At 35.0% G+C, this 67,399-nt stretch overlaps 2 protein-coding genes across 2 annotated transcripts; both read right to left on the bottom strand.

Moving 5' to 3' along the window:
- Window positions 1-382: 382 nt before the first annotated feature.
- On the bottom strand, window positions 383-42,311 carry Vta1 (vesicle trafficking 1). Its single transcript, XM_070010714.1, has 8 exons — window positions 42,157-42,311; window positions 28,429-28,523; window positions 25,462-25,589; window positions 24,839-24,914; window positions 13,835-13,943; window positions 8,433-8,609; window positions 5,824-5,904; window positions 383-2,629 (listed from the first exon to the last, which is right to left on the bottom strand). Exons 1-8 carry the CDS (start codon window positions 42,266-42,268, stop codon window positions 2,484-2,486), a joined length of 924 nt encoding a protein of 307 aa, XP_069866815.1. The 5' UTR covers window positions 42,269-42,311; the 3' UTR covers window positions 383-2,483.
- A 4,432-nt stretch (window positions 42,312-46,743) lies between these two features.
- Gje1 (gap junction protein epsilon 1) lies at window positions 46,744-48,904 on the bottom strand. The gene is made up of 3 exons (XM_070010704.1): window positions 48,866-48,904; window positions 47,630-47,812; window positions 46,744-47,139 (listed from the first exon to the last, which is right to left on the bottom strand). Exons 1-3 carry the CDS (start codon window positions 48,902-48,904, stop codon window positions 46,744-46,746), a joined length of 618 nt encoding a protein of 205 aa, XP_069866805.1.
- Window positions 48,905-67,399: the final 18,495 nt, after the last annotated feature.

The following is a 67,399-nucleotide window of genomic DNA, read 5'->3' on the forward strand; positions in this document are numbered from 1 at the left end:
TCCTCAGGGAGGCCTATTTAAATATGTGTTAGTCTACATACAACTAAGTACCTCCTAGCCTGTGCTCTAGTTTTTTCCACATCACATTACTATCCAATATAGAATGTTCCCAAATTTGGTTCCCAAAAGTTTCTAGCTAGTTCCCAAATGATGCTGGTGGTTCCAGGGACAACACCCTTTGAAAAGCACTGCTTGTTGGTAATCTCTCCTTCCAGTCTTTCATCTTTTTTGAGTTACGCAGAGCTAACCCACCCAAACTTTAGGAACTACCTACTGTTTCTGAAAACTCAGAAATATTCGATTCATGAACTTTCTACGTGAGACTGAGGCTGGGCCCCAGACTGCATTTGTAACAAACACCCTTTGAGGACCATTAGCCAAATACAATATATGATATACTTTTATTTAACATGTCTGTTCTTTACCTCATTAGAACCTAAACTCTGAGGCAGAGATTTTTTTCCTGCTACTTGTTTTTGCAAGGAAAAATAGGTTCTTTGTAGCTGCTCAGTGAATAGATGTTGAATGAATAAAAATTGTTTTTCCTAGTGTTACACCAGAATGAGTGAGTTTTATCATTAGCATTTACAGAAAAACAAAGTAAGAAAACATTATGAAGTGCAGTCCCTCAGGCATGAAACCTTTTTCAGACATTGGGCCACAAAGAAAACTTTTCCCCCTGATATTTGGGAAGTAAAATTTTAACATCCACATTACATTATAGTATTAAAACGAACAACAATAAACACTTATTGAATTCTACCTTGGGCTAAGCACTTCATGAATTGTATTTCAAGTCTCCTAACAGAGTGAAGGGTTTTGTGGTACCACGTAGCCCGTCATCATGGTCTTGTCCCGTTCCTGCCAGGTGCTCTCCTAATGAGAGTATGAAATAGGAGGTGATATTTTTTAGTGTATAAGCAAGAATTGAATTAAAATTTGCTTATATGTAACTCTTAGAATAATTCTAGCCAGTTGTCAATTATAAGGATGGTTTATAGACTATCTTTGAGCACTGGTTATCAAGATCTGCTAAATCCTGTCTGTGAAAACATATGAGAAAAAAAATTAAGGAGACAATGGGACTTTTAAACAATAATTTAGAATAGTTCATTCAGTCTGATTATTCATTCTAACAAACACATTTATGAAGAGAAAAATGGACACAAATGATTATGAGTTAGTGATTCACTTTCTTTCAAAGAGATTGTTAAAATAGGGGTCAGGAAACTTTTTAGTAAACATCCTTGTAAGTCCAGCAACTCTGAAGCTGTGGAAAGCAACTTTCATGAAAAAGTAAGGTTATCCACTAACACCGTATGTAACAAGTCACCCTGCTGGAGCCTGACAAATTCCTACCCATTCCTATTCAAGTGACCTAATAAAGTGGACTATGTATGTTTCATGAAAATTTGACAAATGCATTTTTTATCAACCATCTTTTCTTTTTACTATAGAAGCATCTGTAATTCTGCAACTAAATATAAATAGTTAAAAAAAGACAATTCTATCATGCAGATCAATACAGACATTTGGCTCTGTTATAAGTTAAACTAGTTAAAGAACCCTTGCATTCATTATTTTTACTTAGCACTGCTCCAGGTGGTACAAAAGTCCATAGCTCCCCATGAAACTTAAGAAACTTCTAACAGAATCCGAAGACCCACAGTCTTCTGCATCATCCCATCTACACAATAGATATAGAACCACTCCACAGCAGCAGAGGAGAACGTTAACTTCAAGCATCAAGTTGCCAGGAATTACTACAGAGTTTTTTGATTATTTTAATACATGCAAACTGCCTATGAAGCAAACACCAATTCACCATACACTTCAATGGGTAGGGGCAAGCAGCTGGAAACTAACATTCAGAAATCTAAGAGAGATTCTACTTTGTCACTTCATATTTCCTTCTGTGAAATTTCAAATTTTTAACAATAACATCTGACATGACTATAAACTGAGTTTGAACACAATCTCTTTTGGATTCATCTAGTATTTTCGGATGTTTGTATTTGTTTTGTAAATCTCGAGGAAGACAAAAACATGACCCCTAACCTAGAATATTCTGGCAATCTGTATTAAAAGTTAAACTTAGAGTTTTGTAAAAAGTAGTATGGTTTATTTTTCCAGATACAGATTTAAAAAAAAATCCTTTAATGTGTGTAAATTAAGAAAGTTATTCCCAACATGATTTTGTAAAGGTGTGTTTTCATTTTCTGAAGCAGAGTTCAATGGACATTTTTAGGATCTTGCTAACATCAGCCTTATGTACTCAGAGATTATTGGATCCACTAAATGGACAATGAAATTGGCTGAGGCTGCTGAATGCTTCAATAGGAATCTGATACACACAGAGTCACTATCCTGGTCAATGGAACCAAAGTCTTCCTTAAAATTGTGCTCCTGATAGGCTGAGGATACAATAATGGACTAATAGTTCCTTATGCCAAAAATACATGGCTCTCTCCTGAACAAAGGCTTCATTCTCTGCCCGTCGTCAGCAACCTGAGGGCCTTCTGCAGATTCTGTACAGCGGTGCTCACATCTTCATACTGCAAAGCGCTGCCAGCATATTTGCAGTACTTCTGAGCTCTGGCAAAGTCCTCGGGAGTGAGACGGATATCCCCTAGAGGAGGAAAAATAACCAAGACATGCAATAGACTACACAAAAAAGTACATGCTTATGTTCAAGATTAGAGCAAATATTTAAGGTTATATAAAGACCTGAAGGTTGTGTTAATGCCATTTGCATTTGATAAATTTTCATCATTCTTTTGTTGAATATTATAAACTAGAGACATGCCAATAAAGAATAGCTCATATGAGCAACATTTTTTTCTTCAGTAAAACAGCCTAGAAGTCTTTGTAGTTTAGCAAATCAATTGCAAACAAGGCCCCTCTCTACACCCCAGTTTGTGTGGAGCAAGAAGGCAGCTTAGGAGTTTATACTAGACTGGCTGAGTTCCTCTCTTCACGGAACAATACACACAGACTAAACCCTCACCCTTGATGAGCTAGAATACAAATATAACCCTCAATATAAAAGGTGAATAACATACTTTATGTAAAACATTACATGTATTAATTTTTTCCAGCATTAAAATGTTTTACATTTTTGTGCTATCCATGTAAAAAATTCTCAAGTTTCTTCAAAGATTTTTTTTATCATTAAAACACACAGTTAAATAGAAAATCATGGACAAATTATTCTCCAATATTTATTTTCAGCAATTTTCCACCTATATACCCAATTAACATGTAAGAACCCAACTAATTAATTTGGGTTAAAATACATTATTTAATTAAATCTTAGATATGAACATACTTGAATATGTGCTTCCAAGTGTAAGATTAAAAGTGAATTGAGTCTTCCGCAATAGCCCCACTTCCTTGTGGATATTAATATGAGGACTCGAAGCAATACTTACTGTTGGGGGGAGGCTAGATATAGAATATAATGAGAAGGATAAACATTATAATTTTCTTTATAAGGTTCTTTATAAGGTTTAGATGTTTTCAATTTTGTTACTGATACATATAAACTGAAAATTATGATATTACCAAGGTAAGGAGGAAATGGTAACTCTAGGTAATTTGATATTAAGTTTTAATCAGTATTTTCTAAAATTAAATGTTACTGAAATTTTAGCAAATAAGTATGAAAACACTGTTCATAATAGACATTCAAAAGTAAAGTTTATACAATAAAAGATTAAGTTTCAGATTTTAAAGGCAATACTTGTAAATTTGAGCTGACAGAGTAATATCAGGGTGCTATATAATCTTCAGAGACTTATTGAATTAGTATCATTAAAAATTAAATATGGTCTTATCATTTCACTTTCTAATAGTAAAAGATATTATTGCAGTTTCCTTGAAATTTGGTCTCACTTAAAAGGCTAGTGGTATGCATCAATTTAGTTTCTTCACAAATTTCTGAAAAGCATTTATAATCAACTTGGTATTTGTTCCCAGTCAACCTAAAAAACTACTATTCTTCAGTTCTACTGATAATTTAGTCAGGTATACTTCAGCTTCTATTTTTTTTATCCTTGAAAAGTTCCAGATTTGTTAATTATCTATCAAAAAGTGAAGAGGCTCAGGTGTCTTGGATACACATATCATGTAGGTAAATAGTATGAGTTCCCTTCCCCTTCAACATTGTGCATTTCTGCTTTAATACTGTATCCTTTAAACACAGAAGGCATCCATCTAGAATTTACCAGACTTGTTGGAAGACAGCCCTCATGCTCAGATTAATCTTATTTTAACAGCACTGGCTTTCGGGTTCTGCTTGCTGACACATCACTCAAAATTAATAAGACATAATTATATAATGACAAGAACTGTTACTATTTAAAGTTTTTATAAGGTAAACTTAGCCACCAATAATAAAACTGTCTTAAGGCACAAATATTGCATTTTTCATAAAATAATCTCAATATTTATAAAATGAGAATAAAGCACTTTAATTGAAAAATAGATGTGAATGTATATTTTATATATGTATAAATCATAGACATGCATAACAAATTATGTAACTCATATTAAAAACAATAACTTACTTACAATAATAAACTCAGATTTTAATTCAAAATATAACTTAAAGGCATATTAAGACATTAGGATTATTTATTTAGGTTTATTTAACAAACACAAAAGATATTTTCAAATAATTACTTTTTTATCAGGCTTTTCTTCATTAAAAAATGTAATTAAATGATAATAAAAATATGAACTAAAAATCTGAATTGAAGCCGGGTGCTGGTGGCTCATGCTTGTAATCCTAGCTACTCAGGAAACAGATCTAGAGAAGTGTAGTTGGAAGCCCTAGCAAAAATGTCTGCCAGAGTCCATCTCCAAAAATACCCAGCAAAAATCTAAAATGCTAGGCTGGAGGTGCAGCTCAACTGGTACAGAGCCAGACTAGCAACCAATCTGGGTAAGTATGAGACTGAGTCAACCAGTACCATCTGAGAAAAAAAAGTCACCGTTAAGATTTGTGTAAATTAGCATGAAGTAGTAAAGAAATAAGAACAAAACACGGAAGTATATACTACAGATTGTTCTACACATTTACACAATGGTATATACCTAGAAAAGTATAGTTTTGTTTCTTCATTCTTTCCTTTTAAACAGGGTCATACTCTATCATGTTCTGCATTTTGCCCTTTAACTTCATGTATCTAGACAATCAAGAAAACATACCTGCATACATGCAATCAGAGGAAATGATTATTAAAAACACTTGAGTTTTTAAATATAAAAAATTTAATCCCATATCACATATGAAGAAGTAATCTATGAACAAGAAAAATAAAAATAACCTTATATATGACATGAGGTAAGAAGCAGAAAAGTAGGAAAGATCAGAATCAACATACCATCACCTATCAAACAGCCCATCAAAATAATTAATCTCAGAGATGTTTATTTTCAAATTACTTGAGACAATCTAGTGCAGAAAAGGAAGGTCATAGTCATAATATATAGCAATCTTGAATAATTTAGCATCAGCTTCCATGGTGGCTTTGGCTGCTACATGTTTGTAGATAGATATAACAGACGACAAAATAAAGAAAAAAAAAGAAGTGGAACAAAGGGGAACATACCAATTTCCTTGTTTTTGATTATATGATAGTCCTGGTTCATTTGAGAATTTAGTGAACACAGGCAATGAAAGAAATTTGTTTTGAATTAACTAGACATTCAAATTTAAATAAGAACATTTAAATACCTGGTACTCCCAAGGTAATATTATAAAGTAATACCCTAAAACAGAGGAAACAATACAACTTACACAACATCCAGCTGACTTACCCTGGGAAATTGTACTGAACAGTGCAGGATCGATGGCTGGAATAGTCTGCGGGGCCGGCTGGACAGTACTACTTGTGACACCTGCAAATCAGAAACAAAAAAACGAGCAGACTTAACTATATACTAAGAAAGAATTCTGTGTCTGACTATCTTCCTCTTCCCCGTCTTCATTTTAAGGTATTGGAGATGAAACCTTAGCTTTACCTTACACACCACATTATCTGAAAAGCATACTCTCTTCTCACATTTTAATTCCTTAGCCATATTAATATTTTTGGGGACAAGGTGAGATATAATTATAAAGCAAATGAAGTAGAAAAACTGGTTAGTCAAAACCAATGAAATCAAATAATCTGTCAAAGAAAGGTTCTTTATTCTAAGGTATAAGGTTAAATTGGAATAGGATATATGACAACTGGCAATTGGTAGTAGAGATAATTAGGGGGAAATACACTGGGATAGGGAAACAGGAACAAAAGAAAGGCAGAAGATAAATTAGGAATTTTCTAGAGATACAAGTACATGTTGTAGAAGAGTTGTAGAACAATGCTTTCACAAAACTTGATGAAATTCTAAATAGTTTTCCAGGGGAAAAGTTCTGTCCCTGAAGGATTTATCTCTACCTAAAGGTAAAAAGTGGATGAAATATATATTATTTTACATCACTTAATTTTTTGTATAATTCATTTTGTAACTTTTGGACATATTAATAATCATGAAAACTCATATTTTGTGCATGTTTTAAGCCGGGGCTACCCCATGCAGTACAGGTTGGCCATGAATTTGCCAGGCTCCTGCTTCACCAAGTGTAAGACTACAAACTACAAGCATGTGTCACCATGTCTGGTTTACAAAAATCTTTACTAAAAATTTTAACTAATAAAATTGAAAAAAAATGTAAAAAGATACAGACAAAGTGAAGGGAAAAATTTTGAAAGTACAAAAACCCTGAGAGTTAAAGATATACTAAACTGAGAGGAACGGCACAAAGGTAAAGAAGTAGGCAGATTGGGTTCAGTATAATCACAGGAACTGAAAGAAACGCACAGAGAAGAATGTCAAAGAAAACACCAAAACCTAACAGAAGAATGCAAATACAGCACTTCTGAAACCATTATTACCATAAAGCTCAGTTTCTAATAAAAAGGTTAGCACTATTTATAACCCAATTCTTTTATCTAATTGGGTTTTCTTCTAAGATATTCTGTAACACTTATAGGGTATAAGAGGCATATGCTTCAAGAAACAAACAAAAAACCCTTACATTCTAATCACCAGCATGTGGTATTTATGGAGAGAGCAAAGCACAAGAAGCAAAACCTGGTTAAACAATTACCATTCCTACCCTCCTTACATACCCTTTGCTTTTTGTGGAAGAACTAAAAGCTGTAAATTAGTACATACTATTCTTTTCAGCTATCTTAAGGATTTCCCTTTGATAAAAGTGCATCCTGGACCTTTATTTGAAAGAAAGTAAATCGTTCTTAAAGTGAGTAAGAGGGGAAACATCTGCTATGTTTATAAATGAAAACTTATTTTGATTTTTGTATGACTATGAACTAAGTTCAAAACGCTTCAAATATAATAGAAAAAATCTGGACGCTAAGAGGAGATTCCAACAACTCAAACCAATATTAAAGGGAACTGTATATCAGAGAAATAGGTTTTGATTTGGCAGTATTTTAATTCCTTGGTGACATAAAGTTAGAGGGCAAAAACAGGAAATCAGGGAATTGGGGTCAAATATTGGATCTATTACCATGTAGGCTGACGTTCTTGGGATAAATGATTAATTTCTTTAGACTGTAAAAATAGATGATGGCTTCCAAAATAGCTGCTGCAAAGATAAATGTTTAATCACTAAGTCCAAAAGGATATAAAGTTCTAAGTTTATTTATTTCCTGTTCTAATAAGTGAGAGAGACAGGGAGAGAGAGAGAGAGATATGCATGATGTATATACAACCTCATGCCTGAGCTAACATAACCAAAATTTTATATTGCATCAACCCAATAGAGCATTTCTACTAAAAAGTGCTTTCATATATATATATACATATATATACATACAATAAATCTCTATATTATATATTACTACCAATATTTTACTATTAAATTCATATGTAACTATAGCTCTGCTCTCTTACATAGTTTATAATCAATACACAAAATCTTTCTGAAGATTTTTGACATGCTACACCAAGATGTAACACTTCCCTTGATTCACAAAAGCATTTTCAGTGCCAATTATTTTGTCATTACAGATGCTGTCTCTTTGTCACAGACAGGAAGAGGGAAAACAGAGAAGGAAAAGAAACAAAAAAGTTTTATGTTAAAGCTTACTAGTCAACATTTATACATTTTTTGCCCTTTTAGTAATTAATCAGGAAAAGTAATGCATAATTTCATTTTAGAAGGAAGAAGTCAAGAATGAAGTGAACACATATTGAATACAATAAATATTAAAACTTCAGTGAGAAAATATATTTGTGGGTTCAAATGGAATTTAAAGATACCATGTGTCAAAATCATCATTATGGAGCAAAATATAAGCAGTGGTATTCTTTTTCTATCTGAAGGAAAGTCAACAAGTGAGGTTTGGATTTTTTACCTGTGCTGTGCGGCACTTCTGCAGGGGTATTAGCGGGAGCGTGTGCACCTGGGGGAATCTGGATTCCAGTAAAGCTGCCTGACGGCATGTGGCTTGGGTCATATGCTGAAGAGGATGAGGGCTCGGGTGGTTGAGTGGGTAGAGAGGTTGCTCCCGCATCTTCGTTTTCTTCAACATCTATTACATAGTAAAATATATAACATACACACGATGTTAAACTGAGATACAAACGAGCATCCTCATTTTGTCATACTCACATGATAAACAAAAGCTATAAATACAATTCTATTTAAATTAGTTCTTAAGTAGATTCTGTCTCTCAAAATAATCAAGTCTTTAATTATGTCTGACAATACGCGTATTGCTTTTCTTAGTGACCACTTGCCAAGTCCACGAATTGTTTTGCACACAGTATATTTTAAAACCAACTTTCCTTACACAAAACAATCGAAGTCATTTTTGGCAAAATATGTCATTTTTACACTCCAATATGAATTGTATTTTGACAGCTGCCTTTTAGTCAGTGTTTACTGTGTACTAGCTACATTCCAAGTACAGAGAAAGAAAAAATAATAAAGATAAGGACAAATATAAAGAATAGAAAATAAAGAGAAGATAGCTATCATAAATAATAGTGTGAAAAAGGCCATATGAAAGAGGTGATATCCTACAGACATTACAAAGATGATGAAGAAAACAGAGACATATTGGAGCAACTGTTCAAAGAACAAACTATTAAACTCATCTAAGGGATTATCTGACGAGTCCTGTACCTAAGGAAAAAAATTAAATTTGAAGCTAAGAAACCTGGCCTAGATGGAACTTATTGATGTTACTAAGCATGTACATGAGATGCAATAGTAATCCTACACCTATACAAACACTTTCAGAAAACAGAAGGAGTGGGAGAGACATCCCTTTCAATTTGCATTATGGGGTTATGTAAACTTGATATTGAAACTTACTTCAGTCTTGAAAGCAGCAAATAGATTTTTAACACTAGAATAAATATCTAGCTATAATACAAAGTCTGGTCAGGAACGAGTGTGGTTTCCCAGAGTGCAGGTTGGTTCAACATGTGAAAAATTCTTCAATATAACACTGAATAATGATGAAAAACCTTAACTTCAATAATGCATAAGAATTAGGACTTCAGAAAATTCAACATCCACTATGACAAAAACTTTCAATACCCTCACTAATGGAGGAAATCCCTTAGTATCACACAGAGTTAAAAAAAAAAAAAAAAGCAAAACCAACCAAACAACCCAAAACAAGGGTACAATAGGAAAGGTTAAAAAGAAAAAGGCATAAAGATTGAGAAGAGGTAAAAACGTAAGTAGGGGACCAAATTTTGTACACACAGACACAAGGCTGAATTTGCACATTAGCCAGTAGGACTAACTAGGTAAAATTAACAATGTTGCAAGATACAAGATCTTTACACACACATGTACACACACAAATGGAATTCGTACACTAAAAGAAAATACAGATAAAGCAAGAAATAATTCCACTTATGAATGAAAAAAGTTGTAATTAAATTTAATGAAAGACCATTCTTAAAAAAGTATAAAATGCCATTGAAAAAATTAAAGAAATGGAATGTGTCACTTTTCCCTGAATCAATCTATAAATCAAGTATAGTATTGATCATAATCATAATCCCAACAGGATGTTTTTGGCGGGGCAGGACTGGGGCTTTGGGGGTTTGATTGGCGGGGTCTTTATTGTAAGGCAAGTACCCTATCATTTGAGCCATGCTCCAAGCTATTTTTTGGTTTTCAGTTACTTTTCAGAGTAGAGAATGTTTTGCCTGGGCTGGCCTCAGACCACAATCCTCCTCCTAAGTTGGAATGACAGGATCACACTAACTTTTTGCCCAGGGTGGCCTTGAACCACAATCCTTAGCTCCACCTTCCCAAGCAGTTAAGGCAGGTGAGCACTGTACCTTGAGTTAACGGGCTGTTACTTTTTGACAGAAACTGGAAACTTGATATTAAAATTCACTGTGAACTCAAAGCTCATAAAATAACCAAGATGATATTTAAAAAAATATCAAACTTAGATGATTTATATTACCTGACTTTTTAAAAAGGCAGTATGAGTATAGTGCTTGAATATGCCAGAAAAATATCAACGTAATTGAATGGAGTCTAGGAACGAGTCAGATTTATGAAATTTTGGTAAAGGTATCAAAAGGAAGTCTATAACAATGGTGGAATAACAATATTTTATGAGTATGAGAAGATGGTTAAGGACTCTAATTCCCCTCTTTGTTTTTCTGTCTCTAATTCTACACACACACACACACACACACACACACACACACACGCACACACGCACACACGCACACACGCACACACACACACACACACATATATATATATATCCCAGACCCAAAAGTTAAAGCTCGGACTACAAATCTTCTAAGCTAAAATTAGGAGTATTTCTGAAGTAGAGGAAAGTAAAGAGTTTTTAGGATGCAAAATATAGTTGACAAAATTTGAAAAATATATGTACTATTCTTCATTAGTATTATAGTCTTTGGTAATCAAATGACAGTTAAATAAGTAGATAAAGCAATAGACTAAAAGAATATATTTGTAAAACACATTTGACAAATGATAATATATAACTCAATTTATAATGATACAGAAAACATAAGGTTTTATGGTCTATTGACAAAATAGGACAGTTGAGTATTTCCATGTATATTTATGAATATGTAGGTATAAACTAGGCACTGGTGGTTCATGCCTGTAATCCTAGCTACTCAGGAGGCCAAGATCACAGAATCTCATCTTGGTTCAAAGCCAGTCAGGGCAGACAAGTCCCTCAGACTCTTACTTCTGATTACCAAAAGCTGGAAGTGCAGCTGTGACTCAAGTCACAGAGCTCTAACCTACAGAAAAAAGCTTAGGGACGGTGCTCAGGTTTGGAGTTCAAGCCCCACGTTTGTCACAAAAGACAAAGAAAAGAAAAAGAATGTGTAGGTGATATAAACACATGAGAAGATGCTGTTAATTGTTCATCAGTAGGAAGAACAAAACCACGAGACACCTTCTATACTTACTAGAATCTAGAGCTGAATTAACCTGAGTGTTGGTTAGGATTCTGAGCAGCTGTAATTCTTATACATTGCTTATGGAAAAATAGGGACTTTTCTATAAAAATACATATGTAATTAAGTTAGTAGACCTGGGGCAGTCCTAATTTCAGCTATCTGCTCAAAAGAAATGCAAATGTATGTTCACACAAAGACCTGTACATGTATTTAAGAGCATTATTTTTAATTCCCCAAATTTAGAAATAGTCCAGATACCATCCATTCATAATTGCATCAACAAATCATTGAGCATCTTTGCAATACTTCTTAGTCACTCAAGGCACTGAGTTGCTGACTAATATTGATTGATTTCAAAAGCCAAACGATAGGTAACGATTAACTGCATTTATATAATGTTCTAAAAAAAGCAATGTTATACAGACAGAACACACTATTAATTGTTTGGGGTCAGGGGAAACTTAAGGAAAAAGTACAGGAACTGATGGTAATATCTGGTATTATAGCTACAGGGGTAGTCATCCCTATAGATACTCTGTAAATATTTTGAAACTATGTATTTAAGAAGCATGAATTTTGCTACTGAATGTAAACTTCACTTTAATGAAAATCCCTAAAATGATCACACACACATACACACAAAGGAACACAGGAAGACCACCACTGTATTTTATTTGTTTATTCAAAGGACTACTCACAATTTCATAATGCCTGCCACCTGACAAAAAAGAAACACCATATTTTTATATCTAAATACTGTATGTAAATGTCAGTTCTACAGGGACATGTTTTCATGTTTCAAGTTAGTCTGCTCTTATCTGTTTATAAAGAACATGTCATGCTCTGTGGCCTTCATTGCTTAAACATCATTATCATATTAAATGTTTGTCAATTTTATATAGTAGATTATTTACACTTATACAGTGCCTTCAAGCTTGCAAATCACTTTCACGTACAATTATCAGTCTTAAAACTCCTGAAGAGTCACTCTGTTATTCATGTTTTACAAAGGAAGCTGAGGTTCCTTGTGGATTCTGGACTTTTCAAGGTCATAGACCACAAAGAAGAATTGTAACTTGTGTCTTGACTTCCTTAGTCTAAGTCCTATTATTTTCAGTAATACTAGAGAAGATTAAGTATTTAAACCATTCTAAAATGTCATACTTTATTTTGTACTTTTTGATTTTTAGAGTATTTTAAATACATTTTCCCCTATTTTAGTACTGATATTAATCAGAGTTGATTTATAATTCTAGTGTTATTGCTTTGTAACTAAGGTTTACTGGAACACAACCACATTCATTGTATACAAAGGTCTATGGCCATATTTACACAACAATAGCAGGTTCTAACATTTGCAACAAAGACTAAGGACCACAAGCTTAAGATAATTACTGTATCATCACTTACTGAGCCCTGAATTAAATGATGTTCACAGATGCTGAAAAGTTTACTTCAACAGGCAAGATTATCTAGAATTTTCTCAGTCTACAGAACAGTGTTGTTCTTTGTGTCTTTCTACATGTTGGACCAATAAAATAAATAAGGAAAAAGAAGTTTTCCTTTACTTTTCATTATGTATTAGCGAAAGGCCAAGTGAAATAATAAGGCCTTTATTTTTTTTCATGATTAAAAAGTTTTAAACCCATTAACTATGTGATGGTATTTTTTTTATGTATTAAAGGTTTTTTTTTTAAGGTCCAAATGCAACAAAGTATGTGTATTATCATTTGGGTGAAAAAAGGGAGCTATATATGCATAATTTGCTTATAGACTCATAAAAACCATCACTTTCAAGACACACAAAACGTAACAGTAATATTTATTTAAATATTCACTTAAATATTTATTTAAATATTAACTAAATGTAGTTGAAATTGAGTTTCGATAAGATCAAGGAAGATGGCAGATGTGGTGGAAATAAGGCTTTGTTATTTTCTTTACATATTGTATAATTTTAGAACCAAAAGTCCGATACACAAAAGATAATATACTGTTCTTTGTGGTTTGCAAGTATTTTCTAAATTATAAATGGATTGTCTTTCCTCTGCAGGAAGAAAATCTGATCCACTTTGTTGACATGGACCCACAATACTGTAGTTTGACTTTAATTTCTCACTGTCTTCTAAATTTACAATTTTACATGTAATTTTCATGGGTGAAAACAAAATCACACTATTATGTTTTTTCCCCAGACGTAAGGATGTAACCCAGCATAAGGTAAATCCTTTACCACTGAGTTATATCCTCTTCATGTTTCTTCTGAAAACTTTGAATTCTACTCAAAAATTGTGATTCCACTAAATCATTTTACTTAGAACAAATGAACACATACCGTTGTCTTCCTCAATTCCAACAGGGCCTGCCTGCGGCGTCTCCCCATTCTTTAGACAATTATGGATGTATGTGGCCTTCCATCGCGCATACTTTCTATGCTTTACATTCTAAAAGATATTATTTTTATATTGATATTAGACCATGGTAAACAAGCAAAAACAAAGCAACAAGCACATAAGATAGTCTTTATTTCTGAGATAAAGCCTATTTTTATATGCTACAGTTCTGATGATTTTACCAACTCTTTAGGACTTAACAGACTTCCTGAAAGGTAAAGTTACTACAAACACATGCCCAATGCTCCTGTATGGTGCTTTTACTGAACCCACTTTTGTCAATAATTATCTGAACTGAATAGATGCAATTCCTTTCAGATGATGGACATTCAAATTCATTCTCCTTCCTCATTCCTTTTCCTTAATTCACAAAGCTGCCATTTATTATCTGGTGCTATTTATTATTTCATAATGTGGTTATCTTCAGTCCTTACATTAAATACCAGTTTTCAAGAACCATGACTCCTGTCATCGAGACTATTTTCTTCTGTTGAGGTCTCCATATCTTTACTGCTGATTTTGTTATTATTATTTTTGGCCAATCCTAGAGTTTGAATTTATGGGCTTGTGTTTGCTCAACTGGTATGCTTGCTCAACTAGTGCTCTACTACCAGATGAGCATTTTGCTGGTTATTTTGGAGATAGGAGTCTTGTGGACTGTCTACGTGGGCTAGCTCCAACCTGTGATCCTTGTTTCCTGAGTGGCTAGGATTATAGTCATAAGCCATTGGCATCTGGCTTCTCTATCGCTCTAAACTTATAACTAATCTTTGGACAAATAGCCTGCTGATATGACATCTTTACCTGAAGGCCACATGCCACCAAGCTTAATTTGCCCCACTATTCTTAATTTTCCCTAAGCTTTCATCATGCCCCAGAACTTCATTCTCTGAAGTTAGAAATATGTGAGTTATGTTTAGCACTTCTCTCTTACCTTGTCTCTCCCACTTAATTTATCAGGAATTCAGTTCATTTTTGCTTCTGTAATGTATCTTCAATTGGTCTCCATTTCCCCATTTTCTCTGCAATATTCCATTTATGCATCCTCTTATTAATGTTTATGCCCTAACCCTTATTGTATTTCCCTCACTCAATACTCAAAAGATATCTTTCTAAATATACAAGCCATTCTTATCCATCTCTAGTGGTTTCCTGATGTGTCCATGTGTGTACATTCCCATACTCTCACCAAATGGGCTACCAGGGTCCACCTGTATTTGTTCTTGACTGTTCAGCTTCCTGTCAATGTTCCTATTCTGTTGTCTACCTAGTATCTAGCTTCAGTACACATTTCTATCTCTAAACATGCCAAGGTGATATAATCTGCCTGTTCCTTTTGTCATCACAAAATAATGCCTCTATAACCAATGCAGTGACCACGTCAAATCCTTAAAAAGGTTTTATCACTCTTCCCAATCTAAGAACATTCAAGTCTTTTATCTTTTCTTTAATACAACACAGTATATAAACACATACCCATGTATACTCCCCTAAACACAAATTCATATATACTCTAAAATAAAAGCTAATCAAAAGCTCAACTGAATATTGAAGACTGTTATATGTAATGGACTACCGAGATTAGGGCATTCAATTAAAACCAGTATGCAGGTACACAGAACCATTTCCAGAATTATCACATTGTTCATTCTTTTCTTTCCTTTCATTCTTTGACAGTAATTCTTTGACTCAGTATTTTTAATTTTTCAAACAACTTGAACAAATGCTAATCTCCAAGCTAGTATGATCATTTGAATTTACTATCTGCCAGGTGGCACTTGAAAATTTTCATTATCACTTCTTTGTTCCACCAGTTAAAACTAATAAAGGTAATTAATTAATGCAAACTTTTAGTGGCTTAACATTTTCTTTCTGAAAGGAAACAGAAGTAAATAAAACCTTTAACTAATGAATAGGAAATACAAAATAAATCAAAACATTAATTCTGACCTAAGAAGGCTAATTATTCAGCTAGGACTCTGAAGCATGAGAGAATACTATTATTAAAAAACACACACACAAGTAGTCAGAAAGAGTGTAAGATATATATTTTATACTTATACTCTTATACTGAGTAGAAGATACATATTGGTAGAAGATACATATTAAGGGCTAGTTGGATGAGGAATATAAGGCTAAAACAAGATGAGTTTCAGATGAACACTTTATGGTCCTCACTACAGGTTATTAATCACTTCCACACACTTCCACTTAAAATCTTGAAATGTCCTTACAATAACCTAGACATACAGGGAAATTAATTACACTTCACTTCCACTATTATATCTGAGATATTACAGGACTAGCTGAATAGAAGGACACTTTATTCTGGCATTCAAAGCCTATTATAAAATTGATACTACTTCCTCTTACTTCCTGTCATTCCTATTATTTTCCTTTATCTACCAAAGTTTTCTTTTCCTCAAGATCAGCTCCAACATTTATTCTCTCTAAGCCTCCCTGATTGCTAAAAAGTTAACATTTATTTTTTAATTTAAATTTTATTATAATGTGATGTACAGAGGGGTTAGTTACACAAGTAAGGTAATGGGTACATTTATTTTTGAATAGTGTTATCTCCTCCCTTATTTTCTTCCACCTTCCCCCCAGAAGTTAACATTCATTACTTACTCAAGGTAGGCACTCTGCTATGCACTGATAATAACAATAGAAAAGGTCTACATGAGTATTGAGTCCAATGTAAAAGCCAGCAATAACTGCTATCTCTGATTGTTGTTCTTATTTCAAGTTCCTGTGTTAGGCAGCTTTCCTTTACTGTAATGAAATATCTGGGACAATCAATTTGATAGCAAAAGAGTTTATTTTGGTTCACTGACTTACAAACTGTCTGTGATGTGGCACAATTGCATTGGTTTGGCCGGTGGTAAGGCAGAACAGTGTTGTGGGAGTATGTAATGGAACAAAACTACTCACCTCACGGACAGTTAGCAAAAGAGTAAGACAGGAAGATGCAAAGAGAAAGGTGCTAGGGTCTTGTCTCCTGTGTGGGAACACTTCCTAAGACCCAAAGAGGCTTCCACAAAGCCTCATCCAGTGAAGGCTCCACCACTTTCTACTAGTTCTTCTTGAGAATCAAGTATTTAACCTTTGGAGATGTTCATCAGAACTATACAAGTACATTATTAGTTTTTTTTCTGTAAGGTTTTACAATCCCATCATTACAGAATAGAATGCCATTATAAAAGTAATTTATCCAAGGCCATACAACCTTAGTAGTAAAGTCAATTACTTTATTCAGGATATTACACTTCAATTTATAATTCATATGGAAATGAAATGGGCTTTAAAAAGTCAGCTGCTTCATGTGTACTAATATAAGCTAAATATTGATAGGCATAAAGAGGATCATTTGAGAGTAAATAAATGCTCCAATAATGCTTAAACTAGACACTTCAGGAAGCTTTAAAGAACAGGACACATCTTCCTCTTCTGAAGTAACTTAATTCTGTCTCTAGATTGAATGGAAAACTTGTATGACTAGAAGATTCTTTTAGTCCTAATTTCATAATACAAACAAGGTAGAGAAGTTTAAACCACCTCGGGTTCCTTTATTAGTTCATGAATTTTAAGAAAATATTAGTTTAAGCTGAAAAGAGTTCATTTCAGTTAACACATTAAAAAACATTCCCAATAGTAGATAAAGTAATAAAGTTTGATTTTTATTTCAGTTTCTAAGACACCCTTGCTTCAGCACCCTCTCATGAATATTTAGTATATTATTATGACTGACAGTTATAATTCAACTAATGTATATTTTCATGCTGTTCTATTTAAAGATTGCTGGTTATTACACAGTATTTTAAGAGAAAAATTTCAAGATGCCAATATTTTAAAAATCTATTAGCTCCTTTTGGCTGATTATACATCCCTTCTGGGAAACAGGAATGGCAAAAAAGAACGTTCGCTCTTGTCCCTGGCCTCCAAGTTCCTGTTTTCAAATTGAGGAAAATCACTGACAACTGCAAATTTGAGCCAGTCGGCACTAATACACAATGTTTTCATGTAATGTTTAATTCATTTGCACTTGCTACCCCTCAGAATGACGTGGCAGGAAACAGTGAAGTTAGGTCAAGTGTTCTCAAACTTAGTGCATGTAAGGAAGACACAAAGATAAAATTTTAAATGTAATTTTCAGGCCCTAACTATGGAAAATTCACTACAAATCATTTTTCAATAGCATATCAAGGAAGCATCTTGATGGAGAGTACTTTGTAAGGTTGAAGTGTCACAAATTTCAGGTCTTAGTTTCCTTTTCTTATTAATTGATCTCTCATTGAGGTAATGGCTTCAACTGGTACCACCTGCTGCCAACATGAATGTTTCCATCTTGTGTTCAGAACTCTTCTGAACATTAGAACTTAAAGAGTTTGACATCTAACTCAGCATGTCACTCACCTGTTTGATAGCTTTCTTAAAGTTCAACACCAATGTCAAATCCTCCCCCACTAAACTTGATCGTGTAGTCCCACTATGTCAATATATGACAACTTCATGTAAAAACATTTTTCTTTATTATTATTTTTTAGACAGTCTTACTATGAAGGCCAGAATGGTATGGAACTTGTGGTCCTCCCGACTCTGCTCACCAAGTGCTGGGACTACAGGCACATACTACTTACTGGCTTGCAACCTCATTGTAAAATTGCAACATTGTCATTGAAGTGCTTTTTATCTTTTTCAGTTCATATTATTAGGATGCACATGATGTTGGTTTGCCCCAATATTAGTGGTTTGAGGTTTTTAACAAGACTCTGTTATAAACTATTTTCCTTTTTAAATTTATTTAAGCAAGCTGAGAAAAGATCATTACATATCTACTGCAAAGACCTTATTTGTTCTTTTGTCATTTATTTACTTTATTGTAGTGAATAGTATGGAGCCACCAGTTCTTATTTATCATCCATTACTATTGGCCTTAATAATATATATATATATATGTATATGTATATGTATTTTTTTTTTTTTTTTGCAGTTCTGGGTTGTACTCAGGGTCTCATGATAGTTTGGACAAGCTTTCTTGCTCATAGCTGCCACTCAGCACAGTTTTTTGCTGGTTAGAGATGGAGCCTTTAGACCTACTTGCCAAGGCTGGTTTTAAACTGCAATCCTGTAGATCTGTCTCCTACAGTTAGGATTACAGGTGTGAGCTACTAGCAATACTCAGTTATACTGATATTTTGATGCTAAAATTATTCCTTTTTTGAAACAAGATGATGTTATGTAGTCACGGCTGGACTCAAACCTATGATCCTTTTGCCTCAGCCTCCCTAGTGCTAGGATTATAAACTTGTGCTACCATACCTGGCTCAGATTGTTGTTAACACAATTAAAAGGAACCTTTCAAGATGACTGCTGGCTTCTTTGAACATATTTTCTTAATTTCTGGCCAATAAAATCCAGTCTCACCTAGTGCTTTCATTGACTTATCTCAAAAGGCAGTTGTTTATATAATAGTTTTGGTGTTATAGAACACAGAATCCAAAATCAGACACTAGAAATGCTGATTGCAACTTTGTGTATCATTGCTTCCAAATCTTCTCAGTATGAAGACACAGAAACTTCTATGTGCACTTTTACAAATTCATATGTACTATAAACATTAACACATTCATATATTTACAGCTGCATATAGTACACACACATCAATTTATTTCATGTGTTCAATAACATGAGTTAATATGATTCCCCTAATTCCAATCTAACACCATACTACAAACCTAGTCTTTTCTTATCTCAAACTGTAAACTCCAAAAGTGAGAAGCTGGTATCCCTCATTGTATTTACTCATTTGGTTAATACTAGAGGATAGAGTAGCCACTTTTACAATTGTCAACACTTACCCCAGGATAACTAAACCTATAAATAGTTCAAATATTTTCACTGTGAAATTGATACATATATTGATATATACAAATCTTAACTACATAATTTGACGTTTTGACAAATACATGTATGTTTCTATGTAAATCACTTTTACTGATATATATTTCTTGCTACTAAGAAAGCGTCTTTATTTCCAGGGAAGTTCAGATCAATTTCCCTTGCCACAAGAAATTAAAACTATTTTCTATGTTTTTACTAAAATAAATTTAGTCATTTTTAGGAAATCATACAGATTGTATTCTGTGATTCAAGAACCACCATGTCACACTCTACCCCAGCAGTCACTAGCAACACCTCGATACGTGTGTATCAGCTCCCTCGATGGTAGACATTTAGGTTGTTTCCAGGTTTGGGCTATTATGAGTAAATTTCCTATGAACACTCCTGCACAAGCCTTTTTTATGGACATATGTTTTCATTTCTCTTGGATAAATTCCAGAATAGGAATTGCTGGGTAAAAGTGTAGGAGTATGTTTGACTTCATAAAAATCTGCCAAATCTTTTCCCAAAGTAGTTATAATGTCTAACATTTCCAACCAAGCAATGTATGAAAGGTCTTGTTTTCCTGAATTCTAGACAACATTTGAATGGTCAGTTATAATTTTATTCATTTTAAAAACTACTTATTCTGTCAATGACCAAAGGGAGCATTAAAATCCTCAAGTATGATTACAATTTTTTCTGCATTTCTGTTCATGAATTTTGTTTTTTTGTTATTGGATGCATATTTTTAATTGCAAAGTCTTCTTGATGAAACTGACCTTTATATTAATATGAAATGTCCTATTCATTTCTAGTAAAAGTTTACCTAATATTAATATCAACCCTCAGTAGGGATTTATTATTTTAATTGTATTGCCATATTTTCATCTTCAAAACAACTGTCTTTGTATTTAAAGAATGTCTTTTGTAAACACTGTATCTTCAAGGATTGATTTTTTTACATCTAGTTTGCAAAATCATTACTTTTTGGAGCATTTGGTCCATTTACATTTAATATATAGGTTCACAGAGTAGCATTTAGGTCTAAAGTCTGACATTTGTTTTGTATTATTTTTATTCCTTTTCTTGCCATTGTTTAGGCTTACAAAGTATGAGTGCATAGTTACAATGATAAAAATAAATGAATAAAACAGTCTTTTACACTACTAACATTACTAACTCAGTGTTCATTCCTTCCTGTAAATTAAACCTTCTATTTGACACCATCTTTCTTTATCATTTAAAATGCTACTTTTAACTGACATTTGGATCTACAGTGTAGATCTGCTATCAGTGAATTAATCTGTGTAAAAATGTTTTTGACATTTTGACTGTAACACAATTTCAGGTAGAGTTATTAGTTGACAGTTTCTTTCCAATTATTCAGAATTGTTTTCTTTACAAGGAGATGGTCCATTGAGATTGTTGGGTCTATAATGGCCTTTTTACTCTATTTAGAAAATTTGTAATATTTCTTCAGGTATCTTTTTTCATTTTCTTTCTCTTGCCTTTTTGAAATCTAAATGCCTATCAGGTGTTTACATAGAGTAATGATAATATTACATGCCATAATAATAATGTGTTTCTGAATATGTTCATTTAAATATAAAATAAATGTGTAAGATCGACTAGTAGAGTTCCATAAAAACTTCCACACATTTTCTATATTCTCATTGACCAGTACACTAGAATATGACTAAAATATGGCTCATTCATTATTATATATTAGAGCTATGTTGCAGAACTTGGTTACAATCTGCAATCAGTTGGGATTGCAGAGCATTTTAGAGTCTGGATGATCATGTAATAAAAGTAAAGTCTAGCTAACTTTTGAGTCTGGCTTACTTCACTTAATATAATTTTTTCCCAAGTCTTTTCATTTCCTAATAAATGGGGAGGTGTCATTCTGATGGAGGCATAGAATTCCAGTGTGTGTGTTTGTGTGTGTGTGTGTATTACCACATTTTCTTGATCCATTCATCTACGTAGGTCCCATGGTTCCCTTTATCTGCAATAACCAGTATATGCCTTGGACAAACAGAAAAGGTCAAAAGCTATGTACATATGACCATATAACCTGATGCTAAGCGAAATGAACCCCAAGATAGGGACACAAGAGATTTCATCTTTCTTGTTATTCTTTTTGTGTACTTATAATGTACTATGTGATTTTTTTTTGTTTGTTTCTCTGTATGTTCTTCCCCATGGTACAACCCCTATTGTCACAGTATTTGATTCCAGTGTCCTGCAACTTCTATATAAATTTTTCTAATTTGGGGAAGGGAAGGGAAATAAGGATACAAGATGAACTATTGTAACAATGAGATGTACAAGACACTGTTGAAAACAAACTTTACAACTTTGCGGGGGATTGGAGGATATGTAGGAGATGGGGAGGTGGGAAAGAAAGGGACGGTAGGGGAAAAACTAAAGGAGGGGGTAACAATGCTCAATAGGAAATGTATTCATTACCTTACTCATGTAACTGTAACCCCTCTGTACAGTATCTTTACAATAAAAATGTATATTAAAAAAAGTAAAGTCTACACAGATATTTCAAAACCTAAAAACTTGGAAATTTGAACATTTTTGCTTTTAAGTACTTTGACCAAGAGATCTTCAAGCTGTATGCAGTATCAAGATTCAGAATCTTTGGAAAACTCAGAGCAAATCAGGTTATTACACATATCTTTTCAAAGTTTCATTGCTCTAATAATTTACTGTTTACATTTGTAACAACTATCCATGTAGGGGAAGTTAAACAAATGAAATGGCTGAATTCTCATTACAAGAGGTTGGAAAAGTGATTCTCAACTATAACACACCAAACAAGGTACTTATATTTTTAAGACCATCAGTTTTCTCACATAATTCAGAGTTGTTCAATTTCTAAAATGTCTGAGGCTCTGTGATAGTTAAAACATGGAATTTCTAAGATGTTTGTGAGCAGTGCTGGGTAATGATAGTGGGTCCCTTCCCTGTACTTCGTCACTAACACCTTGAAGGTGAAACACAAGCTTTGTAAAGGTAGAAAAACGTATTCATTTGATTCCCCCCAAATTAGTAAGAAACAGTAAATACAGCATTATTTTACTTACAAATTTTATATTCTTCCTACATAGCAGTTTTTAATCCTTAGCTAAAGATTTTAAAGGAAAAATAAAGTATGTTAATGTGTTCTTCAAATATTACTAATAGTGGAATACATCTAAAATGCAATATTCATTTTCAAAAAAAACAATGCAACATACTATATCAAAATACAACAAAAATATTGAATTTCTGTCTCAGAATTGACAATATATTAGGAAAATTTAAAAAATATACATATATAGCATTCTTTGCTTTAAAATATAAAATTTACAACACACATGCACACACACACACAGAGTGGTGACTATATTCCCAAAACTGAGACACTTGTTCCAAGAAACCTACAGGAATACTAGTTTATATAAAAGACATAATTAGAATATTGAGAAGAAATTATGCAAATAGTTAATTAAATATGTATATCTAGAAGGTAAGAAAATTGAGAAATATAATAGCATCAAATAAAAGATATTTTTAAAACTAAAAAAAAAAAAACCCCAAACCTAGATGAATACTAAAGAAAACATCTACTTTATTTAGTTTTGTACAAGTATGAGTAATGACATGAAACTAAAAGGGAAAGAAGTATCAGGAATTAGACCAAGAAAAATCCAGGGACTAAATGAGATCTAGTATTTTTTATAAGAGTTATGAAAGGAGTTCTGTGCAAACAAGTCTAAATGTTTTTCCATCTACAGATTAAAAAATAAGAAAATCTGACTGCAGAAATATTTGAAATACCAACTTAGCACTAAGCTTTTTGATATCCTTGAAATAAGGACATTAATACAGATGTTTGTGTCTTATTTTAGGCATAAAGTTTAAATCAGTAGTAAATTTAAGTCTTCATATTATACTGAGAAACTGTGAGAGAATTGATGCCACTGTTTACCTTGCCAGGACTTTTTGCAGTACTGAAATTACCTCTTTTAACCAAGTAGAAATACCTGACTCATAGATTTTATGTTGTCTTTGCACTTTACCAAAAGCTGGTCATTTTTTTAAAAAAAATATCTTTTATAAGATGATTTCTATGTTGCTTTGTATGTCCCTCCCCCATGGTATAACCCCTGCTTTCACTCTATTTGATGTTGGTATAATTTGTGGAGGGGAAGGGCAAAAACAAATCATTTAACTAGGGATACAGGTGGACCCATTGCAACAATGAGATGTAAAACAAGTGGTTATGTTGAAAAACGAACTTTACAACTTTGGGGGAGGTAGGGGGAATATGGGAAGGGATGGGAAGGAGAAACAGAGAGGACGCAACAATGCTTGATAAGAAATGTACTCGTTATCTTGCCCATGTAATTGTAACTCCTCTGTATGGTATTCTCACAATTAAAAAACAAAAAAACAAAAACAAAAAAAACAATTTCTCTTAACATTCAGATCACCAGCACCACACACCTCTACCTCATATGTGGCCTTTTCTTCTCTAGACTGAATTCTCCCCTTTGAAAGCAAATGTCCCATGACAAATGAAAAGCCAGTTGTAGTCTCAAGAATTCAAAGTAATATGAGTATATACTCTTGCTTCTCAGAGTGATTTTGAGAATGGAACTGATAAAATGAATATGAAATCTTTCATATATCATATCACTTTTTAACAGAAATTATAAACAATAATCCTTCTGGCTAGAAATGAAATGGTCATAAAATCTTTGCAATTAATAGCATAGAAACTTAACATACATGGTTAAAACATAAGCAATAACAAAAATCAAACTCTAAACAGATGCAGTTTAATATAATAGCCATACATATGAAGACAAAAAATAAAATGTATTGTGCTACAAAAATAAAATGTATTGTGTTTGCTTTCTAAATATTCCATATTTTTGCTTATATTACATTTCTGACGAACATGCTACTAACATGCTATCAAATAATAAAAGTGATACTTTTATTAATATAAACAATATTATCATCTTCCCCTATTAAGATAGTAAAGGATGTACACTCACTTCCTCAGTGAGTTCTCCAAATACTGTAATGACATCTATTAAAAGGCTTGCAGTGTAGAAGGACTTGATCATGTTTCTGGAAGACAAAAGAAAGCTGGTCTAATTTAAATAAAAAACATGAAAATGTAGTACTAATAATGTAGCTGTAAGAAAATAATGTTTGTTTATCAAAGCCCTCTTGACTTCAAGAGGGCTTTGTAATGTTATTAGAAGTGACAATATTCATATTACAAGACATTAAGGTTTTGTCATATAGATTAGATTGAAAATAAATAGAATACATTACTTTGCATTTAAGTATTATTACAATGACATCTGAACTGGCTGGAGTATTTTTTAAATCAGTATCATCAGGCTAGGCTGTGATCGTTATTAAATTCAGTCCTTAGAGTTCACTAAACGTTAAAGAATAGCTAATTAGGGTAAATATCTTGAGAAAATAAACCTGCCTTCACCTATTTTCTTTGACAAGAAAGTCCCACATTTATAACTCAGAATCATGTCTAAAATTAAAAAAAAATTATATTATTGAGGTAGCAGAAAGTACTTAGCTAAAAACTAGATAATTCTAGTCACACAGAAACCCACTTTATAAAATAACTTTTATTTCCCTGTTTACTTACTTGTGAAATCGCCCAGCCCGATCTTCATTGTCTGCATACAAAAACATTTTCAAAGCGTAATTCTCCAAATGGGCACAACCAACTATTTCTTGAGTTATAGCTTCATTATCACCCAACTGTTTCTTAAGCTAAAATAAAATCAGATGCATGGCGTATCATTTGATTCTCAGAAAAGTGTCAAGTATAAATAATTCTAATAGTTATTTTAAGTAAATTGTTTAAGTAAGTACATTCATTTCAACAAAGATTTACTGGTGAAATCTTTACTCTTTTTTTCTTTTTTGATGGCCCTGGGGTTTGAGCAAGGGCCTCATACTTGCTGGGCAGGCACTCTACTCATGTCATGCCCCGAGTCCTTTTGTTATAGCTATGCATTTTTGTGTGTTCAGGTGTTGGGGCTTGACCTCAGGGCCTCATGCTCTTGCTCTGCTTTTTCGCTCAAGGAGGGGGCTCTTCTAGTTGAACTGCATCTCCCAGTGTGGCCCTCCAGTCCAGCATTCTTCAGCTTATCTGGAGATGGGAATCTCACTTTTTTTTTGCCTAGGCTGGCTTTGAAGCATCCTCCTCCTTGTTTCATCCTTCTAAATAGCTAGGATTATAAGCTTCAGCCACTGGCACCCAACTTGTTATAGTTTTGTGGTTTTGTTACCCAGGGCCAGCTGTAGACCACAATCCTCTCTCATAGCCTCTTGTATAGGTGTGATCACAGGCATACTAAAATATTTGTCTTACTTTGTGCCTGGGCTAGCACTGTAATCCTCCCCAACTCTGCCTCCTGTGTAGCTGGGATTACAGGAATGTTTCACCATACCTGGCCTCTCTCAAAATAAAACAGAGTAATTTAAAATTCACAAGAGATTTAATGCTGAGATTTATAAAAGTTTGACTTATCCGGCAACCCAACTTTTTATATGACTAATTTAAAGTTTTCAAATTGCAAAATGATTTGTAACATATTTAATTCCAAAAAAAAGTTAGTGGACCCATACTCGTTAATTTTATCTTTATTAGAAAATATCTAGCAACAAGATTATAATATATTTGAAGTTTTTTCTTTTGTGGTCATGGGACTTGAACTCTAGGCCTGGGTGCTGTCCCTCAGCTCTTCAGCTCAAGGGGAGAGCTCTATCACTAGAGCCACTGTACCACTTCCCATTTTTCTGGTAGTTAATTGGAGATAAGAGTCTCAAGAACTTTTCCTGCCTGGGCTGGCTTTGAACCACGATCCTCAGATCTCAGCCCCTGAGTAGCTAGAATTAGAGGTGTGAGCCACCAATGCCTGGCTATATTTTAAGTTTTTAAATTACAATATATATAAATTTATAGACATAAGAGTCCTCATTGGGAATAAACTATCTACTTGTTTTTTTTTTAATGAAGAGTTTAAACTCCTCATAATCATGTCATAAATGTAATTTATGTTGTGTCAAGAAGTATTTGAATTCAGTCTTATCCAAAACTTATCTATTATTGTACTATGAAATCAATAAAGAGATATATTCTATATAAGGTCATCACGAGTTGGAATTTTACTAATATATTACCATGTGAGACATTCTTCTCATTCCAACACCTCTCAAAAATTTGAACATACTCAAATTTATCTTGTGTCCATTAATAAAATAGAGGGTAGCATCAATAAAATAGAGGGCCCCAAATCTCCAGGGGAAGTCAAATTCTTTAAGTGGTGCCACCAGATTCGCTCTGCATAGGCAGCAACTGTAGATGATAGGAACTCTCTAGCTAGAGGGCTATAGAAACTTAAGAGAAAATATTACTCATGGTTGATTAACACAATTAGGCAGGGAAATTTTGTGTTGGAATAGTATTTGATTGAATAGTACATTTCTAATAATAAAACAAAAACAAAATAAAGTTCTGGGTTGGTAAATATAAATATTTTAGTATAATTAAATTTTATTTCTTTAAGCAAAATCCAGTAATTGAAAAAACACATTTCTCACTTTTTTGAGCATATCATACAACTACATAAGTACATATAAAGTAAGCTACACTTTTAATGTAACAGCCTTGGAGGAGATTCACTGATGTGGAGTAACAATTGACTCTGGTAACTCCAGGAACAGTTAGACATAAGTCACAGGGTGGAAATCTGATTGCTAGGGGACACTACTATGGCTGGCACTGTACTTGCTATGCACTGACACTCACCCCAACTAAATCAACTTTCCCATCACCTCTACATTGTCCTGTGACATTTTATTATGTTCATGAATGTGACTTAACAGGTACAGGGAGGGGAGGATGCTTGGACCATAATAGTATGTTCCCTTAGTAATAAAAAAAGGGAAGAAGAAGATAAGCAACTGGTATCATTTTGTTCACAGTTCCTTTTACACACTTACACACACACACTTCATCATCCTAACAGCTATTAAAGAACCCCCAAATCAAATATACACAGACTACCTGAGATATGGTTAGAAAGGCTTCCTTACTTACTAAATGATGAATCAAAATCCTTCCACAAGCCAGGCGGCCATGGCTCATACCTGTAATCCTAGCTACTCAGAAGGCTGAGGATCTGAGTATTGCAATTCAAAGCCAGCCGGGGCAGAAAAGTCTGTGAGACTCTTATGTCCAATAAACCACCACCAGAAGTGGTGCTGTGGCTCAAGTAGTGGAGCGCTTTACCTTGAGCTGAAGAGCTGAGGGACAGTACCTAAGCCTAGGTTTCAAGCTCCACAACAGACACACATACACACACACAAATCCATCCATAATAACGTGGGAAATGTTATATTGCATATACAAGGATATCTGAACCTACATTATACCTGCAACTCCCTGGTATTATAGTGTTAACAACCAATAATCAAAAATGACTTTGCCTGGTGCTGCTAACCTGAAGAACTAAAATGATAATACATACAACCCCCGCCTCCCTGCAAATAGAGTTGCACTTAAGATAGAATCAGATTAATAAATGATGAATGTTTAACTTACAGCTTCTAACTGGTCCATGAGTTTTGATAAAAATTTACGACATTCAGGAGTTTTGCTGTCAATCTTCATCCCAGTTTGCATAGCATATAGTCGACCTATAAGAAAAAGAAAATTAAGTTAATTTGAACACTTATACTTTCAAATTTCCTTCTATGACTGTTTAAGGTGTTTTTTCCTCTTAAGTCATTTAAAATATAGGTAAATTTAAAATAAAAATTTGATATTATCCAGAGAATGCAAACAATACATGATAATGCACATTTTAACCAAGCAAGGTCTTCCATTTGGCCTTATCTTAAAAAAAAAAAAAAAAAAAGGAAAAAGAAAAAAAAGAAAAAAAAAAGACTAAGGTGTCAAGAAATCTCCAGCCAATTTAAAAACACTCAGGAAACAATCATACATACAAGAGTATTTCCTATATTTCAAGTAAGTGATATCCATATACAATGTGGACTAGAATGGTGGAAAATGAGACTTGCACTTTGCTTTATAAGAGGAACTGATTTAGTCATTTTTGAGTATACTATTTTTTTTAATATACTTTCTCTTTAAAAGGTTAACAAAAAAACATCTGAGTAAAACTAAAGACCTCCTTGAAAAGTATTGTAACTTTAGCTGGGTAACAGTGGTTCAAACTGTCTTAGCTAGTTGTGAGGCTAAGATTTGGAAGATGATTCAACGTTAGTCTTGGCAGAAAAAAGTCTCCAAGTCAGTCTCTTTCTCAACCAAGAGCTGAACCTTGTGTGCAGCCATTAACCTGGCAACGATGAGAAGTCCCCCACGCCAGCTCCCTGACATCCAAGAAAATAGTTGGTCCTCAACATTTTGTGAATAGGTAAAATACATGAGTGAAAGATTAGCTTATTCTGCCCTACTGATATAAATGTCACTTTTGTCATTCATTATCATACATTATGTTTCCATGAGATAACAGAGCCCAATTGTCAATCCTGAAGTAGAAGTGTTAGTCTACTAATGTACTACTGTTTTATTTACCAGCACTTCCAAGTCCTGTTATATGTTAGTTGGTCCTTGGTATATGTTATTCTTAGGATTTTCAATTCAACTATGTCTGACAAAATCCCCTTTGACATGTATTAATGCACTCCCGATACAGGCATCTAGTTGTTCTATCTCTGTTCTCACTCTTATTTTGAAGAAGGCTCTCAGTAGAGAGTAGAACCAGTATGCCAGGCTACTCATATTTTTCCTAAGTCACCACTATTCTCAGTTATAATGATATAATGTGCAAATTATACATACTATATACCCTTTACTGGCAACTGGTGTTTAGTATTTTTTAAACTCATGAATCGGTGATGAAAGGTTGGGAGTTACTGTTTACTATATCCTCTCAGTCCTCTCAACTATGACCTGTATCTTCTTGTTCTAGTCTAGTCCAGACCTTACCCTCATCCTTGTACTCAAATTCTCGGGAACACTACCATAATAAGTATACTCCCCATCTCCCCATCTCCTCCGTACTCCCCATATTCCCCCATTTCCTCAGGTCCCCTCCCTGTCTTAAACCTGATGTCATTTGAAGAAATCACTTCCAGGTGCAGTGATCTCGAGTAATGATTCTTTTGTTTTATTTTCAATCCTCTCACAACTGTCTTATCTTAGAATTGGCTACATTTTCTCTTTGCATTCCACTTCTACATTCCAACATTCTTGTAGCATCTTAATACTCTGGTCTTAAGGTTCATGCAACCCTCTTTTCCTTTCATTGATAATCACTGAGGTGGCAGAGAATGCCAACTGCTTCTCCACAGCTATTCTTCCTATCTTCCCCACTAAGTTTAGAGACATTTATGTACAATAAAAGGAGTAATATTCCTTAGCATTCTTCACACTAAAATACAATTAAAACCCAGAAATCTCCAGTAAAGACTTCTGGAAAGTCTTCTTAAAAGGTTACATGGCAGCAAGGGAAAGATTATCTTCCCTTCTGGCCTCCTTATTAGTTACATAAAACATACTAGACAAATGCACTCTAGTATTTACCTTAGACTACATGCAACTTTGGAAATGGCAATTGTGCAGATTAGCAGGTTTGAAACTAGAATGAACTTGGGACCCTGATAACTTCATGGAGATGGAACAGTACTAGATACTGCCAATAAAAGATTTGCTTTTAAGGAAGGGGACTGATTTTTAGTTTTACATAGCTTTTATTATTTTGGATATTCTGCAATAAGAAAATGAATCTAACTCTAAGACAAACATATAAATAGGTTCTCAATTCTTATTAACTCCAATAATTTTATGTACTCCCCGACACACTATCACTCCATAATTCAATTACCCTCTCAAACTGCTCTATAGCCCCAGTAAGTATATCCAACACCTACTTTCAGAATACAATCACTGTTTCTTCATCCACTTTGAGATAGACATTACTAAAGGCTTCTAGTTCAGTGGTTTCTACTTTGTAATTAGTCTTCTCTCTTATCACTTCCTTCTATGCGACTTTAATTTCACTTGTGTATGTGTGTGTTCTGGTTCTGGGCACTGTCCCAGGGCTTTTTTGCTCAAGGTTAGTGATCTACCATTTGAGCCATAGTTCTATTTCTGGCTTTAATTGGAGATAAGATTCTCAAGGATTTTCCTGCTGGAACTGACTTTATACTGCAATCTTCAGATCTCAGCCTTCTGAGACTCTAGAATTACAGGTATGAGCCCTGAATGCCCAGCAACTTCACTATATATATATGTATATATATATGTGTGTGTATATATGTATATATACATACATATATATATTCTATGACATAGTTGTCACATAGCTGATATTATGTGACAATTTCATTATTAAAATAAGACCACAGATTCTACTTCTGGCTAGGATGAAATAACCAGACTTACCATCCTACTGTATACAGCAAAAAGAACAACAAAACAACCAAACTAAACTAAACCCAACCCCAAACTCAAGTGAAACAAACAAACTATACAAAATATATGAAATAAGTTTCCAGACAACAGAATCAGACTATGATCAGATCATAGTAGCTGGAGAAAGAAACAAATAAATAATACCTAATATCAGATCAGCATCTGCTAGGATAAGAAGGGGACTTTCAAGCACGAAGTTGTCCTTTAAATTGAGTTTAGAAAAGACCTGAACTTAAGAAGACCCAGGTGGTTGTACCCTGAAGAGCACATTTGTAAACAAGAGGGAGCTATGTGGAATATAAATCCAGTAATTTGCATAGGGGTAGCTTTGATGCTCAGCTAAATATTTCAGTGTAGACGTGTGTGGGAAAAACTACACAAGGCCAAAGAATGAAAAAGAGCTATGAACTGATCTTTTCCCAGTGCACACACAGAGCAGGAATATACTTAAATTCCAACTTGACAGAGTGGAAAGTACTAGATGTTTACCCAAGGTAACATTCCAAAAGCCATATTTTAGTAATGGGGCCAACCTATTCCCACAGCAAAGGCTACTCTCTCTCTCTCTCTCTCTCTCTGTATGTATGTATGTATATATGTATATATATATACACATGTATACTTACACACATGTATACATTTATGTATACACACCTATTCCCAGAGCAAAGGCTATTTTTTATATATACATATATGTACACACACACACCCACACCCACACCCACCCACCCATACACACACACACACACACACACACACACACACACACACGCAGCACCTACCGGCAAAGTTAGAAATACAACAAAAATAAGATAAAAAAAGAATCAAACTGAACTGTAAATAATGTGGGTGAGCTAGATCAAATTCTTTCAATAAGACCACAGTTTGGATATTCACAAACTTAAAAATTCTCATCCAATCAAAAACTAACAAAAATGACAATAGGAAAATTTAGAGCAGAAGAAATGAGTCAAAGTCTGGGTCCAAGTAGATCCAACAATGGCAAAATAATAAAAGTATTATATAGCATTCAAATACTAGGAAAACACTTACGAAAGCATTCAAAGAAAACTGTCAATAAAAAGGAAAAACAATACATACAAAAGAACTGGTACTTCTACAGATGAAAAACAGAATATGAGGTGAATAATTCATTGGATATGATTAATAGTACACATATCAGAAGCGATATGATTCATGAACTTCAACATAACAATAAAAACTACTCTAAATGAAACAGAATTTTAAAGAAAAAAGAATACTTAAAAGTATTCTAACATATATGTAGTTGGATCCCTAAAAGAAGGATGAGTGTGGCAAAAAAGAGCTGAAAGAAAACAAAATAAATTGATGGATTCTTTATCCAACAAGAATATCTTTAAAAAAAGTAAAGACTGAAATAATGGCTTATTTTCACAGAACAGATGCTAAATTCATGTACTGGCAGCAACTCTGAATGGGAAAGAATGCTTTTCAAGTGGAAACTGACATCAGGTTTAAAACTTAGCGCTATACCCAGGAATGAAGACTGCTGAAAAAGTATTTATGTAGTCAAGTATCTGTTTAAATGTTTTTCATTTTACAATTTTTCTGCAAACATAACTGGTTGAAAAAGTAAAAATTTATTATAGGATGTAGTGTATGTATAAAATACAATGTAAGACAACCACACTGAAAGATAGGGTAAGAAAAAAGTAAACTGAGTATCTTACATGTGACACTTTATTTGACATAGGGTAGGATAAATTCCTTCAAGCTTTAGAATCACCACTTATGAGACAGAGAGGAGTGTCTGTCAAAGCCACAGTAAAGGAATGATAGAATCCTAACCCACAAAAAAATTCCTCCAGAGGCTACAATGCTTGATAAGAAATGTACTCATTATCTTGCCCATGTAATTGTAACCCCTCTGTACAGTATTTTCACAATTAAAAAAAAATCCCTCCAATTGTCAAAGAGGTGGAAAAAATGACTCCAATAAAAACCAACAGCAAAATAGTACATTTCAATCTAAAACATACAAATAAATGTATGAAATATAAATGGTTTAGATATCCAATTAAAAAGCAAGGGTTGTCATGCTGGATAAAAACATGAGTCTCAATGACCTAACATCTTTAAAATTCACCAAAGTGAAGTAATAATCATTTATTAACATTAAGTAATTTACTAATATTGAGGAATTTTCACAGGCCATACATTGATGTAATTATTTAAAAGTGGGAAAACCAATCACTTTACAAAAAAGGTAGTTTTTACTATAATGTTGAGTTTCCTAGTTATTAAACATTTATAGATATCTGACCCTTACCAAAATTTCAAAAGCAAATGCTACAGATAAGATAGCCTCTTAGAAATGTTTCTGGGCAAAGTGGATATCCACATGTAGATGGTTAAAAATAAGTCCCCATTTCTGTATAAAAGTCAATTCAAAAGGAGGCAAAGTCCTGAAACGTAAGATTTATAACTTTGAAATGGCTAGGAGAAAACATAAGGGATATACTTCAATATATTAGCACAATCAATCTCTTTTTGAAGGACACAATGGCACAGGGAAAAAAAGCAAGAAGATTGCATCAAATAAAAAGGTTTCTGCACAGCAATAGAATCATTAGTAGAAACAGTCTACAGAATAGGACAAAATCTTTGCCAGCTATTTGCCCGAATGGCTGTTGTGACAAAAAACTAATAAAATTTTAAAAAATCTAACAATAAAAGTTAACAAGTGAACAAATGAACTGAATACTTTTCCAAAGAGCAAATATGAATAGGCAACAAATGTGTGAAAAACTGTTGGACATCTTTAATCACCAGGAAATTGCAAATAAAAATTACACTAAGATTTCAACTCACCCTAGTCAGAATGCCCGTTGTTACGAAAATAAAATCCAACAAATGATGGTGAGGAACGAGTGGTGGTGGGAATGTTAAATAAAGTCACTGTGAAAAATCAGCATGGGGGTTTGAGCTCCTACATGATCTAATGATCCTCTTCTTGAGCACATACTCTAAAGGGATCAACCTCAGAAGAAAATACAAGTAGGTATCAACATACCCATGTTTATTGAAGCCCAATTCACAAGAGCCAATTGTAGAATCAGCCTAAGTGTTCAACAATTGATGAATAAAAAAATTGTATTTAATTATATTCATAATGGATTATTCAGAGAATGAAAACTATTTTCAGAAAAATAAATGCGGGCTGGGAAGGTGGCTCAGTGGTAGAGTGCTTGCCTTGCATGCCTGAGGCCCTAGGTTCCATTCCTCAGCACCACATAAGCCAAAAGAAAAAAGCCGGAAGTGGCACTGTGGCTCAAGCGGTAGAGTGCTAGCCTTGAGCTGAAGAGCTGAGGGACAGCACCCAGGCCCAGAGTTCAGGCCCCACAACTGGACCTTCCCCCCGACAAAAAAGAAAAAGAAATGCAACTGGACATCATCATGGTAAAGTAAGCCAGACTCCCAAAGTAAAATATTCTGTTTTCTCTCACATATGGAATCTAAGGAAAACAAAACTAAGAGTAGGAGAAAGTAGAAGAGAGCTATTGTGCAAGAGGAAGTGGATAGGATGGGGATAAGATGGGGTAACCTGGATGCTGAATATGAGTGGGGATTGAGAATGACAAAGGCTTCCTCCTAGTTTCTTTCTCCAGGTAAGCCAAATCTCCTCAAGTTTCTAAGACCTCCCCAGATACTACTATCCGCTGGGGACCATGTGTTTAAAACATGAGCCTGTTGGAGACATTTCATATTCAAAACATTTCAAATTCATGTATGAAAAAAACATGATGAAACTCATTGTTTTGTACAATGAATCATGTAGCCAGTAAGTGGTATGTTGACTTAACTATCTCCTGCTTCTTTTTATTTACAAAGGTACTTAATATTCAAGTATAGTAACACACCCTAAAGGATTTACGCCTGCCCAACTGGCATTTGGAATTTCAATTTTAAGTATCATAAAAATCACTCTTGTCTGGTGTCAATGGCTTCTGTTTGTAATCCTAACTACTCAGGAGGCTGAGATCTCAAGATTAAGGTTTGAAGCCAGCAGGGACAGGTAAATTTATGAGACTTTTACCTCCAATTAACCATGAGAGCACTGGAAGTGAAGGTATGACTCAAGTGGCAGAGCACCATCCTTTAGAGAAAAACCAAATGACAGCATCTAGGACCTGAGTTTAAGACCCAGTACTACCAGGACACATACACAAAAAAAATTAATTTTTACTGTATTTATGTGTCTATGTTTTACACTGTCATAATCTACTTTAAATAAAATCTAGTGAGTTGGACTACCACATTAACAAGTCCAGTCCAGTAAAACATTATCTGCAGGTATATGGTTTAGAGAGATCACCACTGAGATCTTTCAAGAAAATGATTCTCCTCAGCTTCCAGTTTGTTTTTTTGTGATGATTGTAAGTGGGAAGCTGTGTGCTTCATTTATGTACTCTAGCTTTTCTAAAATTAGCATTTACTAGCTTATCACAGTTCTTAAGGGTGTATAGTTCTTAAGGGTGGCAAAAATAATACCAGAGGAGCTAGACAAGTGTAGAGGCTTATTTACTTTCTAGTAAGATGTCAAGAGAGATCTATTACCATTTAGAACAATGATATCCTGAAGTATTCCTGAAAACAAAGAATTGCCTGCACCAATATACCAGTAGTGCTTCAAAAAGAAACAAAAGTAAATTGAAATTAAACAGCAAAAGTACCCCCCGCCCCCACTCTCCCCTCAAAAAACCTAAAATCAAAACACCTCAGGAAACTATGGAGGTGTGGTGTGGTAAACAAACCATGGAGGTTTGTTGGTCAGTGGAAAGAGTGATAAATCTAACACGGCAATGATGATGAATTACATGTGTACATGTATAATCTTGTTTGTCCAAAGAGTGTAAGTCTGTACGAAAAGTATAGTAAGTATGTAAGCTTTGATCTCAAGCAATGAAATATAGTTATTATTAGAACAAACTTGATAAAAAATGCTTATCTGTGTCTGGGTGTCCAGAAAGAAAATGAAAGCTAAAGATGTGTTTTTTGAGACCCTCTTCCTTCAACCTTAACAGTGTTTTCTAAAAAGCTATAAAAAGAAATAATTTGCAATACTCATAAAAAATGAGAGCATTAAAATAACTAGTTTTATAAAATGACATTCAAGTTTGCGTATGTTTGGAAAAAAACAACAGGTGAATGGAATTCTACTTAATAGATACAACCATCAGTGTTTGTGTTAAGATGTCTTTGTCACATTACCATATCTGAGTTAGCCTATAGTAAAAAAAATAAAATAAAATAAAATAAATAAATAAATTAACATAGGACTAGGATCTTCAGTTTACCATTCAGATTCTGAAACCAGAAAAAAAAACATGGAAAGGCTTCTCTTTATCGGCTTAATTACATTTTTCTGCCTGACTTAAAAAGACAATTTCTGTGTTATTAACCACAAAATAATAATAGGCAGTTGACTATTAATGACGATTAATGCCCGCTTGGTTTGGCATCTTCTGGCAAAGAAACTCATATTATTGAGCTTTATTTAAATTATAATACTTTCTACTTGGATGTGCTGTGTCATCACTGAACTCAACTATAAGTACTTAGTTTCTTGAACAACTATTTGATTTTCCTAAAATCATGTAAGCAAACAGTCTCTCTAGAACATTTATATACTTTCACAGAAAGTCTACTGATTTTTACAATATCACCCCCTAGAGGAAACTCTATCACTTGAAAATTTAAACTTTTAGTTAAAACAAACTTAAAAACAAAGGAAAGACCTACTGGATTTAGCTTTACTTACAAAATCAAATCTTGCAGTGCAAAAAGAAAATGATCATTGACCATCTATTGTTCTTTTTAGTAGTGACTCCTGCTTTCTGGTTTTATTAAAAGTGCGTGTGTGTGTGCGCGCGCGCGTGTGTGTGGAGGTGGGAGTAGATACAGAGCTCACAGGTAGTAACAGAATACAGTCTTAATAAGAGAAAGTGTGGAGTGTGTCCTTCATTACCAGTTAGGACTGAACCAGGTTACTGCACTGACTTTTCTCCCACTTAATTTACCACCAACTTAACACCCTTACTCATCATTCACAATGGTGCTCACCCAACAACCATTTCTCTAATTACAAATTAATACTGACATTTTTTTTTTTGGGGGGGGGTAGAGTTGTGAGACTTCAAGTCAGGGCCTGGGTGCTGTCCCTGAGTCTTTTTGCTCTACCACTGTGTGCCACAACTCCACTTCTGGTTTTCTGGTGGTTAAATGGAGATAAGGGTCTCAAAGCTGGCTTTGAAATGTGATCTTCATATCTCAGCCTCATGAGCAGGTAGGATTATAGGCATGAGCTACCAGTACCCAGCTACTACTGGCAATTTTTCATTCAATCAGTATTCCTCTGACAGTTTTCATTGAGGTCCTGGTCACTTAATAACAGAACAAAATCAGGAATTCCAAAGGAAAGAACTGACACAAAGGCTAAGAGCTACATGTCATTGTCTAGCCTTTTTCTTAGGTGACAGATCAGTGACCACCATAAACTCAGGTGAAGTTAGCAAGTTTGGAGCATCTACTCTTTATTATGTGGATATCTCTAGTGCCCTATCACCACTTGGCACAGTTCATGAACAAACAAAATCTGAAAAGCAAACCTCTACACATTCACAGCAAAGAGGAGACAGGCAAATAAAACAAGTAACTAAAACCTATAAAAGACACCATGAAGATAAACAGAAGATACGTCTCAAACAAGGAGGACTGAGAGAAGGCCTCCAGCTAAAAAGTGATATTCAAGGTTGTACCATAAGGATAAAAATGAAGTGGGGATGGTAAGTAAAAGAAGAGGCATAGCAGGCACAACGGAATGCTGGAAGATGTTTGTTTGTTTTATTAATATAAATGTTTCTACACTTACATTTGTAGATTGAAACTGTCAACCTATAATTATAGCAAACTTCAAAAGCTCTTTCTGGGTTTAGCTTTGCCTATAGGACAAAATCTGGCACTTTCAAAACATTTATCATACATGCAGTGTAAGTGGTAAACATGGACTCAAATATTTTCTGGCTCCATTAAAGAAAAAAAAAAAAAGAGCCAGGCCCCAGTGGCTCACACCTGTAATCCTAGCTACTCAGGAGACTGAGATCTGAGGATCATGGTTCAAAGCCAACCTGGGCAGGAAAGTCTGTGAGACTCTTATCCACAATTAACTACCAGAAAACCAGAAGTAGCACTGTGGCTCAAGTGGTAGAGTACTCGCATTGAGCTGAAGAGCTGAGGGACAGCACCCAGGTCCAGAGTTCAAGCCACAAGCCCCATGACCAGCAAAAAAATAGAAAAATTGAAATACCACAAATACAGATACAAAACATTCGGAAAATTCTAAGAACACTCTTAGTATATACTATTTCCCAAACACAAGTTTTCCACAACTGCAATTGCTGAATTATAGATACTTTACATTTTGCCAAAATGCTTTCCAAAGTGTCATACTAATTTGCATAGTCAAGTCAGTGAGGAATACCACGCTCATCTGCACCGAGTTAAAACTGTGCACTGACAACTAATTAAGATGAAAGTTAGTAATGAGCAAGTTCTTTCAGTAGTTGCATATTCATGTCTGTTTATTTATTCATGGGAAGTGTAGATCTTTTTAAAAATGGATTTGTATGAGTACTTTATACATACCAGTGGTACTAGCCTTTTGCCTTGTGTATTGAAAATACTTCTCCCAATGTAATATCTGTTATATTAATTTGCACTGGATGTGTCACAGAATTTTTAAATGTTTATAGTCCACGCCATCATTTACCACTTACTCTGGGTTATTTGACCATGCATAATGCACTAAGCAGATGTTTCAGAGGCAAAAGGGATTACTTGTTTGGAGTAGAAGCCAGGAAACTACAACTGTTTAGATATAAAATATAAGGTACCAGAGAAACTGAGGAAAAAATATAGAATGTAAAAATGTGAGCAGTATGTGAGAAGGAAAAGTGCACTATCTAATTTCCAGATAAAAAATTGTACCAACCTTCATAAAAAGCACAAATGTCTGCCATGTCAAGATTTCTTTAATCCTCCAAAAGAGACATCTGCTGCTTTCTAATATGTAACCCAATTAGCATTTGGGCAAATAGAAACAATCATCTCAACTATTTTAAAAACTAGCATAATGCTGTCACCCAAACTTTCAAAATGGTAATCCCTTAAAAGAATCAGCTGAAGTAGCCTTGGAGAATAGAGAAATAAAATGGATTAGGATTTTAATAAAAATACACAGTCATATATAGACTTGGTGTCAGAGAAAGAAAAAAAATCACTAAAATCAAAACCATTCTGTATGTAAAAACAAAAAGATAAAGCTAAAGACTGGGAGAAAGTATTTCTGAAACAATTGCCTGATAAAAGACTAATAACTAGAATACATGAAGAAGTTTTCATTGAATATGATATACATATATTAAAAGAAGTACATGTAAAGATGTTCAACATTAGACTCATGGAAATAAAAATTAAATTGTCTATTAAAATGACTAAATTAGGAAGTAATGACATAAAATAGTGGGAAGAAAATGGTGAAACTGGGTCCCTCATACTGGCTGTCAGTGAGAATGACAGGAGAATCACACTTCTGGTCTTTCATTTCAGAGAAATAAAAGCACAGGAAAGTACAGCTGAATATGATAGCTTTACTTATATATTCACTAATCAGAAACAACCCAATTGTGCTGAACTTAAGTTTGAAATTAAGAATTTTCGAACATATAGTTAAAAACCAGACTGTGACCTGGGGAAACTTAACAAAGGATTAGTATTTATTACAAGGAAAGACAAAGAGTACAATAGAAAAATGGGCAAAAGCAATAAATAGGCATTTCAAAAGGAAATCACATAGCTAATTAACATATGAAAAGATAGGGAATCTTATTAAGTCTCACAGAATTGCAAATATCATTCCCATGAGACACCATTCACTTCTACTAGAGGAGCAAAAATGAAGAGGAGTGATGAGTTCATCAGTGTTCATTTTCTTATTCCTTAAACTCTGTATGGACAGTATGCAAGGATCCATTATTATTTTTCATAACAAAGTGTGACTAAGTGTCAAGAGGACTTACCATGGAAGTGTTCAGTGAAAGAGTGGGCATGGAAACCAGACTGGCTGGAAAGGCTCTCCAAGGTAAGGATGGAAAGACAATGGAAGGAGCATGTCAGGCTATTGAGGTCTGGTAAACAATTCTTTAGAGAAAATCATGGTGAAAACTTTTATTCATTTTTTTTTAAATAAGGGAAACTGGAACAAGCTTAGAAAGAAATAGCCAGAAGAAGACACAGGAAATAAAAGGTCCCAGGGTATGTAGTCACAAGGGTATGTAGTAATAATGAGTCCAAGAACGGGGAATAATGTTCCAGGGAAACAAGAGGCCCTGTTTCACTGTTAATGAGGTTACTTCTTTGTTCTTATCATACCACTTTCTCCTGGTGCTATCCATTCAAGTGACAATGGTATCCAACCTCCTCTTTCAAGCAGGCCTCTGCCTCTGACTTTTTGTTCCCTCAGAAAAGAATATTCTTTCTAAAATGTACACGAGTGCCTTTCACCCCTTTCTTTGCTCAAATGTCAACTCAGTGAAGTTTCCTTTGATGACAGTTAAAAGTTAAATTCCCTCAACACATTCTACAACTATCCTCGTACTCCTTGTTTATCTTTTTTGGTTGTTGTCTAGTATTGTTTTTATTGTCTGATTCCCTTACTCCCACTGTACATAAGCTCTATGAATACAGAAACTAGCTATATAGGTAGTAAGGCTTGCTACAAGGTAAATATAAAACTACAGCTACACTGGGTAGTAATGCTTGGTATATGGCAAAAGCTCAATAAATAGATGTGGAATGCATGAATAATGGTCCTTTCTTGTGGAACTTGAAGAGCAAATATAGTGTCAATAATGCTGTACAATTTTAACTACAGGAGCTTCAACTCCCAGTGTAATCAATTTGGTGCCTACAGAAACAGTGACAATTGAGTCAGGCCTTTGAATGTGGAAAAAGACGGCTATTCCTGCACCTTTGAGAAGGGGGTGGGGGGGGGGGGGGGAAGATGTCCAAGAAAGGCAGGCATGAAAGATGGACTAGGCTTGAGCTCTCTTGAGAATGTCCGCAACAAAGCACCTATCGTATTCAACTTCTCCAATCCAAAGCCATTTGGTTTTCTCTGCGGGAAAACGAGGAGGTGTAGTAAACGCAAGACAAGGTTTCCATAAAATGACCAGCGCGAGTCCTTCTGTGAAGGGAAAAAAGTCTGAACCAAAGGCACCTGCTCTCTCCCACGAGCATCACAGCACGGTGGGAACACTGCGTTCAAACGGTCACATCCAGCCCCGAGGCAGCGGACGCTCTTCGCTCCCTAGCTTGGCCCGTCAAGGGGGCCTGCCAGCGTGCCCTCGCGATCGGGCTCAGCGAGGTCTACCGGGCGGCTTTCTGCCCAGCACCGCGCCCTGCGCTGGCTGGCTTGGCGCTCGGGACGCTTCGAGCGAGCCCGCCGAGCAGGGCCCTGCAGGCCCGGCCCGGGGCCGCGCGCACTCCAAGGAAGCCGGAGCCACGTCCGCCCAGGGATCTGGTCCCCGGAGGATGCCAGGCAGGGAGCCCGCGCATACTTCCGGTGCCTGGGGAACCCCAGGTCAGGCTCCCCGAGGAGGGGGGCGGGGAAACCCAGGAATGGCCCCGGACGGGTCAGAGGTCAAGGCCCGGGGGCGGGGCGTGCCCCCGAGCACCCGGGCTGGCGTGTGGGCCGCACCGTGTAGGGACGCGCGGCTCGGGAAGACTCACAGTAATAGGCCACCACCGGGTCCCGTTTGTCGTGCTCCTGGGCCGTCCTCAGGTGATGCTGAATGCTCTTAAACGGCGGCGGGAGCGGAGGGAGCGGAGCCAGCGCGGCCATCGCCACTCACGGAAGCAGCACTTCTCACTCCGAGGACACCGGAGCTTCCGCTTCCGCCTGGCTGGGGAGTCTCGCGAGACTCGGGGGAAACCCCGCCCAGTCCCGGGTTGCTTAGCAACGGCGACTCCACTACAGATGCCTGGACGGGAGGAGCCCGTGGTCCTGGCTGCGGGAAGTTACAAACTAGAGAAGATCCAGTCTGTAAATGGCACCGGCGCTCTCTGCTGGTCGGAGCAAGAATAGCTTTCTTTTTTGTTGTTTTTGTTTTTGTTTATATTGTGTTACATGGGGAAAGGAAGAATAGAGAGGAAGGAAAACTAGAGAAAATGTTTATGGACCGGCACAAAGAGTAAAGGCGGCTATCCCCTTTGGTATCATTTCTGGATGTTTCACTGTTCATAGTGTCCAGGGTAACGTTTCTTTTTAACTTTAGAAACTTTATTTTGTTTTGCATTAGCACTCTGGACTCTGAGAAATAGTATTTTTAAATTGAAAAATGGTGTGCTTAAACGTTGGATGAAATTCCAAGGCTTACCCCCAAACTTAAACACCAAATACCTGCAACTTAACTGGATAGGGTATATTTTATTGAAAGAATAAGCTGTAGGTTGCTTATTATGGAATATGCTTACATTCAGTACTTGTTTTAATGCATTGACTTATATTGTTGTACAGTGGGTATCAGCTTTCCTTTCTATCATCAAAGATTTCAGAGGACTTGAGCACCTTCAACTGCCTACATGTTTATTTTGTTTTGTCTCGGCTCCCAGTTTTGAAATGTTATCTTAAAATTAGTTTTTGTTGAGATTTATCTGTCTTCAAGAACCAAAATCTCAAGATCTGACATTTCCTTCTGCATTCTGCTTTTTCATCACTTCCACTATCCCACTTTGGAAAAAACTGGTTCCATGTTTTTGTGTTATTCTACTTTGTGTCTTTTGTCCATTCTTCTAACAATTGAAGTTTATCATCTTCCTATGGGATTGGCTTATTTTACCCAGCAGGAAATTGAGTTCTGTGTAATTCCTCAGTCTCAGTCATACATTCATTACCACTTGATATTGAACCTACCTTTCTTTGCTTCCCACTATGTTGGCTTTTCATTTGAAAGTTACTGGATTGGTAGAGAAACTGATGAGAAAAAATAGAATACTATGCACATCTTGTTTCTACCTACACAACTTTCATTTATTATGTTCTTAATTATTTCTTCATGCTCAATGTCTGCCCTGAAACTTCAGCCTACAAGCTTTGAAAAGGGTTCGTATCCAGGTCCAAACTCCCTTCCCATGCCATGATTTAATTGTTCTGGTTTGGATCCTGTATGTCATGATTTTATTAAAGTCCTGATAAAATATGAATCGTATATCTAGGGATAAGACCAGTGCCCCAGTGAATGTCTATAGATGATTCAAGATTTTCCCACTCTGTTTGTGTGAGGCCATTACCATTGCCAAGGATTCCTTTGATGGCTTTGATTAACTCTACACTTCCTGCTAGTGGATTAAGATAATCAGATATGAATTATTTGGGCTATTTTCTGACATAGATCAGGGCAATTGTTTTCTGAGTACTAGGTGTAAAGAATGTTACTAGGGCAATATCATTAGTTCATTTAATTTGTACCATGATCTATCAGAAACATCATTGTCATTGTGCAGATGAGAAAAATGGGGTGCATAGGATGTAGGCAACTTGTACTTGTTCTCTTCCTTGTGAATACTGTATCCCTTAATAAGAGGATAGTTGAGAAATACAGACACTGATAGTGAAAGAGCATATTTAAAATTAGACTTGGAAACCAAATAAATATTAACAGAGCTTCAGTAAGTGCTTGACATTAAAAATCTAGCTGTTTTTGTTTCAGAGCTTGTGTACTTAACTATTACTTTTGCTGTTGTTGTTGGTGGTGGTCATGGGGATTGAACTCTGGGCCTGGGGACTGTCCCTGAGCTCTTCAGCTCAAGGCGAGCACTTTACCACTTGAGCGACAGTGCCATATCTGGTTCTCTGACTGGTTTATTAGAGATAAGAGTCTCATGGACTTTCCTGCCTGGGCTGGCTTTGAACCATGATCCTCAGATCTCAGCCACCAGCACCCAGCCTGTTACTTCTTTGCTATGGTTTTCTGTAGACCAATATATCTTGTGTCTTTTCCATTCTTTGTTCCATAATTCTGTACTGAGAAAAAATGCTGCTCTCTGTTGAGGGTTGTATATTCCTGTTATTTCCTGACTAGTTCTTCAGGACTGGAGCATATTAACATTCCATTATTTGAATATATTTGTAGTTGGGGATGAGGTTGGAAGATAACGAAGTTATCTTCCACCACCACCAACACAGCAGCACATTGGCTATTATGTAGTGGAGCACAGAATTACTGACAACAATGAAGTGTTTTTTCTTTTTTTCTTTTACTGTCGAGAACTGATTATGACATTTTTCTATGTCGAAGGGCCTAAACTCTCCTCCATCTAGCTCCGGACAGTTTCTGAAGGACCTGATATTATCATCCATAATGGAGATAGAATCTTGGCAAGTAAGAGGTGGGAAGAGATGCAAAATAAAATAGGACTAAAAGATAACCACAGGAAGGAGAAATGGAAGCAAAATTAGAGCTAGAGTTTGGATGGGAAAGTTAACAGCTTTGCATTATCCCTTTGAATACATGTGTATGTGTAATCATTTCACAGTAAAAGTCTCAGTTTCAGTTTTGATCAGAACTAATTTGGTGGTAAATGACAGAAGATCCATCAATGTAATCAGGGTAATAAATACCTGTCATTAAACCTTTCAAGTTTATTGCATGTGGCAGTAATTTATCTTCTAGTATAATGAGACTTATATCCTATTGTTAGGTCATCCCCCCCAAACAGAGATAATTCTTCCTCAAAGATTCCATCACAAGAACAATAAAGGAAGGCCGTGGAGACTTGAGCATTTACCTCCCCATGGATGTGAAAGTGTCAAAATTACAGTTTATATTTTCAACATTAATATTAACTGTTCTACCACTATTTAGTCACCCAGGTAAGTAAAATGAATAAGCTATTTATGTAAGAGCTCTTTCTGAATTTATGTAATTATGTTTCAGAAACTTTTTTGAGTATTTACAGGTAGAAAATACTGGCCATCCAACAAGATAAAAGACCCAGTGTCTGACATCCAATTAAAAATTACCAAACCTGCAGAGTTGTAGGGGAAGAAAATCTGGTCCATAATGAAGACATGTGTGCTTATGGGTGGACATTGGGGGTAGTTCCAGTGAGGACATATATTATCCATAGACAATTCAAATATGATAATAAAAGCTGAAACACTGCTGCTATTTATTAGTAAGGAGAGCCTGTGATGCTCCACAAAGACAATGAAGACATTATTCTGCCCCATCAGGCTGTGCTATTACACCAGTCTCCACTAAACTTTTACCTGTCTTTATCTTCTGTTTAATATGACCTCTTCATGTGGCACATGTTCAATAAAAAGTACTCAAGAGCTTTTTGTGGAGGAAGGTAATATATGACATCAGACATAGACTGAATAATGCTTCACAAACACTTAAACACTGTAATATTCATTTGATTATCCCTGTCTCCCAAACAAGGATTAGAAGACAGTAGTACATGAAGATGTTAAATGATATAAAATGAAGATGATTTTTGGTTAGGCAGGCACTGGCTCGGTACAAAATTGGCTCGATTTAGCAGCTATTGAGGAAGTCAAACAATATACATAATTTTGCATTTCAATGATGATTAATATAGCAGTTATTTTTATTAGCTCTCTATGGGCATAAGAAGACACATGAAACCATGTACATTGTTATCCATAGCGTTTCAAATTTATTTAGTGGCTAAATTTTCGTGATATTTGATATTAAAAATTTCAGGAAAACAATATAATATTAAAATGTAACAATTTTAATGCTCAATTTCTTCAAGTTAGTGATTAAACTATAAAAGTTACTCTTTAATAACTTTTAACTTTTGTGCTTAAAGATGTTATAGATTACATGAGTTCAAAGATAATCACATACTCAAAGTTCAAACTACATATTTCAGTGGAATGAGAAAAGGAGTTATTTGGGTTCTAGTCCAGTTGTATGACTTTGAGAACACAAATTAACATTGTTGACTATTAATTATCCTGTCTGTAAAGAGATAATACATTTTTCTGGCTATGATAATGCTGTAACAAGTGTTGTATATTAGAAGTTTGTAAAAATACTACTTAAAAATGAATGAACGTGAGTTATATGTATACTTTATTGTGAAATAAATGATAAAACAGAATGAACTGTTTATTTAATGTCTGACTTAGAACTCTGTTATATTTTATGATAGACATAAGTTTTAGATACAGAAAAGTGAGTTTAAAAAACATATTTAAGTCAAGGTACTCACTGAATAAGATAAAATTAAACAAAATGATTGAAATGGTACTGGCATAATTTTGAGTAATAATTTTATGATTTGTCATTGCCTAAATAAAAAACACAGTCTTCTAAATATGATCTCAAAAATCTCAGCCACACATAGTAGCATTGTAATCACAGTAAATGTATACATTGCAATGAGGAAAATGGTCTTTTCAAAGTGCTCTGGAACCATGCATTTTATCGTAGTCATTTTCTTCCCAAGAGATTCGGCATCGCACAAGTAAAGAGGTTTTACCTGGAAACCAAAAAGGTGAATCTGAAGCCAAAACGCTATCACTTCTAGACTAATTCTTAATAAGACGGAGAGGATATAAGTCACAGTGTAGATGGGCTTTTGAAGGATGCATTCTTGGTTGATGCTTTTACATGCTGCGTAAAGATGGAAAATAGCTCCAGGAACCAGGACAATCACCAGTTGTAAAGCCCAGAATACCTAAAGTGTGTCAGAAACATTGTCGTCAAATTGACTAATCCACGTGTAACAAAAAATTGACTAAAAATTGGTTGATTCCACAAAAGTTAACTTAAAAAATTTCAAGTTTCATAAAGGTCTTATATATTAAAATAGCATAGTAATGTCTAACCTCTGGTGTAATGACCAAGATGTCTAAAACCTTAGACATAACAGTGGTCTAGAAAACATACTTTATTAGAATTGTGCATGAATCACTAATAATTTTAGTAGCTTCTTAATTTCTATATTAAAGATACAATCTGTAATATATAATATACAATTGAACATCCAAAGATAATGGAATTGTGGATTTGGAAGAAACAACTAGCTCATTTTTTTCTGAAATAAAAAGTAATGAAATTCTCAAATGCTTTCCTGTTAGACTATTCTTTAAGATGTTATATCATTTAATAAGAAAAGATTGTATCTGTTGATGAGTCAAACTATAGGCGCACATGGAAGGACTTACTTGTGGAGTGATTGGCCGGAACTGATTGTAACAAAAAAGATTGATTTCTCTCTTGTCTGGATCACAGCTGAAGTGCAAAGCCTCATTCCCATAAACTGCAAAACCTAACACTCCAAGGAAGAACATTCGTACAGATCCAAAGAAAAGGGTGTGGAACTGGCCAATCACAGTTGGTGGTTTAACCTGTCATGGTTTTAAGAGGACAAAAACGTGATTGAATAAAGACACCAAAAGAGGAGGTTTGAAAGGACGTTTTCACGACCATGGTTTAAAATTTTTTTAAGATTCAAAAAGTTAGATCCTTAGTGATGATAAACACAGGTATACATTCTGTATATTTCTCATGCAACTTCACTCTTTTTAAAAAAATATATATATATTTATCATCTTTAAGTAGTTGTACAAAGGAGTTGCCATTCAAAAACGTTTGTGAATACAATGAGTCTTGATCAATGTCACCCTTTTTAGCATTTTCACCCATCCTTCAGAACCCACCCTGTTCTTAGTCTTCTTAATTTTGTGGGTTGTACATTGAATTTTTGACTGCATCCCCCTCCTTTTCTCTACATTTGTCTGTCCCTTTTCCCTTGATTTTACCCTACCACCTTTAAAGTACTTGTTTTCTGGTGTTTATTTGGTTGACAATTGATTTGTTTTTTTCTAAGAAGTTATGCTGTTTGAGTGCTCCCATAAATCTGCCGTATTTCAGCTAATACACTTGCATACACTTGAGTACCACCCAAAGTATTTATGTACATGTATATTTATAAATGAATTCTGGCTTCCACATATAAAATGCAACAAATAAGCACATATTGTGCCCATCAAGCTAGTAATTTGGAAATATTTAAATGGCTTTGAATTCTGTTAATATTCTCTTGCCCTGTGTATTCCATTTAAAACAAAGAAACACTGTCTTATCTAGTGTCTCTTTTGGGGAAATTGGATGAACAATTCCGCATTAAAGTTCACATTCATACTGTCTTAACAACCAAGCAGTGTTTAAAAATGTTTGCTATTGCTTAGCTATGGAATTGACGGTGAATTCCTTTAAAACACAGCTGGGAAAGTACTTCTTGAATTATTTATAGTTTCAAATTCAAAATACCTCGAAGCCTATGATTGTTATGCCTAGTATCCTTCATAAATCTAGAGTAACTTATTCATCCAGCACAGGTTAAAATAGACAAACAAAACACGTACCAGTTAATGAGTTTTTCTTTGTATGATACTTACGCATCCTTCATAGAAGTTTTTGATGTAATTTAGAGACATGTTTCAGGAGATGTTATCCTGGCATCCTAGTTCTTGACGCGCATAGCCGGTTTGCTCTGCCAGCATCAAACTCTTATATTCTCTCATGACTTTTGCAGCAGAAAACACTTGTCACTGCACATTTCTCTCCCCTCCTCCTTCTTTTCTGACTTTTTTTTCCATAGGTCTCTGGGGCCCCAGTCAACTTTCCTATCTCCATCCCAAAACAAAACACAAACAAAGACACAAAAGCCCAGGGCTCGTGGTCAGGCTAATAATCCCTCGCTTGCAGGATCAGCAGAGCAGACCAGCCAGCCAGGAGTGCCAGCAAAGCAAGAGGCCAGCCGACAGAGGCTGGGGGCTCTCGATGCCCCTGCCACTGCCTAGGAATCACCTCGATGTAAAGCTTGGAGTTCTATTGCTTGGAGTTCTATTGGTCGTGTCTTATAAGTTCATTGTATAGGGCATAACCCTCATCCCTTCTTTTTTACTGTCATGGAATAGGACTAATTTCTAGGAAGCCCAAGGAATTATTACATAGGCTATAATGACTGCCATATCATTGAATCTCACTGGCCTGGTGCTCTATTTGTCTTGTTGCAGACATGCAAACCAGGATCCCTGTTCTAAAGACCCATAAAAGGGGTTGCTAAGTAAGGAGAGGCCAAGGTCTAGTATACGAACAATTCTGAATTGCCCAGTAGCGTTTTTTGGAGGTGCTAGACACCAGCATGAGACAAGAGAGACAGGTTACTTTTGCTATAGCTGTTGCTATAGCCAATCATATCTGTTCTCTTTACCTGTCTTTCTCATTCATCATTCCTGCACTTGTGACATGCTGAAGATGGTAATTCCTCATAACATCCCTGTTCTAACAGTGGAGTGGTGACTGTGTTATACATATGTGTGTATATATTTATATATAATTGTAATGAGCATATAAAACCAATGGCAGTTTTTAATAGGAGTACTTTGTTAGGTAGGAAAAAATACAAATAAGAAAATAAATGATTCCTCAGACAGATAAAAGAAATCGTTTTATATTCTCTCTCATCCAGTATCAGAATTACAGATTTGTTTTGTGTTGATACCAATAAATGACACATACAATTCTTAACAGCTGTTTGCATGGAAGGGAAGTTGTTTGAAATTCTACCATTACACAACAATGAACAATACGTTTTATTCAACTATGTGCAGGTATAGACCCATATAACTCACCATCTTACTGAGTCTATTCAGGTATGTGTATGATTATCTTGAACTTTTTATAGCTCATCTTCATCACTGGGATCTATGATTGGTCAAATAAATAATTTGTAGGTCACAATCCAGCTAAGTTAGAAAATAAGGCTGACAGGGTGAAAATATCAACCTTACTGCACAAAAGGTTATGTGAGCAAGGGACTCGGCTTCCCTCTGGGTGACAGTGTGATTGATGGGTGTATTTTTCTGCCTTCATGAATGAACTGCCCTTCTTATACCACCTGTTTCTATAAGAATCATGGTATGAGAAGAATAGACTAGAACTGATGTCCTTTGTGGGTATCTGACAAAGGAAAGATGCTAGGAAATAAGTGATGTATATTCCATCTTACCTTCCAAAGGTAAGGAAAACTCACCAAAAAACCCCCTAATACTAACAAGTATGAATCTTTCTATATATTTGGCAATTGGTAAGGCTGATAGTGCAGGTTTCTGTAGGGAAGGTTAACTTGATTAAAATGTAATATATCTGAAATACCACGATGAAACATCACGATACAATTGGTAGACACTAGATGCAATGAATGATAGAAAAGTAAAACAAGTGCATTTTATCAAAAACAGCAAAAGAGGATGATCCCTAATAGCCAAATAATGTCTATGACTCTGCTGGATATTTTTGCAAGTTGTATAAGGTAAAGCGAGTAACAATAGTAACTCTTAATTTGGGAAATAGATTCGAGCTCTTCATGTATCTTCATGAGAAAGGTATGGGTACAAAAATGAAAAAGATCGTGGATAATTTTTATATTCTATCATATTTGTAATATCACAAATATTCATATCCTTCATACTTTCATATTATCCCAGGTTGGCAAATCTTCATTATGTGATTTGGAATATGGATGTGGCTAATATGGAACTCATCTTGATCCAGATTCTTGTGGTACCAAGGAAATGTTACCTTCTACTCTAGGTTAATGTACAATCTTGGTCCAGGGACGGGATATAGACGGTAGATAAATCCACTTGCAAATTAGAAGAGCATTGTCATTGTTTCCGAATAATTCTGAAGTCCCATAGGCAAAATATCAACACATGTCTGAGTGCTCTGAGATTAAAATACAGTACTATTTCCTAGAAGACCTTTCCAGTCTACTCTACTTTCTGGCTTAATATGACTAATTCTCAGATTCGTGAGTATGAGTAGCCTAGAGCCTTTCAATGGCCTAGACAGCACCTTCTTTTTCTAATTAGAAAAGAAGCAAGTGTTTTTGCTAGCTCTGGTATAGCTTCCTTAGACTATTATCTGTTGGAAGAAAGTTGGGGACACAGAAGTCTTCCTTATAATATGAGCAATATTTGGTGGGCTTTGTCTTTTCCTTTCTTTTTCACAGCACTGGGATTTGAAGTAAACACTCTAGAACTTGAGCCATGCTGTCTGGCTCCGTTATCTATACTAGTATCTTTTCTGTCTGCAGGTACACCATTCTTAATCATAGTTTTGCTTTCCTAAATGTCCTAAATGTCTTATGTATGATACTTAGTGTGAAAAAATTTAAGGACATGTATTGGTGCTAGGCTTTCTTTGACTCAATGCTTTAACAAGTTTTAGAAATCTGAGGACTAATTGAGATGTTTATTAGTTATGCACTGAATACTTGAAAATCACATTAAAGACCATTATTGCCATACCACTGATCTGACTTTTATCTTAACACATTTCCTTACTTTTGATCTTTTTTTTTTTTTTTACTGACCAGGAACACTGGGAATAAGGAAAATAATCTCATCTGGTTTATCTTGACTCCATATATTTTTCCAAATTTTGCTTGCAAACTTGTCTCTATATTTCTAGGAATGATAGTCTAGATCGATTGTAAGAACCCTGGAATATGGGAGAGTAAGAGGGGTAATGAGCTGCATCTTATTTCCTTCTGAAAGAAGTTCAGGGTTTTTTTTGCATCAGCTAGCAGCTGCCAGTGCTTTGTATCTCAGCCTCCTCCCACCTCCTGATCTGACCGCACAGTGAAGAGGAATGCCCACCAGAAAACTAACACTTCAGGTATGATGCATATCTGTGGAGTATTTGGGAACCAAAAAAGATTTTACCTTCCAGAATGGGATTAATATGAGTTAGAAGCACATAGCTTTGAAAATAATGAGCTCTGGAATTAGATATTTGAGATCCTAAGCAAATTATTTGCTATAGCAGAATCTCATCTTCTCTAGGAGAGGATGGTTTTTCTTGTGTTGTTTAAAATTAGTTTCTCTTCATTATGCAATTACAGAGTATTCAAAATTAAAGATTATTTTAAGCAGAGAAGAGTCTATATTCTGTGGGAAAGAATCTTTGTGTTGGCTAGAGTAAAGGTATTTTGGAGATGGATGAATGAATAAATTCCAGGTCTATATTCACTATCTCTCCTCTTTCTTTTTATCTCTGTTAATCTACATGGGAATGAAATATCACTACTATTAGGGATTATTAAGATGTTAAGATACATGTTTTTGCTCACCAAAACCCAGAAGGATTGAACTACTGGGAATATTTGAACAACCTGAATTATTACCATTTACCTCTTTTCTTTCCCCAGCCCTAAATATTTTGAAAATGAAAAGGTTAAGTTCATGAGTTTTCTAAGTAGAGTAAAACTTGAAGGAATGAGAATATTGCTAGTTCAAAGTTGCTTAAAACTTTCACTCTAAGTAAGAGGAATGAAAAGTAAGTTAATATCTACTATTGGGCCCCTCTGTATGGTATTTTCACAATAAAAAATTAATTGCTGAATTTAATTGTAACTATGATATGCCAGTGTTAATATAAATCCTGGAATCATGAATAATCATTTGACATTTTTGGTATCATAAAATCATGCTATGTAATATAACTGGGAACAGAACAAACCTCTAATTTCGTGCAGAACCCAAGGTAATATTGAAAGAAATACAAATGTGCATGTATATTATGAATGACACATGAAAATCAATCTGGAAACATTACATATGCTAATATTTAGGATCTACTCTAATTTAGTAATTTAATAGGAGGTTACCAAATAGGGTTAAAACTAATCCTTAAACTAGTCTAAAAACTGGAAGGAAAGTTAATGTTCTAAAACTCATTTTATAGGTAAACATCACTCATATCAAGGCATAAGAAAATTAAACCATAAAATACTATAATACAATTTCCTTGATGAACGTAGATTCAAAGCCCCATAATAATATATTAATAAATTGAATTTTATAGCACATTAAAAGAATTGCACACCATGACCAAGTGGGATTAATTCATGTGATACAGATTATTTGACACATGCGAATCAATCCTTGTGACACTAAAAAGTGAAAGAAAGAAACTACATGGTCATTTCTTAAACACAGAAAAAGTACTTGAAACAGTGAACAACACTTCATAATACCTTTTTCAATAAAACAAGTGCAGGAGGAGCTGTCTTGATCCTCTGTATGCCATACATGAAAAACGTCATTATCAACAGGGAAAACTAAAAGTTTTTCTGCTAAGTTCAGGTACAAAGTAAGGATGCTTTCCACTATTCAAAATAATACTGGGAATCTTAGCCAGATTATATTTTTAGGAAAAATATGTCTCATTAGAAAAGTAAAATCACTTCTTTGTACAGATAACACGATCATGCAAGCATAAAATAAGACTCACCAAAACACAATTTATAGAATAATTTGGCATACTCAAAGAATCAAAAAATTAGCATACAAATGCAATAGTATGTCTGTTCACCAAGAAGCTGTATAAAAAGCAAATCATTATAAAATGTTATTTACAACAGTAATAAAAAGTAAAATATTTAGTAAAAAACTCATCCAAAGAGATAGAAAACTTGTGCAGTGGGAATCGTATGAATGGAAAAATAGAGAAGACAAAACAAATGTAAGGCAGATTTATAGATATAAAGGCAGATATATAGATATAAAGATGACCTACCTTAAAACTCAAAGAGATCTACTGAAGGAATGTGATCTTGTCAAAATTTAAATAGCATTCATTATAGAAATAGAAAAATAACAATTCTAAAATTTATATAGAACCAGAAAAAAAGATGAACTGTCAAAACAGTCTTGAGAAAGAAAAAAAAGATGGATGCAGCCCATTTCCTGATTTCAAAATATGTTCAAAACAATATTAGCTAAAACATTATCATATGGACATTAACACATATAAACCAATGGAACAGAGTTGAAAATCCAGATATAAAGCTATACAACTACATTTTCAACAAGGATGATGCCAAGAAAACACAATAGGGAAACGATATTTTCTTTAACAATTGGGAAAACTGGATATCCATATAGGGAAAAAAAATGAAACTGGACTCTTATCTCAACCATATTTTAAAAAATCAACTCAAAATAGACTGATGACTTAAATGATGCCACAGGAAGTATACATATAAAGATTCTTAACATGAGGCATGAAATGTTGGAAAAGTCAGTAAATACCCAGCAATAAAACAAAGCTATTAAAATGGTATTGCATCAAAAAAGCTTCTGCATATCAAAGGAACCATTGAACCACGAAAAAATGCTTCTACTAAATGGGAAAACTTATTTGGGAGCTGTAAGTGTAACAAAGGGCTTATTTGAAATATTTAAGTAAGTCACACACTTAACGAAATACCCAAATACCTTGATTAAAAGATGGGCAATGGACCATAGGTATGACTCAAAAGAAGATACCCAAATGACCAACAAGAATATGAAGAGGATAGCGTCACTACTTACTAGGATAATGGGAGTTAAAACCACGTTGAAATGCCATCGCGTATCTGTTAGAATTGTTATCGCATGCATACAAAGGTAACTATTGGCAAGGATGTAGAGAAAAGGGAACACGTATACACTGTTGGTCGGAATGTAAATTGGCACAATCACCATGGGAAACACCATAACTGCTTCCTAAAAAATTTAAGAATGGGATTACCTTAGTGATCCAAGAATCCCACTTCTTGATGGAATCACTGTCTTGTGGAGTTGTCTGCACTTCCGTGCTCATCGCTGCATTACTCCACAGTGACTATGATACTGACGAATCTAAATTTTCACTCTCAGATGAATGCATAAAGACACTGTATCTACACACAGCGAATGTTGTTCAGATTTGAGAAGGATGAAATCCTGCCATTTGCCATCATGTGCATGCAAATGAAGGACAGGAAAAATGGTGTCTGTCAGTGGAGAAAGGAAGTGTGGGGGGGGGGGAGAGAAAAGCTACAAAGTTTCATTTACACCCAATTCACTTAGGGAGCTTTTATGGCAAGGTGGTTGTGGTTCCCAGTATTGTACTTTGGTATAAAGTAAGATCTAACTGTCTTTAATACATGACAAATATGAAGAAAAGGCACACATACACAAATGTAGCTATAAGAAATGATGGATATATTAATGAGCTTGACTGATTAATTTTACAATGAGTATGAAAACATTATGTTGTATACCTTAATATATGTAATTGCTTGTCAAAGTCACCCAATAAGAAGGCTGAAAATAAAGAGGGAGAGAAGGAAAAAGGAAGAGAGAGAAAGAAAGTGCTTGTTCGCCATTCTTTTGTTATTCCTTCAATAAACACCAAGTCCTACAGTACCAGCTACTCAGCAAGATGCTGGGGATGTGTAAGAACTATGTAACCCTTGCCTTCAAAAGACTTACAAATGTACATTATATACTATGTATAAGTGTGTAAATATTGTGCGCGTGTATAAATGGTTGAGATGTGTGCTGCTAAGAATTAGCTTAAAATGGCACATATTTTGTGTTTAATCCTTCAGAGTATGACCATAAATGGCTTTGTGTATTTTATATCTGGTCAACAAGGGGATATGGTAATATCAATTTCCTCTCTAATAATCTTTAATTCTGTCTTTTGCATTGTGTCACAGTAATTTACTCTCCTCCTCACGAAATACCCAATGACTGTTGAATGGGTGGAATAGAGGTCAATTTAGATATCCACAATAGTTTGTTTCCCAAAAGGACGCTGAGATAAGTCAATCTGGATAGCTGCCTAGATTCATAAATCAAAATCCTTACTCAATTCGCATCTCACTGAAATCTCTGACCTGCCAAACCTGGGTTTGTCTCTCTGCATGAATAATTTATGGTTTCTGGAATGGAATTGGGAATGGCTTAGTAGAAAGGTCAATAACCAATTATGTTATTTTGGGTAAGTGATTTAACCTTCTAGAATATGTTTCCATGTTTCCAAAAGGAAGGGCTTGGAGACTACAATCTGTAAGTAATTTCACAATTCTGTGGTTTTATGATTCCAATTATGATAACCACACTTGGGGTTGTTTTACCTTTGAGATGTACAGTCAGTAATTTGGATGTTCCCAGCACTTGTTTGGCTTCATGGTTAAATTGAAGGCCATATCGTCTGTCTTTTTCTGTAAATTTTTGTTTTATCAATTTTTCCCCAACTCCAGATTTTCTAGCTGCATGACACTTATAACTACTACTTCCTTGGACTCACACTCCATCTAATGAACCACATATCAACAAAGGAGACTGTATATGAACCTGGTTTTTTTTTAAATCCACTGCAACAATATACTTAAGTATTTAATGTCAGCTTCTCTGTTTCAGCTTTTCCATCTGTAAAATGTGACCATAATATTTGGTTGATAGGAATGCTTGGATAGAGTACATGAAATAATATCTCACATAGTGCCTAATTCATTCTTGCTTTCTCAATAAGTAATGCTTTTACTCTTGTTAACTTTATTTATTTTTTGAATATAAACAGCCATTTCTTTCAAATATGTGTTCTTTCCCATGTTTCTTTTTTTTTTTTCTGGGACTCCACTTACATGTATGTTAGAATGCTTGTAGAATCCCAAATTCGATTTAAATTTGCTATTCATCAGAAAACTAATGATGACTAAAAGGTTGCAATGGAGCAATATAAAAAAGATTAGTTACTGTCTAGCGTGCTTTCTACTGCTATAACAGAGCACATCAGTTCCTTTTCCCACCATTTCGCCATCCAATTTCAGTTATCCACAGCTGACCAATATCCAAAACTTAAATTTCAATTTTAACTCATGTTAAAGTGAAATTGCACTGTGATGCTATAAAGAGGTAGTACTTTTTTTTTGGTTGTGGGACTTGAACTCAGAGCTTGGGCATGGTTCTTGAGCCTCTTTGTGCTCAAGGGTAACACTCTACCACTTGAACCATAGCACCATTTCAGGTTTGTTTATTTAATTGTGAAAATACTGTACAGAGGGGTTACAATTACATGGGCAAGATAATGAGTACATTTCTTATCAAGCATTGTAGCCTCCTTTGTTTCCCCTTTCCATCCTCCCCCCCCCCCCCCCGCCCACCACTTCAGGTTTTTAAGTGATTCATCAGAGATAAAAGTCTCATGGGGATTTTTCTACGCAGGCTGGCTTTGAACCATGATCCTGAGATATCCTGAGAAGCTAGGATTACAGGCGTGAGCCACTGGTGCCTGGCAAAGAGTTATTACTTTTAAAAGGTGATTAAGTCATGACCTCTGCCCTCAAATGAATTAATGCCATTATCATGGTAGTGAGCTAGTTATCTTGGGAATAAATTTCTGATTGAAAAAAAAAGGGTTTTACCTAATTTCCTTTTTTTTGTTTCGTGCAGGCTTACTGCTCATCCTCCGGTGGCTCCACATGGAGGCCCTCAAAAGAGCTGGCACCAGGCTCTTAGAATTCCATTCTCTAGAACTGTGAGTCTTATATGCATTTTTAAAATTTTGGTCCTTTTGATCCATACAGGGTATATTCTAGGACTCCAAGTGGATGTGTGAAGCTGTAGAAACTCTCTGTCTGCCCGTCTGTCTGTCTCTTACACACACATTCGAAATGTCTCATTGTACTGTGTTTCTTAAGCTTATGTGGCATGATCCTGTGCCTGAGTAATGAGGTGAAGTGAGGCAAATAGAGGAATTCTAGGACCATAAGCAATGTAATGCGAGAGTCCTTCTGACAAACAAGACAGATGCTAAGTGAGCCGATGTGTAGGAGATAGAAGGTGCATAGTGCATATACTGGACAAAAGGATAGTTGTCTTCTCCATGAAGATGGAGAGTTTATACTGCTTTTCAGAATGGTGAGCAATATAAAACTTATGAATGGTTTACTGGAATTTTCCACTTAGTAATTTTGGATGATGTTTCACTGTGGATAAGCGAACATCTGAGAGGTGAAATGGTAGAAAAGGAAGCCGGTGCACTCTGTTACAGCAGTAGAAACCACCCTCCATTGGAATCTTTTTTTCATTATATTTTATGATAAGTAGTAAATACGTTTTCAAGGGCATGCTATGAATGATTTGAATATCTACCATGAGGCCCTAACTTTTAAAGGTTTTACTGCCTTCTACTTGTACCACAATAGGAGCCAAGCCTTCAACATACATGCTTCGAGGGATACTCCAGTTCCAAATGACAACGCTGGAGTCATAAATGTGAGATACTAAAATGAAAAGGAGTCTGTGCTGTAATTTCAGACAATTTACTACTTTGGCTTTCCCTGAGACTTCCTGTAGGCTCCCAGTAAGCTCAACTGTGGCTCTACCACCGATAAGTTGGTTTCTATGAACTCTCTTCTCTGTGTTTCTTAACCTCCATCTCTAATGCTGTAATGAGTCCTGGAATGTTTTATGTTTTTAAACTAAAAATCGGTATAATCCTCATGTTTCTGAGTTCTTTCCGAGCCTGTGGAGCTAGAGCTCCAACAGAAGAAAGGGTATGAAGGAAGTACAGAAAGGGAAGTGATAATTAGGTCAACAGTTTAGAATCATAAAGTGATAGCTCTAGGCAGCTGAGGCCTTCACCCTGCAGGTGTGCCGGAAGATGGACTAGTTCCAGTCTCTCAGACTCCTGTTAACTTTTGGAAGCTTCTGTTCCTCCTACCACTGTCAGAATGGTCCATACACTCTAAAAGATAGTCAGACATGGTACTCCTTTCACGAGTGACTCCTATCTAAACCCAAAGGGGAAGAAGATAATATTTAAGAAAAAAATTAGCAGTTATTTTTTTCCATTATGGACAAGCTACAGTGTTTAAAATTGAGTTTGGGTGACTTTTACCTCAGGTAATCGCAATTGCCATAGGCAAATGAAGAATTAGGCAATAAGGATTGGCTCTGTGTGTGTGGTTAATATTCTTAGTGGTAAATTAATGAAGAATACAAATACAAGTGTATTACAATTGGAATATGAACTATTGATTTAGCATGCTTGAGTTTTCTTATTTCTTCTAATCACTTTAATGTCCCAAGTGGTGTTATTGCATGTTATGACACCATGAGTGGATTGTTTAGACATATTAATAAAAAGATTATATTCATCTTTGTTTAAAAATGCTGAATTTTTAATTTGGAAATACCTAATTTTCTTTCTTGTCAACCACATTATCTATCTACCTATCTCTCTATCAATCTATCTTTCATTTGCCTATCTAATAACTAGGGGGTTTAAAAAAATTACTTCACAGTCAAACTTGCAAAGCCTGTCTTATTACTACTCCTTTGCTAGGACTTATTCCTACTTCATTCCAGTTTTCATCAATAAAAATTGTGTAAGTCATCAACTTGTCATTTTTCATTGCTGGACATAATGAGAAATTGGAAATACTTTTGTTGCTTGATTTCATGTGCAGAAAATCAATGACTTCTTTCTGTTTAATAAAGCACTATACTGTAACTGTTTCTTAATTTTAGGATATTCTGAATCATGTTTTGTATTGTCAAGACACAGAAAAGGTTTTTTTAAAAAAATTTACAAGTGTTTCTGTAATTCAGCTTTAGTTCATATCATCATTCTTGTGTGCATAAACTCCAGATCACTGAATTAAAATCTCACACTAAATTAGTAGGGTATCATTAGAACTTCCATTCCATATTCCTTTGTGGCATGTTACTAGGGAAAAGTCACTGCTTTGAATTACAATGAACTTGAGACACATTTAGCTTTTGAAAGCCGATTAATGTCTTTTGCTACTATGATCACCTAATTAAAAAAACCACACCTTTCCTCTCCTTTAGGAGGAAAATTTAATGCCCACTTCTTATGAATTTCTAATTATTAAGCAAGAGGATGTACTAATCTATCTTTAAATTTTCCTGTAGATCTCAAGATTTACATGTTCTGGAACTGGTAAAATTCAAACCCATATGCATAGTGATTATATTAATACGCTGCTTATTCTAATCATTTGAGTTTTATGACTCATATAAACTAAAATCATTTTAAAGTCCCCTCATATTCTGTGGTATTTTTAAAATGAATTATTGTTTCCTAGCTTTAAATATAAAGGACTTTTTACTTACCCAGGTGTAATAGTAGTTTTTAAAATAGATTCCTGATGACCTTCAATGACCTTATCATCACCAGTGCTATTGTGCATTGAGATCAGTGTAAGCTCATCTCAGCACTTGTTTTGGAGATTAGGAAGCAATAATGATATCAGTTTTTATGCTACAGGTTTCTAATAAGAGTTAATATATTAACTCACATATACATGCATAACTATATAACATTTATTTTGGGTCAGATAGAAGATTTCTATATGATGTTAATCATGATGATGTTAAATGTTAATGGAAGACTAAAACTAGTACTTATCCCTCATCCTGTACCCTTAAATTCAAGCCAAATATGATCACAAACACAAATGCATATTTTCATTGATATTTACTGGAGGCCATTATCAGGTCAGTAATTTTTAAATGAACATTAACAGGGTTAAGTATTTCAAACTATTGTATCGTGCCATTTTTTTCTGGGTAAGGTGTAAGAAATCCTAAACAGAGAAAAATGACTATGAGGCAATTAGTAGTATCATCTCTTCTTTGAATTTGATTTTATGCTTATGAGAGATTTGGGGAGACATTTGTTGGCATGCTTCTTTGTTCCTGTTCTCTTGAGGACAATTTTTATTTTCTGAAATACAATTTGTGATAAAACATCAGGTTACTAACACAACACTATCAAAACCACCTAGTTATCTGGAAAAAAAGAAAGGAAAAAATCCACCACTGATAGAGATGATTCTTTACAGAACACTAAAGAAAAGGCTTTATCCTTGACCCGAGGAGATTGCTTTCAAGGCAACAAGGTAATTTATTTTCCAACCTAGGCTCATTCAAATTCTTGTCTTCTCTGGCAATATCACTGCAGGTTATATTCAGTGGACCAAATTCATATAAGTCTTCTCACCTCTGCAGAACACTTTGTGACTGGATGCGTTGGCTCTGAGTGAAAGCGTTTCCTGTGTTACAATTGGGACCTTCATACTGAGAAAACACGGGGGTGAGGGAGGGGACTTGTCTGAAAGGCTGGTCATGAACATGAAAATATAAGGGGAATTGGACCAAGGATGATTCCATTAAGCAGTATTTTTTATTTGCATTGAAGAGTGAGGTTGATGTCAAGATTTGGGGTATGTTTTTATTTGCAAAGTATCAAAGCCTTCATGTGAAATAGTAACGGTCCACACAGTTACCTTTTGTGTTTGTGGCAATCACTTGCTTTTTATAGATACTTAGATGCTTTCAAATTTGGTAAGGCTTGGTACACATGAATACTATACATAAGAAAACCTGGGCTGTGAACATTGTTTGCTTCCTTGACTGATGTTCTGCTTATATTATGTACATAGCTGGAGAATGTGTGTAATGAATCTAATGCAAAAATGGAACACTTTCACTTTTATTTTTATTATAAATTAGATGTGTGTGTGTGTGTGTGTGTGTGTGTGTGTGTGTGTGTGTGTGTGTGTGTGTGTGTGTGTGCTTCCCTGTATTGGGACTTGAACTCAGGGCCAGTGCACTGTCTCTGGGATTTTTTGCTCAAGGTTAGCACTCTACTACTTGAGCCACAGTTCCACTTCTGGCTCTGTGGTGTGTGTGTGTGTGTGTGTGTGTGTGTGTGTGTGTGTGTGTGTGTGTGTGTGTGTGTGTGTGTGTGTGTGTGTGTGTGTGTGTGTGTGTGTAATTGAAGATAAGACTCTTACTGTCTTTCCTTCCTGGGCTGGCTTCAAACTGAAATCCTCAGATTTCAGCCTCCTGAGTAGCTAGGATTATGGGCATGAGCCAACAGCTTCTGAGTCTTTGTTTTTATAATTATTATTTTTTTCAGTCAATGTTTACAGAAAATTTTCATAGAAGAAATTTTTATATTTATATAAATGTAATGTAAAGCTAAAATTCTTTTCTGATAATGACATCTATACTTGAATACCATGGATGAGGATCAAGTGCTGAGCACGTAATTATCTCTGTCATTCTTTTTGTTAGTTTAATTTAGTTCCTTTTGCATTTGCAACTGTGACTTTTACCTGCCATTTAAGAGACAAGTACTTAAGAAAAAAGACAAGTACTCAGTAGGTGGCGCCAATGAGACATACAACAGTGACTTCTCAACTGCTGTTGCTAGAGAAGATTTATTACAAAATTCAGTAATATGGATATTGGGGATAAAGATGGACTGACTGTATTGTCTCTTGTTTGGGGAATGCTAATGTCACTCCAGAAGACTTTGGAGATTTATTCAATCATTTCTTGATATGGAATCTAAAGATAAATGTTTATTCTTTCTTGTCCACTTTATATTTGAGAACAATAAAAAAAAGAGCTTTGTTTGAAAACTAAGCCTATATCTCCCCCCTCCTTTCTTTCATTTGCTGCAGAAGGGGGAAGCTGGATCACATTGTCTGAACAAACATGAAATACAGAATTCAAATGAGACTCTTGGGAACTTCTAACCACTTAGAAATTACAATCATGTTCATCACTGACACATATCTAGCGGGTTTACTTACCATTATCCCATTTCAGGCCAAGTATTCTAAGTGGGGAAATTCTTCATTCTGTGATTCTATTATGCATTAGGAACAAAACATGAATGCATTGTGGAAATTAATAGACTTAGTTGAATAAGCACGTACTACATTAGAAAGGTGGATGCATTTGCTTGGCTTGTCAACTTAAATAATTAAACCACAAAACATGTGCCTATGTCCTTGTGTGTGTAAGAAAGTACCTTGGATTCCTGAGCACATTGAGAGCCATGTTGCCAATAAAAGAATTCTCACATTTAAATGAGGAGAAGGGAGTGCTGATGAGAAACATCATAGTAATGTATGTTCTCTGATGCCACAACTTTTTCATGGATAACATTACCATGAACATTTCCCATATCCGAAGATTTTCACTTTTCCATGGATTTTCCAAACAAAAAACACACAAAACAGTCTCATCTAGTTTTATGTGTTAATCAGTATAAATGGATAAATATCACATTTTTGTAATCCAATTTGAGATCAGCAGACAGGCAAAAATATATCCAAGAGTTGCCTCTGATAGTACTAATGTCTAAGTAGCAGTCTATTTTTCATAAGTTAACATAGTTAGAAAGCTCATAGAAACCATATTATATAACCCATACAACTTTTATCATTAAGTCAATAATTTATATCTATTTGTTATCTATCAGTAGCTCAAAATAATGATGACTGTATTCATTGTCTCTTCCTAACTAAAATGTCCTTCTCAGGCCCCAAGCTTTGCTGCCTACAGCAGTTCAAACCAAAGGTCACGCCCCATGAACATCATGGCACAAGTGTTTTGGAGGATGGGCATAGACATTCTATCTTCTTAGATAGAAATGGTTATTTTTTCCCAATGGAAGGCTTTTTTCAAGATAACCTATCTACTTGAAATTATCTAAGGAGAATGCATGAAATTCTGGTTTCCTTGAATTCCATAGTTGGATATGTCTTATTTTGATCTCTCCACGTGGTCAAAACCATCAGAGACACTAAAGAAAAACCTTACTTTACCACTAGAAACATTTATAATTTAAGGGTGCCCATCAGATTTTCCTTAAATAGATTTGATAGTAAATATGAAAAACTAAAGAGACCGGGCTAGTTTCTTGCTCCTCTTTGTCATTCTTCTTGCCATTTTACTGGTATATAATTCACATACTATGCCAAATACTCATATGAAGTATTAAATGGTTTTTAATATTTTTACAAAACTGAGCAAGTACAGATAGCCACAATCAAAGTCATACCATTCACACCTCTTCCATTTCTTCCCATTACTTCTAATCTTCTCTTGAAGATAGATCACTAACTTATTTCCTAGCTTATTACCTTCATTCTTGCAATAATTTTGTTATGCATTTTGCTTTATTTTGTATGTGGTTACCCTGAGGATTACAGAACACATCTTATTTAATCAACAGTCTTCTTGAAGTATATACTGACAATCTTAGTGAGATATGAAAACATCACTTGAAGGTAGCACAGGTCTTCCATCGACTTCTGTGCTCCTATTATACACATTATATTTACAAAGACTGCAAGGCTAATAATACATTTTTATAATTTTTGTTTTTTTTAATAATTTGTGCTTTAAATAAAATGGTAAGACAGGAAAACAGCTATTTTTTAATTAAGCTTCCTGTTTCTCATTTCCAGGTCTTCTCTTTTCTAAATACTTTTTATTATGTTTTGTTATTGTAGAAATACAGTACAAAGGGGTTACAGTTACATGAGTAAGGTAATGAGTACATTTTTCTATTAAGCATTGTTACCTCCTCCTTTGTTTTTCCCCTACCATCCCTTCCCGCCCCATCTTCCCAACTCCTCCCTCCCCCCACAAGTTGTAAAGTTCTTTTTCAACATAGTGTCTTGTACATCTCATTGTTACACTGGGTCAACCTGTATCCTTATTTCAGCATTTTGTTATGTCCCTTACCTTCCCCAACTTAGAAAAATGTATATACAAAATGCAATGAAAACAGGGGTTATACCTTGGGGGAAGAACACACAAAAGAAACAAAAAAAAACATAGTACATTTCAAATATGTTATAAACAATAGCAAGAAAGAAAAAACCAAGGGGAAACAAAGGAGGAGGCTACAATGCTTGATAAGAAATGTACTCATTATCTTGCCCATGTAATTATAACCCCTCTGTACAGTATTTTCACAATAAAAAATGTGAAAAAAACCAGTTGTGACCCTAGCTTGGGGTTCATTTCACTTCACATCATCTTATATCATACATACATAGCTTTTGACCTTTTCTGCTTACCCTAGAGTTATACTAGTTATTGCAAATAAGGGAAACCGTGGGACCTATGTTTCTTTGGGCCTGGGTTACTTCACTTAATATAATTTTTCCAAGTTTTTCCATTTCCTAACAAATGGGGCAATGTCATTCTTTCTGATGGAAGCATAGAATTCCATTGTGTGTATATGTGTGTGTGTGTGTGTGTGTGTGTGTGTGTGTGTGTGTGAGTATATGAATATATAATATGTATATATATGTTTATATATATATATCACATTTTCTTGATCCAGTTATCTATTGAGGGGCATCTGGGTTGGTTCCATAGCTTAGCTATGGTAAAAAATGATGCAATAAACATAGTTGTGCTGGTAGCTTTAGTATAGCCTTGTTTGTGATCATTTGGGTAAATGCCCAAAAGTGGGATCCCTAGGTCATAGGGGCGCTCTATGTGGAGTCTTTGAGGAACCTCCATACTGCTTTCCAAAGTTGTTGAACAAGTTTACATTCCCACCAACAGTAGAGTTCCCTTCTGGCCACATCCCCTCCAGCATCTGTTTTTATTAGAGTTCTTGATTATAGCTATTCTAACTGGGGTGAGGTGGTATCTCAATGTTGTTTTGATTTGCATTTCTTTTATGGCTAAGGAGGTTGAGCATTTCTTCATGTGTCTATTGGCCATCCTTCTTTCCTCTTCAGACAAGTTTCTCTTTAAGTCTTTAGCCCACTTATTTATTGGGCAGTTGATTCTTTGCGGATTTGTTGTTGGGGGAATTAGTTTTTTGAGTCCTAAGTATATTTTAGGTATGAGACCCTTGCTGTTGTATGGCTAGTGAAGATCTTCTCCCAGTCCATAGGCTTTCTATTGATCTTACTAGCTATGTCCTTTGCAATGCAGAAACTCTGCAGTCTCATGCAATGCTATTTGTCAAACCTTTGTTTGATTTGTTGTGTTTCTTGGTCTTTATTAAGAAAATTTCAGCTGGTGCCAAGGAGCCCAATAGTGTCTCCTACTTTGACTTTGAGGTCTTTGATACATTTGTAGTTGATTCTGGTGCAGGGTGATATATAATGATCTAGCATTAATGTTCTAGATGTGTTTAACCAATTTTTCCAGCAGCACCATTTACTGAAGCACCATTACATTCAATTTGTTTAGCTCCCTTATCGAAGATTAGGTGGCTATAGGTCTGTTGGCTCATTTTTGAGTCTTTAGTTCTATTCCATTGGTCCTCAGGTCTGTTCTTGTGCCAGTACCAAGCTGTTTTGATTACTATGGCTTTGTACTAGAATTTGAAATTTGGTATTGATATTCCTCCAGCACTGTTCTTTCTGCTAAGGATTCTTTTTGCTATTTGGGGTCTTTTGTTGTTCCATATGAATTTTTGGGTTGCTTCTTCTATTTCATTGAAGAATGAGGTTGGACTATTGATAAGTATGGCATTGAATTTTTAGATAGCCTTTGACAGTATTACCATTTTCATGATGTTAATCCTCCCAATCCAGGTGCGTGAGAAGTTTTTCTACTTCCTAAGTTCTGCTTTAATTTCCGTTTTGTAGTTTTTTAATTTTTTCATCATAGAGGTCCTTCACTTCTTTAGTTAAGTTAATTCCTAGGTATTTTATTTTTTGTGGGGCAATTACAAAGGAGTTGCTTTCCTTATTTCAGCTGTGCTCTTTTCATTGTTGGCATACAGAAAAGCCATAGATTTTTGAGGGTTAATTTTGTACCCTGCTACTTTGCCAAAGTTTCTAATCAGCTCGAGTAACTTGGGAGTGGAGTCCATGGGATTCTTTAAATACAAGATCATGTCATCTACAAAGAGGGAGAATTTTACTTCATCTTTCCCTGTTTGGATCCCCTTTATGTTTGCATCTTATCTTATTGCTGTAGCTAGGCATTCTAATACTAAATTGAAGCGAATTTGAGAGAGTGGGCATCCTTGTCTCATTCCTGAGTATAGAAGAAATGGATTTAACTTTTTGCCTTTAAGTATTTTGCTGGCTGTAGGTTTATCATACAGGCCAGGTCTTCTCTTTTGTGCCCATGTCCATGTGGATATGAATTCATTCCTCAGCATTCTCCTGAGACCTCTCATACAAGGTATGCTTTCACCTCTGAAATTTGTAATTTATTCTCAAATATTATTGCATTTCTTTGTCATAAGCCAAACAATGCATTCACACTGATTTTTTTTTATGAAATTGCTCT

The sequence above is a fragment of the Dipodomys merriami genome, unplaced genomic scaffold, assembly GCF_024711535.1.
Source record: "Dipodomys merriami isolate MVZ:Mamm:240054 unplaced genomic scaffold, mDipMer1.0.p SCAF_8, whole genome shotgun sequence".
Lineage (NCBI taxonomy): Eukaryota > Metazoa > Chordata > Mammalia > Rodentia > Heteromyidae > Dipodomys > Dipodomys merriami.

Coding starts and splice junctions, on each gene's coding strand:
- Vta1 (XM_070010714.1), bottom strand. CDS start 42,268: ATGGCCGCGCTGGCTCCGCTCCCTCCGCTCCCGCCGCCGTTTAAGAGC. Junction 24,915..25,461: donor CGGGCTGGGCGATTTCACAA/GTAAGTAAACAG, acceptor TTTGTCTTCCAG/AAACATGATCAAGTCCTTCT. Junction 8,610..13,834: donor TGGAATTGAGGAAGACAACG/GTATGTGTTCAT, acceptor ACTATGTAATAG/ATGTTGAAGAAAACGAAGAT.
- Gje1 (XM_070010704.1), bottom strand. CDS start 48,904: ATGTCTCTAAATTACATCAAAAACTTCTATGAAGGATGC. Junction 47,813..48,865: donor AAAACTTCTATGAAGGATGC/GTAAGTATCATA, acceptor AAACCATGACAG/GTTAAACCACCAACTGTGAT. Junction 47,140..47,629: donor TCCGGCCAATCACTCCACAA/GTAAGTCCTTCC, acceptor GACACACTTTAG/GTATTCTGGGCTTTACAACT.